Genomic DNA, 72,089 nt, shown 5'->3' with positions numbered 1-72,089 from the left:
TTAACACTTCTGTATTCGTGACTCTATCTACCCATGGAATCATTAACAATCTTCTAAATGTCTATATTTCAAACGCGTTAAGTCGATTTATTACATTCCGGTTTAATGTCAATGATTCAGCTCCATAGTAAAGTACACTATGGAATTCAACATTATCCATTCATAATAAATTATCCCTAAAGTACTGAGGCCAGTATGGGTATATGGGTGCCAACTCTGGGGTTGTGCCAAAGCTAGTAATCTACATATTATCCAGAGATTTCAAAACAAAGTAGTGAGAAACATTGTTGGTGCTCCTTGGTGTATCCGTAGCACCAGGATCTGGGTATGGAAACAGTGGCCAAAGTAATCAAAAGAACAGCAGCAAGTCATGAGCAGAGGCTGCATAGTCATGCGATTGCCGAGGCAATCCAGGTTCTTGACAACACTGAACTAAAGAGAAGACCCATAAGGACAAAACCATTTAAGTTAGTGTAAATGTATCACAGTTTAGTGTAAGAAGCAGAGTATAGTGCTGTGATGTTATTTCATGTTAGTTGTAGTCCATTAGTTGATAGATAAATAAGACTAAGCCATAGGGTAAGCCCTTAGATTTAAGTATTTGCTGTTTATTAAGTTAGGTTAGAAAATAACTAATGATTGGTCATTTGTGACCAGATAGCAGTATAAAAACACCGTACAGGTGTTATACAAGAAAAAAACGAATACTTTTACGATTATGTTGTAAAAACGCATTTTTTCAATATTTCAAAAAAATTTTATTACTTCAAAAACATTTTTTTTTTCAAAAATAAACACTTTAAACCGGTCAAACTTACAGATCATATAAACAATACATAAATATAGTAAATTGTAAAGCGGTAACCATTAATTTTAATAAGAATGCTAATAAGGGGCCGATTTTCACGATTTTTTACCAAAAAAAGGGAACCAACTTTATTTTGAGCTTAGCTCGTTTAGTTTTGATGCTTGTAACTTTTTTAAAAAACAACAATAAAAATTTTTTTAAAGACTTAAAAGTTTTTTCCAAGGAATGCTTAATTTTTTGGCTATTTCAGGTTAAAATATTCGATTTTGAATTTGACAAATAAGAACCTATTTTTCATGAGCTACAACTTTGCTTCTACTGAGTCTACAGACTTTATGAATAAATAATTTTTGGTTTTTTTTATAAGCTACATTTGTTTTAGGTATATTTTTTTAATAAAATACTTTTTTGAGTTATTTGTGAAAAATCATCTAAAAACGTTTTGTTTAAAGAACATTTTCACTCGCAAATAACTCAAAAACTATTGGAAAACCTTATCAAAGTTGCTTAGAATTAGTCAGTTTATCCTTTGCCGGACTTATTTTGGATGTATATTTTTTCACCCCCGGGAAAAGGTAGATTTCACCCCGAGAAGGGGTGGCTTTTACCCCCGGGAAGGAGTGGCTCTCACCCCCCAAGTAAAAGCAACCCTGAGCTCATATCTAAAAGTAAAGTAAAGAGGAAGAGGAACCTAAGTAAAAGAAAATGAGTCGTATTGCAGTGCAATGACTGCAGACGGCAGACAGCAACTGCAGACGGTCGTATTGATTATAAAGTGAGCAGCAGCTTTAGTTACGTGGCGACAGAAAAAAAAAGTTGAGGTTGGGTACTACATAAAAAATATGGATTACGAAATGCTACGAAAAGTTTTACTGCAAGAAGAAGATGACGATGATCATACACAAACATTGTACTTAACTAGACTGGAAGAAGGCTCTTATAAAACATCGATCAAAAGATGTTATTTACTTTTTGGGCGATCTCCTTCCAAAATATTTTCTTTGAGATGTTAGAATTCGTATTTCTGCAGACGAATAAATATTCGACTTACTATACTTACTTATTTATACTTACACTTACTATAATTACTTTCTTCATTTATTAATACTTTAATGTGTTCGCGACAGCACAGCAACTGACGTTCTGTCGGTCAGTAGTTGCAGTCAGATGTAGGAATCAGTCTCATACAAATTAACTACTGCAAAGTAATGACGTCTGCCTTGGCGGCAACTACAACGGCTGCCTGTCGTCTGCAGTCGTTGTCGGAATCGTACCTTTATTGTCCATCTTTAATTTATGCATACTCAAGGCAAAATTCTTATACCCTGTATTAGCTTGTAAATGTTTAATGGGTGAGTACCGTATGGTGTTGTAATCACTTAGTATTTTAGAAAACGTATTTGCCGCCTGAGCTCTGGTGCCTCGCAGTAATATAAAATATAGTTGAAGTTTCTCTGCTACAGAGTCTGAAGACACGCCCGTGTAACGCTCAATAAGCAAGCCTGTTATGATTCTGAGCTAATTCCTACTTATTTTCCGCAGTACTTTAGCCCTATTAGTGCATATCCGTCCAATATAAATTTTGCTATGTAATTGACCAAGTGAGACTTGTATTGTGGTCGGACCCAGGCTTTTTCCGGTCGCAGATGGTGCATTTTAACACTCCTATAATCGGCTCTGGACCCAAATATTTTATAGCTGAAATTAAAGAACTCGTTTTCAGACTCGCGTTTTAAAAACACTTTACTTAAAATTAACTTAAATACAAAGGTTAAACAACGAATCAAAACAAGTATACAATAACAATAATAAATCAAGACTGACTGTTCACAGCCGTGGCTGCACTATATATATCGTACTAATGACTTGGACTATGACATTTAGATATCTCTTTTATGTTTATATAATTCTGATCATATTCTGACAAGTTTATCAACTGTTCCACTAGCGTACATAACTGCGTAACAATATGTGCATATATTAATCTTTTTAAGTTCAAAAGCCCTTAAGTTTATTTATCTTGCGTAAATCTCTGCGCGGAGACAAAATGTATAATCTACCAATGGAATAACAATTTTTACATATCCACCACTACTGTAGATTTCCACAAACGACCAATCTGCAGTTTTAGACACGGCTGTGTACATATGTAACTCTTTTTTTATGGTTTTTCATATATCATCCGTCTTACCTTTAGATGTTTACCTGAAAAGGTATTTTAGGTGTATATCTGGATACCACATGATCAGAAGTCGTCATGCCGTCATGGTATCTCTAATTTCATTTATATTATTGATTTGTCGTTATCTTACCATTGCGTTACTAAGGATTTCTCGCAATCTAAAATATCCCATTCTCTTCTTCTTGTTGTGCCCTCTCCTCAATGGAGGTTGGCTACTACTATTGCAAACTCCTCTTTGTCTTCAGCTGTTTTCATTAGCTCTTAAAAATTTAATCCTGTACATTATTGGATACTTCTTATACTTCTTAGCCACGATAGTCTTTTCCTTTCTAGTCCTCTCTATCTCTCGATCTTTCCATTCACTATTAGTTGAGCACATTGGTACTTATTATTTCTCAGTATATAACCTAGATAAGATGTTTTTCTAACTTTCACTGTGTTTTTCGTTTGAGGTATGAGATGTTTATGAAATATTGAGGATCTTCTTCTTCTTTAAGTTCCATCTTTTATCGAAGGTTGGAAATCATCATGGCTATGCGAACTCTGTTGACTGCCGCTCTGAAAAGTTCTGCACTACTGCTTTCAAACCATTCCCTTAAGTTCTTAAGCCAGGATATTCTTCGTCTTAACACATCTCGCTTTCCTCGGATTTTGCCTTGCATAATAAGTTGTAATAATGCGTATTTTTGCCCTCTCATCACATGCCCCAAGTACTCAAGTTTTCGTCTTTTGATAGTTAATATTATTTCCGCCTCATTTCCTATCCTTCTAGTTACTTCCACGTTTGACATTCTTTGAATTCATGATATTCGTAGGATTCTTCTGTAACACCAAAATTCAAAGGCGGCCAACTTATTCAGATTGACTTGTTTTAGTGTCCACGCTTCCAAGCCATAAAGACGAGTAGAGAACACGTAACATCGAAGCATTCTCAGGCATAGTTCTACCCTTATATCCCGACAACAAAGAAACTTTTTAAGTTTAATGAATGATGCACGTGCTATTTCAATGCGTGTCCTAATTTTTTGGTTTGGTCTACATCTGATGTTATCCTTGTTCCTAAGTATTTATAGTTATTAACACTCTTAATTGCAGTATCTTCAATAGTCAGTTGAATATTTGCATGTGCAGATTTAGTCATGATCATGCATTTAGTTTTCTTTAAATTTATCTTCAGTCCGTACTCATGACAGCGCTCATTAAGGCGTTGCATTACGTTCCGTAAATCGTTGTTGTTAATCGGTAAATATTGAGGATGATCCGATAGATTCACATTTCAAATTCTGACTACAAATAAAGTAGTCGTTAAGATATTATGTCTTCCGATCAGTTTTTACAATAAATTAGATCATACTTTATAACTTTAACTACAGTTACGTATTAACTGTAAGCATCCGACATGTATCGTATTCTGATACCTTTTTGTTTGTTTTTGTGCCCCTCTACCCAATTCATTTCTGACATAATTTTTGATGCCCACGCCTAATATATATCCCATCATCCACGTACAACTCCAATAAATTAAATAAAGTAATATTTATAAAACAAACATGTTTCGAGAGAAGATAAGCAAATTTATGCGCAGATCTGAAGAACATCTACACTCCGGAAACGCCCTCTTGTTGTGAGAGTTGTTAACTTACAAAGACCACACACAAGTTCGTCGTAAAAAATACACAACCATATGAAAGTAATAAAACGTCCGACACTGATGTCAATCCGTATTTAGAAAGATGGAACGAATTGACATGTCATCGTTAATGATATATGGAGTAGGTAAATATAGGGATGAGAAAACGAGAAAAAATGAAGTGGGTGAGTGTACACGAAGAGAAAGAAAACAGTTTTAATAATGTGCAGTAGAATATTTGGTTGGTTTTAAACCAACTCATAATATTAACTCAGTTTTAGTAATTACGGACAAGGGGCAGAAAAACTTGTTATTCTTATTATTATTTTTATTTAAAACAAAAAGCTGCATCCTTTTGAATAATATTTGCAACATAACGATTACAGTATATTTAAATGCGATTAGCAGTACTTACGTGATTAAATTTTATATAATATATTTATACAAGATAGATAGGTATCCTATTAGTTTTCTGTAGTCAAAATTATTTTCAAATACCGTTTGCAAGCTATTCGTGATGCCATATACAAGTCTTTCAGTGTTATTTTTAGGACAGTCGATTAGGGAATGGTCTATACTGTCTATAACATCACAAATTTGCCATTACCGAGTTTCGCTGTTTGAGGATAGGTGTGCGTGTATATACCTACTATGACTCAGTCTGAGTCGTGTAAGGATTACTTAGGATCTTCTGCTTGTTGCTTTTGGTTGCCACGGAGAAATGCTACTTTTTATCTGTTTTAGTTTTGAAATCGGATTTAATACACTTTATTTTGGAAAAGGCTTTTAAATAACTTGCTACACTCCGATATTTGACCTCTGATTCGTCGTAAGCGATAGCATCACGAGCACTTACATCTGCAAATTCATTGTCTTCGATACCTATGTGGGAAGGTATCTACAAGAAGTTTACTAGTCAGAGTTTACTATTCTGGTTATCTTGGGCTTTCTGAAGTTCCAATTTGATAATTTTCTCTATGGAATGTTTCATGGCTTTAACCATGGATTTTGCATGGCTTTAATTGCAGTGAGGCCGTCCGAAAGAATGACACTATAAGAGATGTTTTGGTATATAAATGGAAAGGTCAAATTTTAATAGATCTGCACCAACTCCCTGTTTGGTTTTTAATATTGCGATGAATATTTTAAACCAGTCTTTGTACTGCTGGTTCAAAATAAGGTTCAGCTATGCTTTAAAGAGTTCTGGATTTGTTTGATCTTTTTAATATTTAACTTTAATATACATTGATTTTCGTTTCCATAATAGTCCATAGACGCCAGTTTACTGAAAAAAACTTTTTAAAATTGGATATTTAATTAAGAACAGTACATTCTAATTCTTTTATAGTAAGCTTATGGTGTGTGAGTCCTATTACTAAAGTACTTCACGTACTTATCATTGAAGGTATTGCCATACAAATGTTTACTTGGATCTGAGGTAAATGAGTTTTAAATATATTCTTCGTTAAAGAAGAACCGGTTATTGTTGATACTAAGGTATATGCAATTAACCCCTAATCTATTTTAGACCTTACTAATGTTCGATATACTTTTAAGAGGGTTGTTTGATGTGATACTCAATTTCTACTAGCCAGTATTTTAACGCTTTTTTTTAACCTGGAGATCACCAGCAGAGATACACCCAAACGTGTAGTTTGTAAACAAATAAATGTACGTTGCCATGATATTAATTCCTTTTTTAACTTAAACATCTTAGTTTTTAATTAACAAAAATGTAACTCAAAGTTAATCAAACAATATTTAAAGGGTTTTTAGCTATATATTTAGTGCCTTCAAACATGTACATCCATGGTAATACTTTTTGGGATAGCACTGACGATGGAATAGTTATTACGAAAACATTATGTGATGTTGCCCGATCGGGTTTTTATTATTATATCTTTTATAAAGGAACTTTTTAAATAACATTTTAAAAAATATTTTATATGTATAAGTTAAAGATACAGAAATTCAGTTATGGCAGTCAAAAAACATATCCAAGTGCAGATGTACCAACAGATCACAATAATCTTGTAGGAAAAATAAGACAGATTAAAAAAAGTTACAAGGACTAATAAGCAAACAATTACTATTGATAGAGAAAATATGTCAAATGACACAGTAAAACAAGAAATGACCAGTATTTAGAACAAAAAATAAATTTCAAATCAATCAAAGATGAAAGTAGCGAGGAAAACTGGACGAGAATTAAAGATATATAAAAACCGTTTAAGAAAATAAAATTAAGTGCAGTAAAAACAAGAAGAAAATAAGGGTGTATAATAAAAGAAATACTGAGACTCATGGACCAAAGAAGAGAAATCAGAAATAAACACAAAAACGAAACGAGAGGATCCACGCTATAATAAGGCAGAAGATATGTAAAAACTCAATTTCATAATTAAGAATGTAATGAAATTGAACACTATGAACAGAAACACGATGCAGTTCATCCGCACAAAAAATTAAAAGAGATCGCCGGAATCAAACGGAAACAACAATCCCAAAGACAAAAACAGACAGAATGGAAAAACTACATCTTTGAATTATTTGAAGATGAAAAAGTAGAACTTTATAATTGGTCCATCTATAACAGAAAGTAAGGTAACATGTACAATACAAATGAAAAAAAATTGAAAAACAGTTGGCCACGATGAAGTAAGTTCTGAAATACTGTTTTGTATTTAGGAGAAAATGAAATTAAAATGCTGTGTGGTCTTTTTAACAGAATTTATGACACTGGGATATTACCAACTGATTGGCTTAAGTCGATATTTGTCACAATACTAAAGAAAAATCGGAGAACTCTTTTATCAACTAAAGTGAAAACCAGAATATAACTATGCTCAGACCAGTAATGTCATACTCTATTGAAAATCGAGCTGATAGGAACGTAACTCAAAGACTATTGGAAACAACAGAAATGAGAATAATTCGTTGAACATCAAATAAAATATTAAGAGACAAGAGTATGAAGATGTGAGGACATGTGTAAAATCGAAGGAATAAACAAATGAATCAAGAAAAGGAAGACTGATAAATCACCCAATGAACGACGATCTACGAAAAATCTAAGAAAACGATGGTCAGACAATATTTATTAGAAACTGTTCTAGCCAAGTTCCACTTGTTCTTAGTAAACACATAGAACAAAACTACCAAGAGAACTCATTCTAGGTAAGTCCTTCGTAATCTTAAACGCAGCGTATGACATAGTCAGCCATGGACTACCTTGAAAAGGTCAGAGCATCCAAACAGGATTAGGAAAATTTACATTTGTCGTAAAATCATTGCTTACAAACAAGACATTCTATGTATCTTTCAAGGGAAGAAAAACCTTTGTCGGAATCAGAAAAATAGCCTAGTCCATGGTGGGGTACTATCGCTGTTTAACGTCTAGACTAACGACCAACCAATTATTAAAACTGCCAAGCACTTCCTGTATGCTGACTACCTTACTTTAGCCATACAGGACAGAATCTTCGAATTGATTGAAACTAGACTTGAGAAAGCACTTCGTGACCTTGGACGTGACCCTAAACGAAGCATTCCTGAAAGCAACGCCACTAGAAAAACTATATCATTGTGCGCATATCGATTGACTGGACCTGCAACGACTAACCAGGGAGTATATTGAGCGCTTTAAACAGTCATTTGATATGACAGACACGTGACGTTCGGAGCAGAAGAGCACTCACACGATGACCTGCGCTTGAAATTTAGGAAAAGTTTTCTCAGTTCCCGCGGAACCTCCAACCTGGTATCCTCTGAAACCAAACATACCGTCTGGTTTGAACTTCGATTGAAGGAAATGGGCAATACTGAACCAAATGTGATTTGGCCTGGCAGCTTTAAAGACCAACAAAGCAAGATGTGGCCATCTTGATGAATATTACACTGTATGCACGTGCGGCCAACGAGAAGATGTGGACCACTAGCTTCAGTATAACCAATACCCGTTTCCATGCACGATGAACGACCTGAGGAAGGCCAACACCAACGCAATAAACTTCATCTGATTCTGGGCGCCGAACACCTAAAATGATCACGCTTGAACAGGAAAAAATAAGTACATGGAAGACAAATTTTCAGATAAAACAAATAAATGGAACAGAAAACAAATAGCAATAAATTCAACACCACGAGAGTCTATGGTATAACACTAGAAGGTTGTATAGAAAAATTATTAGAAGAACAAATTTGATACGGAGTTTACCATCTATTAATGCAAGAACCTACGTAAACGGACAAGACCAAATAAAAATTGAACACAGTAATTGATAATCAGTCACAAAAACAAGTCAGTCATTTTAATTATCTAGGATATTACACAGGTATCGAGAAACATAGAGATATTAATAACAAAATTGCCAGGTTTTAAGATGTATATGCGAAAAAATTCACAGAACGATGGGCAAGCTGGGTAATGACGCAAAGAGACAACTCTAGATTTCAAGAACACAAAATGAGAGTCCTCATAAGTGAAAACGATGATCGGACAATCTTTATTAGAAACTGTAGGTACTCGTTAAGTCATATATCTTACTAAACACACAGGAACAGGGCTATCAAGAAAAACTAATTCTAGAAAAGGCGTTCGTAAACTTAAACGAAGTGTAAGACACCGTCAGCCATACACTACTCCTTCGAAAGGTCAGACCATTAACAAGATATGGAAAATTCACAAGTATCTTAAAATCATTGCTTGCAAACAGGAGATTCTATGTATCTTTGGAGAGAAAGAAAAGCCTCTATCGGGACCAGATGAATAGCCTTATCGTATATATATATTACAGGATTCAATTTGTAAATTCAATACATTTTACTTCTATCGCCGTATTCCCGTTCTCCTCCGCCATCCTCCCGGTACAAGGCATGCTCCTCCTCCAAACCTCTCGATTCCATCGCTCTTCTAATTCCTCAATTCATGAACGTCGAGGTCTACCTCTTTTTCTTCTTCCAGGGGGCTTCCATCTGTGAAGTTTTTGGGACCAACGTTCGTCAGGCATTCTCAATAGGTGTCCAAACCATTTTAAACCTCTTCTTTCTATTTTGTCAATGACCGTTTGTGTAGAATTCATGTTATTTATTATATATTCGTTGGTCTTCCTTTCCAGCCTTGATGTTCTAGCACTTCTTCTCAAATAATCCATTTCAACTGCCAACAATCTTCTTTTCAGGTCTGCATTAATTGTCCATACTTCAGAGCCATAACAAAGAACTGATTCAACCATGGTTGAATATAATTATTCTTTCCTATTCTTTTTTTGTTCCTTTTGGAAATATTGCGATCCCACCATAAGGAGTTCAGACATCCTACAATTTTACGTCCCTCATTAATTCGGTGTTTAATTTCGGTTTCTCACAAGCCGTTCTTATCAATAAGTGCACCTAAATATTTAAATTTTTCCACTTGTTTAATTTCCACGTCCTCGTCTATCAACACTTTAAACCTTGCATCTGAATTGGTAACTACATATTCTGTTTTCTTCATATATACCTATTATATATATAGTATATATACTATACTGCTATGTATACACAGAATGGACCAAGAAATGAAAGAAAAACGTGTAGGAGTCTTTAAGTGTTAGAGCAATGTTTGATGCTGGAACTGGCAAGATATGCCTAATCCCAGGAAAAAAGAAAAATCCTTTGTGATATAAGAATGACACTCTTCTATTTGAGGTACATATTTCTTTTGATAATTAAGACCACTCTCTTTTGGTCTCACATCTCTCAGTGTTCCACTGTACCTGTATCAATACCACTGTCGCTTGTCCTTTCACATTCTTTTTATCTCTTTATATATTTCGTATCGCTACTCTTAGTATGTTTTTTGTTTTCCATTTGATTGCCGATTTTCTCAAGTGATGTAGGTCATTTCCGAGGTTTCCATCCACTATAAGTTCTAAATATTAAAAAAAGATATATTTGTTTTCAACAATACAAATTAAAATAGTTTGTTCCATTTAAAACTTTTCTCTTACATACGGTCTTACATACGTCAAACTTATTTTAAATAAAGAAATAATCTAATAATAAAGAAAGCTTACATTATATACAAAAACCGTATTTTTATTTCAATTTCAAATGTCTCATTTATATTTGTTTTAATTTAATTTAAATGAACTAAAACGTTTTATGTCTGTAAAATTATTAATTCAAAGGTATAATGCACACATTTATCTGCCTAATATTTTCATTAACATTATCTCCATTCCCATCCAACCCAACCTCTCTGTTATTTGTTAAAACACGGCCGCACCTCATACTCTCGCTTCTTATCTCTGCCATAAACGATACCAATACAACATTAAAAACAATTTGGATATCAGGCAAGACGAATTAGCGTGATCAAACCAGCGTGCAGTAGTCACGATGAGCGCGATGCAGACGGAGAGAGAATGCGATAGAGAGAAATTTCACCTGCAGCTCTGACCAATGCTTGCTGCGAAGTCCTGCTGGGGGCGGAGCTAAGTCTATCATTAAACTGCAACATTATGTATTCATATATTACCACAACCATTTTATTTGATGCTTGATTAAGCTGAATTTAGTGCATTTCGAAGAAATAATTATTAATGTGAGTCTAAAAAATAATATAAGAGCGCTGGAGATAGGATTGGTGGAGAATGTGTGGCAGGAGTGCCTGTCTCCTCTGGTTAAACTAAAATAACCGGTTAAAAAATAACTCAATTTTAAAGTTATAAATAATTTCATAGTTGTAAATAGACTTGATGTCGAGGTTATATTATAGGAGTATGATTATATTAGTAAATTACTTGTTAACCTATTTATTTAATAGTTAAAGGTGTACCTACTCGTTAAGCATTAGAACTAAAACGATTAAATGTTTATTTATATTTATTTATTTATTTATTAATATATGGGATTACCCCAATTACAAAAAAGTATATGTATAAAGTATAAAAATCAATCTTTGTAATTGCTTAAAAACTAAGTGAAATTAAAATCTTAATTATATATGAAACAAAATATTAATTATATATGAAACAAGATGAATTAAAATAAACAAAAAGTACCTACAACTTGTCAAGTTCTTGTTATCCAATTTTTAAATGAAGCCAAGGAGACACCAAATATTTCTAAATTGTTCCTATTTATAATTTTCAGTGTTTGCTCAATGGGTGAATGCATACCATAATTTGTACTGTGAAAAGGTATATAAAACAGATCACTTCATGAGGGAACATATAAGCTAATAGATTGGAAAAGTTCAGGACAACAAATTAAACCATTTATTAATTTAAACACAAATACTAAATTAGAGTTATCTCGCCGAGATTTTAATAAATTCATGTTGAGTGTTTTTAAAATATCTCTAAAATCATGATGAATAATGCGTATGTTTAATTTATATGTACAATATCTTAAGAGTTTGTTCTGCAAACTCTTCAATGTAGTAGTAGAATGAACTTGGTATTGTGGAGACCATACAATAGATGCATATTTCCCTTTAGATACGACCAAAGCATAATAAACCGTTCGTAAAGCCCAAACAGATAGTCTCAGGCAATTGCGAATGATAAAGCCTAATGATTTTAATGAAATAACTGTTACATCATTTATATGTTGTACAAAACGCAACTGTTCATCAAATGTAACTCCTAAGTCTTTTATTGTTTTGAGATAAGACAATTCATTGATTGGACAAAAAAATGTTTTGTATTCAAATTTTAGTAAAATGCCTACTCATTACATTAAGTGTGTCTCTACTTAGCTTAAGTTTATCCCTTAAAATTTCGGCGATTATTTCACATACTTCTGGTATAATTCTACTTATTGATGGTACTGACATTATAAAACAAGTACATCAAGGAATGATAAGAATGGTCTGTTGCGAGGAATCGCAGTTGAGCAGCAATCGTTCCGTTGGTGAAATAAGTTGTCAATAATTGTTATATTTTGTCTGTATTTTTAGGGCAATTTGGCATAATAACCATTCTAAACCGGTGCTGTACATTCGTATAAAATTTTTGACACTACCATTATTTATATTATTTTCTATGTGTAGATCGTCATTTTTTAATGCATCAGTAGGTGCATGCCACCATATTCACTTCTATCACGGAAACTTAGTTTCACCCAATATTTGTGGTTTCTTTTTTTCTCTTTTGCCGACAACACTATATAGACCGCCACTGCTGCCGCTATTTTATCATTTTGTTCCACATTTATCAATAGCAGTGAAACACTAAGTTGCTTTCTCTCTCTCTCTCAGTTATCAGAAACATTGACGATTTAAAAGTTTTGATTGTGGAAACAAAAAGTTTACATTTGTTACCTTTATGTTCCTAAATACACCAACAAGAAGAAACACAAGGCAACATAAATGTTGCTAAATGTTCCTCCGGTGGAATCGTAAGTGGAGAACTAACTTTACACATACTCAATTAAAAATCTAGCATACGCAAACCAGCCTTTTCCAAACTACACGTATATACCCATACTCCCTTTCTAATGACCTCGTTAGTTATATAGAGGCCATCCTATGTGCAGAAATCAACACAGTGTGCACCCGAAGTGCATAATGTAAATTCGCCTTTACTTACCATGGAGCATCATAACAGCAATTTAGAGGTAATGAAAACTCTGGATTACTTCACTGTACATACGTCCATACTGGTCTAAAATATTTATTTATATTTTTTTTTAAACGTAATAATAGTGGGGGGGGGGGGGAGAGTTGGACAAAACGGGATAGCTAACGTTATTTGACTTATAACTACGCTTGACTATTTGACTACGCTATTGATATCTACTTCTCCTTAACTGTAACTTCTTTATTGATCACTTCCTATGTTTAAGTATAGTTACGCCTAAATAGTTTGACGATAACATTGACAAAGTTAATTTTTTTAAAAATGGCTAAGTATCCCGTTTTGTCCACCTGGTCGGGTAAAACGAGATGGTTTTTAAATGTGAATAAAGACGATATTGAAGTTAAATATATTGACTTGAAAAATAAAACATTATTCATATAACATTAATATTAAATAGATTTATAGTTATATATGACAAAAATCGCATGAGTATGGCTCATCATCATTCTCTACCCCAGCGCAAGCTTCATGAGCCCAAAGTCGACATTGCGCACACATTACCCAACCATCATCTGATTTTGATTTGGAATACAGTTCCGAGTAATAAATGCAAACTTCGTCTTCGTCTTCATCATCTGAACTGCTATCCCTTTTGTTTCTTTCTCTTTTTTCTTTTCTTGGTTTTGGAACATATTTCTTATTTTTTCTTTGCCTTTCCAATTTTGTTTTTCTTCCAAATTTAGTTTTGGTTTCTTGGTGGGCTTTTTACCTATAAGCCTCTCCAGTTCTTTTTTATAAGGTGTTGAGGTTAACACAGCTGTTTTTCCTCTAAATTTATCACTAGGGTTAATTTTTCTTTCTGCGTGAGGAAGGGCAACTAGTTCTTTGGAGGTGACTTGAAATTTATTGACAGAGTACGTACAAGAGGGTATTACATTAGCATAGAACTTGTTGCAAGAAAGAAGAGGTGAAGGAATATGACAATTTTCCTTATTTTCAAGCACCTTAGGAGATTTTTGTGGTGTAAAAGTATCTGAAGGGAATTTATTTTAAAAATTCTCATTTTCTGCATCACCATTAACTTGGTTTTGTGATAATGGTGGTGTACAAGGTGGAGCAATCATCGGATCGTTCATCGGTGTTTCTGTGGTTTCAGCTGGTTCAAACATCCAGTCTTCAGAAATTTACGGATTGAGAGGTTGAATGCCAGTCTTTCTAAACCCATTCACAGCGGTTTCGACGCTAGCAGCTTTCATATATGCGCTTGCGAAAAGTTTTCGTATTTGGGAGAGTGTGATTGGTCGACCTGGATGTTGCTGCATCCAATTTTGAATTTATGACGTAAAATAAGTGCTGAATGCGGAGGGAAGCACAACATTACAACACCAATATCTCCAGCTTTCTCTATGAAAACCCTAAAAAAAATTAAATTTAATATGCTTGTTAAAAAGTATCTACGTTTTGGTTGGACAAAACGGGATAGTATCCAGTTTTACCCAATCACTCGATATCCCATTTTACCCAACTAAACACTGAATAATGTTTTGAAATTTTTCAACAAAAAAAACAGTTATCATAATCACAAATATCGCAAAACACACTCATATTACATGGAGAAATATAAAAAATACTCACCGGATTTCTACAACTGTCAACCATTCAGGGAAAACTAAATATAGTTCAAATATATGCACACAGAAGAATTTTATAAAACCATTGAACAAACACTGAAAGTTGTTAAGTCTAGAGACATTACAATAATAATGGGAGATTGGAATGCGAAAATTGGGAAAGGAGAATGTGACAAATGGGTTGGAAAATATGATCTCGGACACAGAAGTGAAAGAGGCCATCGGCTGTTGCAATTTTGCCAGAAAAATTATTTTATAATTAAAAACACATTTTATCAACTAGCAAGAAGACGAGTATACACTTGGAAATCTCCTGGAGACCCTAAAGACCATATTATACGAAATCAAATAGATTATATAACCATAAACAACAGATATAAAATCACAATCGAATCTGTGAAAACGTATCCAGGAGCAGATATAGGGTCAGACCACAATCCAGTAGTGGCACAATTCCAAAAAAAACTTAAAAGAGTACAAACACCTAAGCCCAAACAAGTAATAGATATCAATCGTTTAAATGATGAAACAATTATACATCAGGTAGAAACAAGCATTCAGGCAAATCTTGAAAAGACAGAGAAGATACCAGAACTAGACATTAATAAACACTGGGCCATTATTAAAAAGAACGTGCTGGAGTCCACTAAAAATATTCTGAAGAGAGAAAAACCAGAGAAATAGAAAGAATGGATGAGTGACGAAATTTTGTTATTTATGAATTCTCGAAGACTATCGAAAGGCAAAAATGAAGAACAGTATAAGCAAATTAACACAGAGGTCAAAAGAAAAATCCGCGATGCTAAAAAACAATGGCTACAAGACAAATGCAAGGAGATTGAAAACTTGGAAGCCAAATATGATTCGTCCTATCTTCACAAGAAAGTTTAAGAAATGATCAACAATAGAAACAGGAAGCAGACAGTACTTATAGACCAACAAGGGAACATGATAATGAAAACAGAGGAGAAACTAAATCATTGGCAGACATACATAGAAGAACTGTTTGACGATCAAACGCAGCCTCCTTGTGATAATTTTCCAAAGGAGACAGGTCCAGAAATAATCAAAGAAGAAGTAATGCAAGCGTTGAAGTTATCAAACAATAGCAAAGCTCCAGGACCAGACGAGCTAAAAGCGGATATACTAAAGATCGAATCCATTTGTTAGTAGACTTATTTAACAAGATTTCATCATCATATCGTCGGTATCCCGTTTTACCAGACTATCCTGTTTTAGCCAACTCTCCCCTATTAATTTTTGTAACGTGATTGGCAATATAAAAATCTTACTTTACAGTTACAGTCTTTGCAGTACACAAAATATCTGGAGGAATACGCGATACCGTGGGATCTTCGGAATACTTTTGGGCGATAATAAGCCCTATGCGGAGTTAAAATGACTTTTGTGCCTCGGCTTATTATCGTACAAACGTACAGCCTCGCCAAAAAAAGTATCATTTTTACTCCTAATAAAAAAATATACTATTATTTATTAAAACAAAATTTTTCATTACTCAAAAACATCTATAGCCATTCTACAATGAGATTGATTTCGTGACAGTTCCTAACCATAAAAATAAATTTTATAAAACACACCCTTCGGTATTCTTATATTACGTCAAACTGATGACGTCTATATAAACGTGAATAACTTTTCCAGTCATTAAACACTAAATGGCCGGGTAGTGCAAAAATTTTCATCGATTCATTGCAATGTTCAGTGAATCTGTGCCCGCACCGTGTGACATCCCCTAAAATATTTTCCAGTACGTTACGTCCGAATGGTGGGATCCGGCTAATTTGACATTTTGCACTTTTGAGGTGTCAGAGAGTGACAAAGATTTTCATTGGGTTTATAGATAATGGGGATTTTTTATCACTTACCGTTATTATAATAGTGTTAGGGCAATTTTTATAAACATTATTGAGAAACATAGTAAGTATATTATAAGATTGAAGTAAGAATAAAAAGTAAGTATTTATATATTTTCTATATTATTAGATGTGATTAGAAGAAAATTCTATGACTGCTTTTAGTATTCTTTCACTATATCTTGCATCAGAAATTGAATTTATTTGGTAAAGTTTCCAATACTTCAAAAATTAAGTGTGTATGCCCTCTCTATTTTGTTCTGACCATAATCCTAAACCAGCACCAGATAAAAAATTAAGATAATTTTAGACTAATTTTCGAAAAATTCAAGTGACAACATGAATTTTTAGAGCACTTCTGTTCCTAAGAAGATCTGAAAATCTTCTTTAATAACTTTCTGCAACTCAGTTACTGGCCTTTCTAATGTTGTAAAATCTGTTATATGTACAAGCCTATAAGCTTATTCATCGCTATTTATGGACATAAATTGTAATATCTTTAAGCTACCAACATCTTTAAATATGTCTTATGTATGGATCATTCAAGCTATCAGCTTTTTTAAGTAGGGGAAAGTGGTCCAAAATAATCCTTGCGGGCAAAACGATCCTTCACATTATTTTAGGTCTGACAATGCCATCTGTGTTTGTAGTGGCGTACCCATTACCCAATGCACATCTACAGTCAGTTGAATATAAGTCTTTAATGTAAAAACATCGTTTTTCATGAATATCGCGTAAAAAGTGATTTTATATAAGTTTGGTATAAGGTGAGTCCCTTGAAACTATTGTAATGTTAGTTTTAAATATTTTGGAATGTTCAATTAAGATATACTTGCTGTAAGTGAAATTTTGGCCGATAATTTGAGATATTTAAGAAATACCAAACCTACGCCGCTACGTCATAAACATAGCTAAACGGAAAGGGTGCTTGTTCGGGCAATATGATCCCCCATGGTGTCGGGTTATACGATATCGGGATCATTTTGCCCGCCCTAGTTAAAAATTTATGATAAAAAAAGAAAGTGTGATAATGGCCGTAAATACAAATTATTTTGAGGTACCGTTGATGAGTTTAAAGCGACGATGTAAAGAAGAAACAAGCTAGCCACGGACCATTTGAAGAGACTTGGAAGCAAAAATATATTCTCGACATGGATAGCCGAATGTATAGCCTTACCAACAAAGACGTAAGGTATACCAACTCGCAGTTCGGATTGCCACTGTGCATAGATTTTCGGACCAAACAAAACTTGCTGGTAAAGACTACTTAAGCAACATCGACCGCAGTCGTTCTTTTAACAGAACTGTTAGAACAAAATGTAAGGTTTTTGCCAAAAGTGGTCGAAAACAAGATAGTAGAGTAGTCTCTGCCGAACCAGGGTATCTACTAGCGCAGTCATTTGAATGTACTGCGGGAGGTTCATATGTTCCAACGATGTTAGTTTTTTCTCGAAAAAGGATAAGGACGAGTGAAAAGATGAGGCACCACCAGGAGCTGCATTCAGATGCAATGATTCTGGGTGGATAAATTTATATGTGTTTGCAGATTGGTTTGATCATTTTATATCTTGCGTTAAACTATCAGCAAAAGACCAAGCTCTCCTAGTTCTTGACGGTCACCTTTTTCAATCGAGCAAAAAGACAAAAGAGGGAATCTAATCGTTATGAAAAGTAGACCAAAAAAGTGGCCTCTGATGGCGGACATATCCGGAAATGCGAATGAGCCAAATTTAAATTTCATGACACTTCACAAAAATCATACAGTGGTGTAGGGGTTCTAATTTATGTATTTATTTGTTATATTAGAGAATATTAATATTACATAATATTCATACATAATACACTTAAAATATTTTTTTTTAAACTAGGACACAATAAAGTTTTAATTAAATAATAACAATAATAGTCTAAAATGTAAAGCAATTGTTAAAAAACTTCAATAGAAAATACAAATAATCTTTCATGTGACAGTTGGGACAAACAATAACATCAGAAATAACATAACCTAACTAAATTTGATTTCTTAAACAAGGAAAGAGTCTCTCTTTCCTTGTTTAATGTGGCCTCTCAAGATGGCACTTCCTGTCTAACAATATTTTTGCCCCCACTACCTTTACATTCCCTCTTTTGTCTTTTTGCTCGATGCCTTTTTCACATTCAGTAATTAGATGTCATCGAAAAAGCCAGGAGTAATTTTGTTGCCATGTTAAGCTTGCTTTTGGGTACTACAGACAGGCTACAGCCATTAGTTTTATGCATCCCCTTAATTACTACCATGATCAAGCACTAGAAAAATGGCTGATTAATCATCCAAGAAGAGCTGTTACAGTATTTCAAATTTCGAGAATTTTTAATGAATATAGGTAATTCGATTCCGCCGTTTTTAGTGTACCCTACGAAATTTTTAAAGATTATATGGCAGCAGAATTATTTGAACTATTAGCGTCTATTAAATTTGCAAATGAAAATAATATAATCTTGTTGACTTTGGCGCCACATACTAGTCATCGCTTTCAGGCACTAGATAAAGCTGTATTTGGTCCTCTGAAGAAATATTACTCACATAGTTGTTAAAATTGGTTATTGAAAAATCCTGGAAAGAGGATAACAATTTACGACATAGCAGAGATTTTGAGCGACGCTTATCCACTTGCTTTCTGTCCCAAAAATGTGGTATCAGCTTTTAAAGCTACTGGGGTATTTCAATTTAATGATAACATTTTTAATGACGATAACTGTATGGCTTCAATCGTAACAGACATGCCAAACATACATCAAGAAGAACAACAACCAAATAATTCAAATGTTAGCGATATACCACAAATGGACATTCAGTTCCCTTCAACATCAACTTGTCCAGATAAAATACCAGAAACAAATCAGAAATATCCATCGGAAATAACACCTGAAAAGAAAACTGTTTCTTATGAAGCGATGGAAACTTCCAAGGACACACCCGATTTATTTCCCCTGTATTAGTGTAACTATATCCTAAAGCTACCTTATTGCCATTAAAAAAACAAAGGAAAAGAAAAACTACTGAAATTTTAGCTGATACACCAATTTATAAGAAAATAGAAGCTAAGACAACAGTAAAAAGAAAAATTGGTAGTTCAAACAAGCCGAATAGAAGTAATGCTAAGAAAAATAAAAGCATACCCAGTGATGACAATAACAGTGACATTGAATTGTCTGATGTTGTGGATTCCGACGATGTTAGTCTATTTTCAGAAGTAGATGAAATTTCTGACGAAGACATTTCCTCACGAATAGTGGAAGTGAATTCATTTGTTCTCGTGAAGTTTCAAACAAAGAAAACTTCAAAATTTTACTTTGCACAAGTTACAGAAGTTTCTTCTTCTGGTCAAGAATACAATGGAAATTTTCTAAGGCGTCACGGAATACAGTTTTCATTACCTACAGTTCCAGATTCTGCCACAATTACAAAAGAAGATGTTGAACTCGTTTCAATCCAACCAAAAAGTGCTGAAGCAACACAACAAACAGCAAATTTGTTTACTTTTAAAGTGGATTTATCATCTTATAATATTTGTTAAAGATTAATATTACTTTTCTTTTTTTTATGAATATTATAAATAAAAATATAAGAATTGTAAGTAATGACCACTGTACCTTACCTTTGTGGCCACTGCACCATCTAGTTTGGTACAGTGGCCACATTTTTTGAGACAAAAACAAAATTAGTTACTCCTGCATAACCTGTATTTTTTTGGGATTACAGAGTACATTTTTAATTTACCAAGTGCTTTGACGTTATTTGAGCTGATACTCATTAATATATTATGATTTATATTAAAGTTAACTTGAATTTACTCGAAAGGTGGCCACTGTACCAGCCTCTCCCCTATACAACCAGCTACAGGAATTTAGTTTCCTTGTGGGTAGTTGTATTATCACCCATTGGCACTCACCGTTTCTGATGGATCGTTCGATGGTTACACCCTGAAGAATATGAACTTTTGCTTCTGATTATTTAGGGAAATATCCAAGGTAATCTTGGTCCTGGTTAAAGAAATACATCGTGGTCCTGGTAAAAGAAATACAACGTCGCTGAAAAATCTAAGACAATTATACAAAAAATCAGCTATAGCATTTTTCATATAAAAATGCTTGCACGTCACAATTTATATAAAGTGACGTCACTTATATTTAACATTTCCAGAACGTCATCCTTAGAGTTCAAATTTTCCTAACACAGCTAATAATACGAAACCCATACGGAACTGCTCGATCTTTCATAGGCGTCAACATGGTGTAATAATCAGAAAAATGTAATCATCATTATATTGGAAATTTTAGAATTATATTGATTAAATAACCATAAACATTTGTTATTATTAATAATAAAAATTTTATGAAATAACTCCGTAAGTCTAATATTCCACACAATAATAATTTTAATTAAATAGACTAGACAATTGTATGCAACTGATACGGCAATACTTCAAATTTGATTGACAGTTCAGCGTGTGGCAAAAGTGTATAAAGTGTTGCCGCTTTTTTAGAGTAAGAATTTTGATTATGTTTTGATTTCTTACACAATTTGATCATAATATAATATATATATTAATAAATTGTATTTATAAATACATATTGAATTTAGATTAATAGCTTCAAAAACTAATTATTGTTGTGTATTGTGATTGTGCTATGCCAAAACAAATAAATAGTCTCTAGAAAGCTGATAAGCTTTCATATAAGATAGATTATTTTGAACAAGAAATAATGGCGGGACGTTTTTACTATTAAAACCCTAAAAGAGGTAAGTTTAAAATTTAGAATATATAATTTTGTATTAAAATGTTTTCTTATGTATTTTAGTGTATTGCAGTAGTCTTAAAACTAAGTGTATTTACTGTTAATATAATAGTTTGACAAATAGTTGACATTTTAAAAATTCCTCACTTACTAACTATTCTGATGTTTTGGCAACGCTGTTGGGTTCTGGCGTCGTAAATCTTGAATGACGTGCAAGTATTTTTCTATGAAAAATGCTATATATGATTATTTAGAGCTGCTGTCAATAGTCACAATAGCAAATATGGTAGATAGTCAAAATGATACCCAACGATTGATAACGGTCATGCGAATAAAGAAGTCTGATTTGACCTATTTTCCGATTCGATTCCTTCCGATTCCTTCCGATTTAATTTAACTATTTATTAGTATAAGTTAGTTTATTACCAATAATATTATCTATTCTGTAAATCAGCTTATAATTACTTATCTAGTTTATATGAGAATATTCTCAAATTAGAACCTCGTTTGTAGTCAAAAACCCATTTAATTACTATTTCCCTTTATACTTCCAACCCCCGGATATCAGTTGGAATATATTCTATTTTCAAATAAACTCTTTTTCATTTAATTTAACCCTGTTATTAGAAATATTGTAAGTATTCATTTAGACCAATTAAATATTAGTGAACGGAATTCCGGGCAACTGTTATTGTTGTCATTTTTAGGTTAAGTGAAAGTTTCGTTGGGCAAATGGTAAAACTTTTTCAATTATTTAAAATATTTTTATGGGTCTTTACTTTATAATAAATGGTTGTAACATAATTTCAGGATAATAAATATTTATGTTTTATTAATTTATATATTTTATGTTTCATAAAAAAATTAATAAATGTTTTTTACAATAGTTAAAAGAGTTTCGAAGCCAAACTACTTTACAAGCGTGCGTGGGTACTAGCCTCCTCAATAATGTTTCTCCAGTCGTTTCTATCCATCGTCTTACTCCACCAAGAACCTTGTTCTGGGTCTTCCTCTAATTTTCTGAGCAATGGGCCTATCAAGGAGCGTTTTCCTAGCTAGGTCATTTTATTCCATCCGCATCCTGTCCACCTTAGACGTCCTATCTTAATATGTTTTACGATATATGATTCCTCATCTATTCTATAAAGTTCGAAGTTGTATTGTTTTCTCGACACTCCACTGTAATGCTGCATTGCTCCATAGAGTTACCTTAGTACTTTTTTTTTCGAAACATCCTAACATGTTTTCATTAATTTTTGTTAAGGTACTGTCCATATGTTAGAACTAGTCCATATGTATTATTGTTTTGTAGAATTTTACTTTTGTATTTCTCGATATAATTGATGACTTATACCAGTACCTGATTAGAGTCCATTGTCCAGGGTCACGGATGAAGACCACAGCGGTATCCGCGGCGGAGAAGAACATCTTTGGTACGGTGTGTATAGCGGAAGTGGCATCCCCGATTTTAGGGTTAGTATAAAATTAAATCTAGCGTCTGATCCAGAGTGGACGGCTACAAACAGCGTCTGACCCAGAATGGGCGGCAGATAACTAACTCACCAACTCGCCTGGCAAGCGTGGTGTTTTAACTGCCATTACCCTCCCCCCCACTTTTATCATGGCGAATAATAGAACAAAAGGAAATGGTCCCCAGATGGGTAACTAAATTTCTGAATCCCACACCTCAAAGGTCTGCCTCACGGTATCTGGGAGAGGCAATAATTCGCTTTTGATAGATAAAAACAAAAACCCACTAAGACGAGCACAATATAAATCAAAAAAATCCGTCAACCTGTCAATAGGGACATACAATATTAGATCAATGTCCACGGTTGAAAAAGTACATGAACTGGAAGAAGAATTAACAAACATAAAATGGAAAAGAAGAAAACCGAATACAGCTAAAATCCGGAAATCTACTGTATTATAAAGAAAATGAAAGAATAGTAAATTTGGAGTAGGATTTATTATAAATAAAGCTATAAGTAAGCATGTCCAAATTATCAAAGGTATATCAGATCGTGTCGCCTATGTCATACTTAAAATAAGAAGAACATAAATTAAAATTATCCAGGTATATGCCCCCACGACAGCTTATGATGACGAAGATATCGAACTATTTTATGAAGATATATCAAAGGCTATGGAAGAACATAAAAATCGTCTTACACTAGTAATTGGAGATTTCAATGCCAAACTGGGTAGAAAACTAAACAAAGAAGAAACTAAAATAGGAGATTTCGGGTATGGTCAGAGAAATGATAGAGGTGTTACTTTGATGAATTACCTTGAAGAAAAGCATCTATACGCAATGAACTTTTACAAAAAGAAACCCCAACGAAAATGGACATGGATCAGCCCTAATGGATCCACAAAAAATGAGATCGACTACATACTGTCCACGGAACGATATATCATTAAAGATGTAACAGTTCTTTAAAGATGTAACCTCACAATAGGTAGCGATCACAGGATGGTTAGAGCAAAAATTAGTATTGACGGTAACTATGAAATGAAAAGAAAAATAATTAGAAACTGGGATCTAGTAGATAGAAAAAAACTAGGGCAATATAAAGAGATATACAAAGACCTATTAAAAGAACAACTTACCCAAAAATTAGACAGTGATGATAAAGATATAGACGAAATGGACAACATACTTACAGCAACGCTGATTACATCAGGAAAATAAATAGCAAAAAAGGATCTAAAAAAAGAACAACTTTATATCAACAGAAACAAAGAAGCTTATGGATAAAAGAAGGAAGCTGAACGAAGAAGGTAAAAGGAAATCTATAGAATATGTAGAAATCAATAAAACAATAAGCAGAATGATAAAAGAAAATAAAAGAAAAGAACAAGAAATAAAAATAGAAGAAGTAGTACAGAACAACAAAAATATGAAATGTTTAAGACCGAAATTAGGTAAGTGTGAAATAAACAAAATAAAAGATGTAAACGGAATAGAAACAAACATTAAAGATGACATCATAAATATAATTCACCATTTCTATTCAGAATTATATAAAACAAAAAAGAAACCACAAGAAGAAATTAAAAACCAATTTAAGGCTAAAATAAAAAATGTCAACTCAGAAATACAGCCAGAAATAAGCAAATCAGAAATAAAGAAGGCATTGAAAGAAATGAAAAACAATAAATCGCCTGGAAAGGATGGAATAACTGCAGAGATGCTAAAATATGGTAAAAAAGTGGTAATTAATACTCTACACTCCCTTTTTAACATGATATTAAAAGAAAAAAGAATCCCAACTGGAAGAAATCCGTAACCATTATCCTACACAAGAAAGGGTATAAAGCAGATATAAAAAACTTCCGTCCTATAACACTCCTCAATGTAATGTATAAACTCCTATCAAAAATTTTAACCAATAGATTGACGACAAAATTCGACGGATACCAGTCGAAAGAATAAGCTGGTTTTAGAAAGGGATTCAGCACAAGTGACCATTTACTAAGTATGAAAATATTTATAGAACGAGCAAATGAATACCATATTCCTCTATATATAGCGTTCACAGATTTCGAAAAGCTTTTCGACAGTGTCGAACATTGGGCAGTGAAGAGTTCTTTGATTAACAGCAGAATTGATCACAGATATACGAAACTAATAGCCAATATATATAAGGAAGCCAAAACAACAATTAAAGTATATGAAGGAACAAAATCAATACAAATAAATAGAGGCGTGAAACAGGGTGACACAATATCATCGAAACTTTTCAATTAGGCTGTGGAAGATATTTTTTAAAAGATTAGAATGGGAAGAAAAAGGTATAAAAATTTGTGGACAACGCTTGAACCATCTAAGGTACGCTGATAACATCACATTGATAACCGATAAAAAAGAAAAATTATTTAAAATGATGAAAGAAGTGGACGTAGAAGCTGGAAAGATAGGCCTTAATATGAATTACAGCAAGACCAAAATCATAGCAAATACAGATGAAGACAATGAGGATCGGATCACAATGAGAATCGGACAAGATGAAATAGAACAAGTTCAGGATTATATATATATATATATATATATATATATATATATATATATATATATATATATATATATATATATGTTAGATCACTAATCACGTATTTGACTTTTTAAAAAAAGAACTTTATTTGTTACAAATTAAATATTAAATAATAGTACAAAATTAATTTAAAATGACTACAATAACTGGACTGGTCGAAGTTGCAGCTAAGAGTGATTCCGGCATCTGAGAATGGTAATTTATAGGTTTGGTATGAAGTGCTGAATTGCTGTTCCCATGAATGTTGGCCAACGGTTCGTACAAAGTTCTAATGCGTGCTCAGCGGTTTCTATGGGAATGGGATGATGAAATCTGAAGTCGGCGAACTTAAGCTAGTTCAAGGTTAATATTTTCTCATATAACATATATATATATATATATATATATATATATATATATATATATATATATATCTGAATCAAACTATAAAACTTAACAGAGAAAATCAAACAGCAGAGATAAAAAGACGAGTTAGACTGGCATGGGCCGCATTTGACAAACTAAGCTACATTCTTAAAAACAAAAGATATCCACAGCATCTTAAGACCAAAGTATACAATCAATGCATACTCCCTGTTCTCACTTATGGTTCCCAAACGTGGACATTTACAAAAGCAAACATGGACACAATGATAAAAACCCAAAGAGCAATGGCAAGACAAATCTTGCATATAAGACTAACGTTGCAAGAAGTTGCACAATTGAAATGTAGATTTACCGGACACAATATAAGACAAAAAGAAGACCGATGGAACAACATTTCTATAAGTTGGAGACCGTGGGAATATAAACAAAGCAGAGGAAGGCCCCAAATGAGATGTGCAGATGATATCAAGAAGCACGTGGGCTCTAGATGGATGACTGTAGCGACAGACAGAGAAGAATGGAAAAGGATTGGGGAGGCCTATGTCCAAAGATGGACCGAAGAAGGATAATTAGATAGATAGATAGTTGCATAAATCTGTATTATATACTTGTATTCTATACTTGCAAAACTCGGCACTTTCAAATTTTTCTTCATTGCCTAGCAAACACAATAAATTTCTAAGAAAAAAATCATTACGTTTCACCTAATAAAGCATTTATCTGTCACAGAAAAGCCATTTATTAAATCTAAGTTTTTTGCAAAATTAACCAGTTTTTTTGCAAATAAGTCAGTTTGACTTATACGGTAAATACAAAGTTTTGCATCTGGCGAACTCATATGTAAAAATCATGCGTGGAGTGAGCCAAAAATTTTGTCTCTAATAAATTTCAATCTGTAATCGTCCGCCTCTAAGGTCCAGAAAGAAGAAAAACATCCTGGTTAAAAAACCTCAGAACCTGTTTGGACACAACATCTGTTTAGCTTATGCGCACTGCTGCAGGTAAGACCAAAATTGCCATGATTCGTTACAAATAGGCACATCAATAAGGAGAAGAATACTAAAGTACGAAAGATGTTTTTTATGATTTTTGTTTGTTATTGTCAGACAGTGGATTCTAAGGCATTTGATTGGTCCAGAATACGTTTTATTTGCGAGCATTATTCTTTAATTTATATCCTGTTATGTTTGTAATATTTACCATGCTTCCCGGCTAAAAAAAAATGGTTGCGCACCAAAATTAAAAGTTTTAACCCATGTTTTTAATTCTGTTGGTCGTAAAATCCGTATTATCGGCTGCGCTATAAGAAATGGAGCAATGATCTCCTTAAATTTGCAGTTCGGGTCAAGGTCCAATTCATCTACTTATTTAATTTATGAAATATTGTGTCTTTCTTCTTCTTCAAGTGCCATCTCCGCGGCGGAGGTCGGCAATCATCATAGCTATTCGGACTTTTGAGACGGCTGCTCTGAAAAGTTCATTTGATGTACATCCGTACCACTCTCTCAGGTTGCGCAGCCATGACATTCTACGCCTCCCTATGCTTCTCTTTCCTTGGATCTTTCCCTGCATAATCAGTTGGAGCAAGGTGTATTTCTCTGCACGTGTAATATGTCCGAGATATTCTAATTTTCTTGTTTTTATTGAATTTAAAATTTCCATTTCTTTGTTCATCTTTCCCAGAACCTCTTTGTTTGTGACGTGTTCTGTCCATGATATTTTCAGAATTCTTCTGTACACCCACAGCTCAAATGATTCCAGTTTTTTCATTGATGTCGCATTCAAGGTCCAAGATTCCATTCCATAAAATAAAGTCGAAAAAACATAGCACCTCGCCAACCTAACTCTTAGTTCCAGTTTTAAATCCCTGGTACATAGAACTCTTCTCATTTTGTTGACATTTGCTCTAGCCTTTTCTATTCTTATTTTTATCTCCTGATTGTAATCATTTGTGGAGTTAATCATTGTTCCCAGGAATGCATATTTGTCCACTTGTTCGACGTTGGTTTCGTTTATTAGAAGATTCTCGTTATTTCTTTGAGTTTTCGATATTCTCATAAATTTCGTCTTCTTGACATTCATTGTTAGACCATACTCTTTTGCATACTCTTCTATTCTGGTCACCAGTCTCTGAAGATCTTCAATGTTTTCGGCTAAGATCACAGTGTCGTCCGCATATCTAATGTTGTTAATGGGAACTCCATTTACCTTTATTCCAGCTGTTTCACCCTCAAGAGATTTTTTCAGGACCTCTTCGGAGTAGGCATTGAAAAGAATTGGCGACAATACGCATCCCTGTCTTACTCCACATCTAATTTCAATTTCTTCTGACAGCTGTTCGTTAACACGTACTTTTGCTCGCTGTTTATAGTATAAATTTGATATGATCCTGAGGTCGTTGTAGTCAATCTTCTTTGATTTCAGGACATTCATTAATGTGTCTTTAGATTAAAATAATTCAGATTTGCATCTCTGACAACGGTTTCTAGCCTAATGATAAAGAGTAGACACGCAAGTGAATTCACCTATCTCAGTCCTGTGTGCTGAATTATTCAGAGTAGCTATTTGGATTTTGACTTTACATGTGACTTTTGACATTGTATATTTTTACTTTTTACTTGTTGTTTGATTATTTAAATTTAAGAATGCATTTTTAAAATGATTTATAATTTTTAAGTTTTTAATATTTTGTTCAGCTATCTTTTTAAAACCTTAAAAAGAGTGTTCTCAAGGATTTGATATTTAGCCAAGCTAATCTATCTGTTAATTAGCAAGGTACCCATGTACCGACACAAATCATCAGAACTATCAAAATAGTGCAAAAGTAATAACTAAAATGAGGTGGGTCGGTGGCCGAAAGGAAATCGTAAAATTAGCAAAAGTCAATTAGAAACAGAGTTAAGACAAAAGTACCGGCAGAATCTTGTGGCGCCACAATCTCATTCTTGATTTCATCCCAGCCGACAGACAATGGGAGGACGACGAGGAAGAAAGCAAATTATCAAACGACAACTTAATGGTTGAATGGCTCAAATGGGTCAGTGCAGACAGTGACGTAACCATAAAAATTATGGAAGGTTATATAATTATGATACTCTTAGTATGAAGTATGAAGCATATTTTAGAATTCGTTTTCTCTGAAATTAATAAATATACCTAAACATAGATCGTTGGCATTAATAAACGATATAATAGTAATATGTTTCAAATATGGTGACATATTTACGAATAAATTCGCTAGAATATCTGCAATTTTGTTATTGTGAAACTGATTGCAATTAATATATCAATAATAATAAAAACGTCCTAAAACCTAGAAAAGAGTAAAATATAGATAGATTCCTGAGAAAACCGAAATACCCGAAAATCAACTTGTATTAAACAAGACAAATCAACACACCCAATTTTCATTGCAAAGCAGCTGATGGAAAATATTCTATTTTATATATCTTTGTTTCTCCTTTCCTGGCATCAAATTGATCGTATGGATTCGTATACGCTTTTACTTCAGCTTTTGCTAATGCTAATTTTGCTCTGTTTTTGGCCACCATACAGTTTTAAATGTTGAGATGCTACGTGTTCTTCATATTATTTTATGGGTTGGATGCTTGGACATTAAAAGAAAGATGTTTCGGACAGATTAGAAGCCTTCGAGTTATGGGCCTACAGAGGGATATTAAGAATAAGTTGGGTGAAGAGAGTCACGAATGTCGAGGTGTTGAGAAGAATGGGAAAGATAAAGAGGTTTTAAATACAATTAAAGTCAGAAAACTGCAATATCTGGGACATGTCATGAGGGGCGAGCGTTATAACTTGCTCCAATTAATAATGCAAGGAAGAATACAGGGTAGATAGAAGGGATCGCGGAAAAAGACGCATCTCCTGGTTAAACAATTTGAGAGCTTGGTTTAACTGCACTTCTGCTAACCTCTTTAGAGCAGCGGTATCAAAAGGGCGAATTGCCATGATGGTTGCCAACCTTCTTAGAGGAGATGGCACATGAAGAAGAAGATCAGTTTTAAAGATCTGTATCCAACCTATTTTCTTGCCACTATTTATATATAGTTTTCACCACCAGGTCTCTTTATTCTTAAACTTCTTTTCTGACGTTTTTCGAAGATAAGTATTTCAAAGCAGTATCTCTAATAATACTGGTCATCTTCCTCTAAGTTTTATTAGGATTTTTTTACTGTTTTTGCTCTGAATAGACTTTATTTCTTATCTTTTAATGTCTGCCACTTGATTTCTTGATTTTTCTGGTCCTTTCAAATGTTTTGTTTTAGTTTGGTTTTTAGTTTGATGTCCAGCATAAGCAAATGATGTTGGTTTACTGTATCACTAAATATTACTTTGCAGTCCTTACTTACACTGACGTATACTTTCTTTTCTTGTCATGAAATAATCTACTTGGAAGTGACTTTGTCCACTTATATACGTAATTATTTGAGTTTCTCTCTTTTGAAAGAATGTGTTAACAATCACCATGTCGTCGGTGATGTAACAACACCTACTATCTGCTGTAACATAAGTTTTATAGGAGAAGCGAAAAAACCTTTTTTAGGGTCACCTGTTTTCATATAAAATTTTTTTGACGTGTTTTGTAGTAAATTCATATAAAAATATATGTAAGTTCAGAAAAAATTATTATTATTGTAGGTAGAAGGTATTGTCAGCACATTTTCTATATCAATCAATCAATCAATCAGTTTATTTATAACATTCTACGCCGTCTTTTGATTTCCATTCTCCATTTATCTTTATCATTCCAAAGGTTTTCTTCAACTTCCCTCTTTCTTAACTCTTTATCGATTCCTTCTCTCCAACTTAATCTCAGTCGACCTTGCTTTCTTTTTTCATGCGGTGTCCAGTTCAATACTTTCTTTGGTATTCTGTGTTCATCCATTCTTTGGACGTGTCCATACCATCTTAGTTGATTTCTTCTGAAGACCTCTGTTATATTGTGCTTAACCAGAGGCAGGCTGTGCAGGCTTAAGAGCAGCCGCTCTTGTCCAGAAGTCCATTTCTGTTGGTCCAATATTTTTAAGTTTTTCCTTTTCAGTGGCCATACCTCACTTCCGTATGTAACAATGTTTTTTATAATGCTGTCATAGATTTTGTGTTTGTTTTCTTTGGAGATTGTTTTGTCCCACAGTACACTGTTTAATTGTCTAATGGGTTGTCTTCCTTGGTTATTTATATGTTTATTTTCTTCGTTTATAGTAATTCCCATGTTTCTGTATTTTCTTTTCGGCGTCTTCATCGCTTGCTCCAAGTAGATCTTAAACAAAGTAGGAGACTAGCAGCATACTTGTTTAAATCCTTTGCTGATAGAGAAACCCTTGGATACCTCCTGACCTTTCTTTATTTTACTTGTGTTGTTCTTATAGAGGTCTTAAATAGCCTTGATTAAGGTTACACTAATATTTGTTTTCTCGAGAGCTTCCCAGAGTTTTTGTTGAGGCATACTATCATAAGCTTTTTTAGGGTCAACGTAGAGGAGATCATCATCATCATCATGCAACCTCTTCTGTTCACTGCTGGACATAGGTCTCTCCCATTTTTCGCCACTCTTCACGGTTCTGTGCTTCTTGTTGCCATTTCTTGGATATTCGTCTAATGTCGTCCATCCAGCGTGTTGGTGGTCGTCCTCTGCTGCGTTTGTCTTCTCGTGGCGCCAGTCAATTAGTTTTCTGGTCCACCTTGTGTCTTTCAGTCTCGCTATGTGACCTGCCCAATTCTATTTCAGCTTGGCTATACGTTCGACGACATCACTGATACCTGTTCTTTTCCTTAAGTCTTGATTCCTTATTTTGTCTTTTTTTGTCACGCCGAGAATTGATCTTTCCATGCGCCTTTGTGCCACTCGCATTTTTAGTGCTGTTGTTTTTGTGAGCGTGAGAGTTTCTGCTCCGTATGTCATAATAGGAAGAACGCATTGGTCAAATGTCTTCCGTTTCATAGCTATCGGGATGTTGCTCTTAAAGATGTCTCTTAGTGAAACATACGATGCCCAAGCAAGTGTTATTCGTCATTGAAATTCGCAGATCTGGTTGTCCTTGCCTATTCTGATTTCATGACCAAGATATATGTACTTTTCTGTCAATTATACCACTTGATTTTGGATAATTAGGTGTTCGCTGGGAACTAAATTTGTCATAAATTTGGTCTCACTGATGTTCATTTTTAGACCTATTGTTGAAGATACGTTTTCTAATTCTTGTACTTTTTGTTGTGCTTCACCCAGATCTTCGGCAATAAATACTATGTCGTCGGCAAAACGCAGATGATTGAGCATTTCGCCATCTATTTTTATTCCTCTATTTTCTCACTCTAGCATTTTAAAAGCGTATTCGAGGACCGTTATAAATAACTTAGGTGAGAGAGTGTCGCCCTGCCTCACACCACGCTTGATATGAATTTCTCTGGTGGTATCATGTAGTTTTACACGCATTGTGGCGTTTTGGTATAATGTTTGTACTAGCTTTGTGAGCCGGTAATCTATTCTACTATTGTTCAGAGCAGTTATAATGCTGTCTAATTCCACAGTGTCGAAGGCTTTGTGAAAGTCTACGAAGATAAGTACCAGTGGTATGTTATATTCTAGCGACTTTTCTATTAAGGTCTTTACTGTTTGCAGGTGATCGTTTGTTCCGAATTTTGAGCGGAAGCCAGCTTGTTCTTGGGGCTGGTAGAAATCTAACTTTTTCTCTAGTCTTGTCGTAATTATTCGGGTAAACATTTTATAGATGTGGTTCAATAAGCTGATTGGCCTATAGTTTTCTAGGTGCGCCCTGTCTCCTTTCTTGTGTAGTAAAATTGTTACTGCATTGTTCCATGTTTTTGGTATGCAACAATCTCTTAGACAAAGGTTAAACAACATTTTTATTTGGTTGAGAAGGGCATCTCGTAGTCTATCTCGTTTTTGGTCTTACCATCTGGGCTTTTCCACGTCCATATTCTGTGATCTTTTTTAGAGAAGAAACTATTCATCTGGTATAGATTTTGTTGTAATAGAAATTCTAGTAGTGTTTGTCCACGTTCGTTTCTGCCTTTGGATCCAAATTTACCTAGTGCTGTTTCCTGTTCATCCTGCTTTAGATCGATTTTTGCGTTAAAGTCGCCGCATATAATCGTGTTGTGTGTTGGTGTTTCTTTCAGTGCCGCAGAGATGTCATTGTAGAAGTCTTCAATCTCCTCATCCGGATGGTCCGTTGTTGGTGCGTATACCTGAATAATCATTATTTTTATACCTTCGGTTTAGCTTTACGATTAAAAAGGCTACTCTTGTGGATATACTTCTTGTAATTACTATGTCATCTGCGAGTCTTTTGTGTATAAAGAAACCGACTTCCCCGATTGATTCGGTTTCACTACCTATACTGTAAAATATATGCCCTGATTTTAGTGTTGTCAGGTTTTCTCCATGTCGTCTTACTTCACTGACTCCAATGATATCCCATTTTACTTTTGACATCTCGATTTCCATTTCAGTGAGTTTTTCTTCAGATAATAATGTTCTGGCATTGTGGGTACAGATAAAGAGTGTTAAAGGTTTTTTCGTCTTTCGCTTCGTCAGTTTTTTGCCCCCTCCCCCCCCCCAGAATCCTTGGGACAGACTGAGAAATCAGTGTGAGAGTTTCGATTTCTCGCTATACTCACCTGGGGTAACATCCGCGTTTGTTTTAAAATCTGACATTTTGTTGGGAGGTATTTGCCTTGAAACACCACGCTGGTAAGGTGGGTTGGTGAGTTTTTAATTCAGCCGCTCATTGTGAGTACCGACGCTGTTTGAAGCCGCCCGCTCCGGGTCAGACGCTTCTAGGTTTGTGATCTTATACTACCCCTAAAATCAAGGGTTGCCAGCTCCACCATCTTCGCCGTACCGGAAGTATTCTTCGTCGCCTTGGATGCCGTTCTGGACTTCATCCGTGACCCTGGACAAGGGACCCTTAGCAGGTGCTAGCTTCCCGGGTCAAGAAGCTCCTGAGGAGATGTATTGGTTGATTTCGTGCTACTTTTTTTTTCAATTAGCTGGGCAACAGTAAACAGATGGTTAATAGTAGATCTACCTGCTCTAAATACGGCTTGTTCTTCGGCCTCCATATCATAGATATGGAGGCAAATAAATTTTTCTATTTTTGAGTTTACGCTTAATACAACTGTGGACTGAATCTTTCATTCTCTTTTTGATGAGTTTCCGTTGATAGCAGATATTGCATGAATATTTTGGTTCAAAGCTGATAAATAAGACATTGGTTAAAAGAATTTGTTTGATTAAAATTGGAAAGAATATTAAACAAATAATAAAAAAAAATTCAACACAAGTGCAAAAATAACACAAGATTTTTAATTGTCCTTATAGGAAAGTGACTCGTTTCTGCTTTGCTAATTTTTTTTTCACTATACATTTTCGGATAATGTTCTATGGAGACCATTGTCTTTATTCTACAAGGTAGATTGAGCCAAGGATTATCCGTATCAAGCTTCATCTGAATGATTCCCTAAGAACTATAATTCATGACTTGTTAGTTTTTCATTTGCATTGGTTAATGCGTAACGTAGAGTTCCCCTTTCTCCTGCTTTTTTCTGTCATTGACTTGAGCCACAGAATGTCTTTTGACATGCAAACAAACATAAACTTGCCGTTGGTCCCAATTTAGCTTATCTCAAAAGGAAATGAAAATTTCCATCCTCATTTCTACTATGAACTGTCTGTAGTTTCACTTGGAGGATTTTTCTCATAGTTTAGAGACACATATTTCAATCCATACATCCATATTTCCATAATCAGGAACTCAGGTCATATCACCATCTGCTACATTATATATCAGCTCAATTTCATTTTCAGGGATTGTCAAGTGTAGTTTCGTCAACGTTTTCTTCTGCATTGTCAATTAGCAATTCATCATTAGGTTTAATGCTATCTATGACTTTTAGTTGGACAATACATCTTCTTTTCGGAAATGGAAACTTGTACTTGGTTCTTCATAAATAAACCACAGATATTTGCTCGATTAAAATTTCATCAAAAAGTCTATTATATTTTCTTATATTTTTTTTTGTCTTAGTTTTCTGTCAGGACTTGAAGAATCCTGGCAGTTTTGTACACAGGATACTGTATTAAAAAAAAATAGGTTTAGAAATGAATTTGGTTAATATCGGTTTTGGATGAAGATTTCTGACAAATACATTAATATATTGATTGAATAAGTTGTATTCGTATAATTTCCAGTAGTAATATTATTAGATAAAATACAATAAAATTATTCAGATCGTTTAGTTTTAAAGATTCACTAGGTGAGATCACAGTAACTCAACGTGTAACTATTGAGATGTACAATGAGATATGATGTATTGTTTTAGACGGAATATTCACTGTTAATACTTTTTTAGACTTACTGCTGGGATATACGCAATGGAATTTTAGAGATATTAAATAACTCATTAACGTGCAAAAGTGTAGATAGAAGGTATTGTCACATTACCGACGATATATCCAATGATGTTGCTAATTTAAGCATATCATCTCCAGCTTTATTTTTAGTTCTGAAGCCTAATATACGCATTGCTTCACATACATAAACTACTTTGATGATATATCACTCAATATATCTTCTATTTGGGCATGGAAAGTTTTTCTTTCATTCTCACCCAGCATTGTGCGAGAAGCGTATACGTTCTTACAACTTCTACTACGTTATGTTTCATCTTACTATCAGTAATTATACCAACTCCATAGCTAGTGTTACTTTTACTTTTACCAAATACTACAATTTGTACCCTCACCTAGTTCTTTCGTTCTTTATTCTTTCCACCTAGTCGTTTGGATGCAAGTAATGTGTACTCACCTTCTTTTAAGCGTATCTACTAAATCTATACTCTTACCTGTAAGATTTCCACGATTCCAAGACTCTATCCTAATTTTTCTAACCTGTAATGATGTTCCAACTGAAATAGTCCTCACCCGGAATTTCGAACGAAAGCTTAGTTTGCTTCCGAAACATTTTACCTCAGGAGATGCCATAATTTCAGTACAATTTTTATTATGCTTAAATTAAATAGATGGCGAAAAATTTATCTTGGAAGGAGATTTTAATGCGAAACATACCTACTAGGGTTCCAGTTTGATCACCCCCCAAGGGGCGTGCACTATATTCTATAGAGGATAACTGTAACTTTTATTCGACTGGCAAGCTAACGTACTGGCCTAAAGATACGAATACGATACCAGACCTAATAAATTTCTATATTGCTAGAAAAATCCCATAAAATTATATCAAAATAGAAGAGGGACTAGAGAAACTATCAGATTACTTCTCAGTAATAATGACAAAAAGTGATAGAATAATTATGAAGGAAAAGAACCCAACATTGTTTAACAAGAATATGGACTGGATAGGCTTCGTACACGACTTAGAAAATCAAATAGAAATGAACGTTAGCTTAAAAACAATTGAAGAGCTTGACCAAGTAGAAGAGAAACTAAACATAGACATACAGCAGGCAGCGCGAGTGAACACTAAGCCAATTAAAAAAAATGGAAGGTAATAATTTTCCAACTCAGACAAGAATTATGATTGCCGAAAAAAGCCAACAAGAAAATGGCAGCAATGCAGAACAACTGTAAATAAAACCAGGTTAAATTAAATAACTCAAAATAAAAGCAGAGAAATTTAAAAGAATTAAATAAGAATCGATAAAGAAACTCTTAGTTTCTCAAGAAGTCAAGAAGTCAATAAGACAAAATCTACCCATTCGAAAATTTGATGGTGCATGGGCTAAAAGTAACCAAGAAAAAGATATTTGCTGATCGTTTGGAACATACTGTTAAACCACATGATATGCAATCTCAAATTGACAACTTTCCAACAATAGATAAAAATATTAGAGAGACAATGCAATTAGTACCATCTAAAGAAATTAACAAAAACAATTAATAAATGTTCTGAAATCAAAGAAGATTGACTACAACGACCTCAGAATTATATAAAATTTTTACTATAAACAGCGAGCAAAAGTACGTGTTAACGAACAGCTGTCAGAAGAAATTAAAATAAGATTATGCTCAGCTTTATAGATATATTATATGTATATATATTTTTTAAATACACGTTTCCAGAAAAGTACGAAGAAACTGAATATTGCACCTTGGTTATCCTTGAGTTTTCTCTTTTATTTTAGCAATATTTGTATTCCTGTAAGTTACGCTATGTGGAGTGAGACAGGGATGCGTATTGTCGCCAATTCTTTTTAATGCCTACTCCGAAGAGATCCTGAAAAATGCTCTTGAGGGCGAAACAGCTAAAATATTAGAGTTCCCATTAACAACATTAGATATGCGGACAACACTGTGATCTTAGCCGAAAATATTAAAGATCTTCAGAGACTGGTGACCAGAATAGCGGAGTATGGAAAAGAGTATGGTATAACAATGAATGTCAAGAAGACGAAATTTATGAGAATATCGGAAACTCAAAGAAATAACGAGAATCTTCTAATAAACGAAATCAACGTCGAACAAGTGGGCAAGTATGCATATCTGGGAACAATGATTAACTCCACAAATGATTACATTCAGGAGATCAAAATCAGAATAGAAAAGGCTAGAGCAAATTTCAACAAAATGAGAAGAGTGCTATGTACAAGGGATTTAAAATTGGAACTAAGAGTTAGGTTGGCGAGGTGCTATGTTTTTTCGACTTTATTTTATGGAATGGAATTTTTGACCTTGAATAAGACATCAATAAAAAAACTGGAATCGTTCGAGCTGTGGGTGTATAGAAGAATTCTGAAAATATTGTGGACAGAACAAGTCACAAACAAAGAGGTTCTGAGAAGGATGAATAAAGAAATAGACATTTTAAATATAATTAAAACAAGAAAGTTGGAATATCTCGGACATATTACACGTGGAGAGAAATACACCTTGCTCCAACTGATTATGCAGGGAAAGATCCAAGGAAAGAGAAGCATAGGGAGGCGTAGAATGTCATGGCTGCGCAACCTGAGAGAGTGGTACGGATGTACATCAAATGAACTTTTCAGAGCAGCCGTCTCAAAAGTGCGAATAGCTATGATGATTGCTGACCTCCGCCGCGGAGATGGCACTTGGAGAAGAAGAAAGCATTGAAAACTAAAATACCAACAAACATTATTCCAAAAAGGCACTGGGCTATGACCTCATAATAAGAGAAATCTTGCAAAATATGCCCAGAAAAGCAATAGTTAGCTATCAAATTTATTAATTAAAGCTGTCAAGATGCTGGAAGATGACGAAAATAACTATGATAGCAAAACCTGGGAAACCATCTAATGAGGTAACATCATATGCCAATATGGTTGCTGTCAGTGATTTTAAAATTGTTTAAAAAACATAGAACAAAAATTTATTATCCCTCTTTATCAAGTTAAATTTAGAAATAATCACACAATACTACACCAGGTCCACAGAATCACTGATAAAATAGAAAAAGCTCTAGAGTAAAAAAAAAGGTATATTTTTGGGCATATATTTCGGCAGTTTTTTTGGATGTTGCCTAGGCTTTTGATAAAGTATGACATAATGGGCAAGAATACAAACTTAATTAACTTTTGCCCAAAGAACATGGTCAATTTCTCAAATATTATATTAGTGAAAGATTGTTTAAAATAAATATGACTGTTACTTTAATTTGAGAACAATAAGTGCTGAAGTACCCCAAGGCAGTGTTTTAGGTCCACCATTTTATCTGTTATATACTTACGATACACCAGTATTAAACACAACCACAACTACTACGTTTGCTGATGATACAAATATATAAACAGTTGATGATGACGAAATTAAAGCAAAAGTAAAAATTTAAGGGACACTCAATGAGATTATTTCTTGGACCAAGAAATGGCGTAAATAACTTAATAAAAACATGTAGATTTCACCAACAAAAAAATTAATAAAATACCAATAGTATTAAATGGCACTACTATACCATATGCCAATACAGCAAAATATCTGGGCATAAATATAGATGTCAGGACAGTAAAATGGAAAGAACACATCTACAAGAAAAAAATAGAATTATCTCAATTATAGAAAACTGTACTCTTTCCTTGGAAGAAAATCAGAGCTATCAATATATAATAAGCTCATGATATATAAGTACTAAAGCCGGTAAGGACATATTATGGAATACAGCTCTGGGGATATGGTAGTGCGACTAACATCAAAATGACTCACAGTTTTCAGAATAAAGTACTGAGGGTCATTATAAATGCTCCCTGGTACATAACAAGTAGCGGCCTATACAGAGACCTAGGTGTTGGAATGATCGAATATGTGATGAAAGTATTTGCAGAGAAACAATCAATCAATGTTCATTTTATAGGATAGGGTTAGGTTATGCTTTATTATGAAAAGGAATGAACATATGGTACCCGTTTAGGATCGTTTGATCCTCTTCAGGCTAGCGTTGAATGTGTTGAGAATTGGCAAAGCAAAGACAGTCCAAAAACCCGATGGGGTAGTAGCGTTCTTCTTCTAGTGGAACATCTTGGAGGCTGTGAGATGGAGTCACTATTCGAATCAGAGGTGAAAAGTTTGTCTGGATTGTGATGTTCTTTCCAGAAAGAGTGTGTATTTTGAGCTAGATGCGACAGAGTCGAGTCTCTAGTTACTATTATTCCTGTGTCGTTTTCGAGCCTATACTCGACCCCAAAACCAGTGTATTGCACTGTAATTCTGTGATCGAGCGTACTCGCCAACAGTTAGGCCCTCAGCTTTCGAGAGTTGACTTGTCGCAATTTGCCCAGTGTGATTGTGTGTGTATATTTAACCCAACAGTAATGGAAATTACCATTTCGATGTTACTTGGCTCCGTCAAATCACCTAGATTTTCCCCGTTCGACCACAGGACCATTAAGTAACGGAGGTTGCAGTCTCCTTTCCTGTTGGGTTAGTGTGAGTGTGATGATTTGTTTGAATATGTTTATGTGTTGAATGTGTGCGAGTCTGAGTCAGCAAAGGCAAAAATCATGTTCTCTAGTAACCACTGTTCCTGCAAGCCGTTTTTGCGATTGCGATCAACTTCAGAACTAGTGTATTACACTATAATTCTTGTTATTGATGACATTCGCTAATGGCCAGGCCTCGTCGGAGTTCGATAGACTTCTTCTTCTTCAGGTACCATCTCCACTACGGAGGTTGGCAATCATCATAGCTATTTTAATTTTTGAGGCAGTAGCTCTAAAAAGTTGTTTGAGCTGCATCCAAACCATTCTCTCAGGTTCTTGAGCCATGAAATTCGTCTTCTTCCGATGCTTCTTCTGCCATCTATCTTTCATTGCATTATGAGTCGCAGGATGCCATACTTCTCGCCCCGCATCACATGTCCGAGATACTGTAGCTTTCTTTCTTTAATTGTAAGTTCCTTCCTTCTCTTTACCTATTTTTTTCAGTACTTTATTGTTCGTAACTCTATCTACCCAGGAAACCCTCATAATTCTTCTATAGGTCCACATTTCAAAGGCGTTAAGTCATCTCATTGTGTCTAGATTTAACGCCCATGATTCCACTCCATAGTATAGTACACTGTATACGTAACATTTTGTTAGGCGTACTTTAAGAGCTAATGTTAAATCTTTGCCACATAGGACCTTTTTCATTTTTATAAAATTAGAACGTGCTTTTTCGATTCTGTCTTTGATTTCTGCAGTATTGTCATTATTTTCTGTTATAAGTGTTCCTAAGAGTGTACTTTTTAACTCTTTCGATCTGCTGGACTTCTACTGTCAAGATTTCGTTAGTATTATGATAGGCAGTTCCAGCAATTACCGGCTCAGGTGAGAAAATAGTTGCGGCTATTTTCTCAGTAACGGACAGGTATGGTCGAGTAGTGAGATTGGGAAACCGCAAAAAACCAATGTCCGGGGTAAGGAAAAGAATAGTTAAAGATGGGTTCCGTAAGCTATTGGAGTAGCTTCAAGGATGTCAGCGTATACCCCCGGAAGTTCGTCAATGCATGCCTGCATTAGAATGGACGGGGCGTGAAGTTTTTTGTTTTTGGGCCTCCGGGATTTTACGTGACCACGATAAGAACAGGAACTTTTTAGGGTGTTCTGGGTGTTGGATGGTGGGCCGTTTATGGTTCTGAGAGTAAAGTTCCTGTTGAGAGATTTTATTCTCTCGATAATTGGGGTAACATTTGCTGTATTATGGATTTCACGGTATGGGAAATACCAACGTTTTCTGCAGACACTACGCAGAATTCAGCGCTCCACAGTGAGCAGATTTTTCTTTTGATAGTATTTAAGAGGAAATGTAAGTTGGACTTATACTCTATAACGGATCGAATGAATGTTTTACAAGTGTGAATGAGAGTTTTTGTACGTGTTTTTCCAAAAGTCCCTTTAAGTGGTACGACGAGTCGGGCTAGATTTCTGACCTTCTCTAAAGTTACCTTTAGATCAGGTTGCCAGCTGAGTGTCCTATTGAATAGGATGCCCAGATAGGAAGCTGGCATGCTGATAGCGAGCCTTTTGTTTGTGTTTTTGCAGCATTCAGAGTAACTCTCCACTTATTACACCATTCTTCGATACCGTTTAAAAGAGTTTGTACTCTTCTAAAGGCTCTCTCCGGAAAATAGCCATTCGCTGTAGTGAGGAGGGCAGTGTCATCTACATAGAGGTACAGTTGGGTGTTGGTGTACAGAGGTGTAGAGGTATATTTTGCTTGGAAATGGAAACTGACAGTTCGATTCATAAGGTAAGAATGTAGGATTTTGATGAATTGTAGGGGTAGCCTGATATCAATTAGTCTCCAAACCAGTCCGTCATGCCAGACTTGGTTGAAAGCCTTTTGTACATCCAGAAAAGTGGCGATGGCGATGAAATTGTCGTTTAGTGACTGTGTGAGTTTTGAGGTGAAATCTATTAACGCATTATGTGTTGATTTGTTTGCTTGGAATCCATACTGAAATTTGTGAATGATATTGTGGGTTTCGAGAAAGTCGTTGAGCCACTCTTTGAGGATAAGCTTGAGGACTTTCCCTAGAGTATTGATTAAGGATATTGATCTGTATGATTCCACATTTGTACGAGGTTTACCCGGTTTGGGTATCATGATAGTGTTAGTTACCTTCCAAGGAGTAGGAAAGTAGCTTTTGAGGCATGCATTAATAGTTTTGGTCAGAAACGGGATGATACTATCTGGAAGTTGTTTTAGGCATCTTCTACTGATATTGTCAGGTCCGGGAGAGTTATTTTTGCCGATTCGGCAATAACTCTCTGTTTCTCTGTCAGTAATAGGGTTCATGATCGGATCATGTTCTGAAATTTGGTGCACGAGAGTAGTTCTTACTATGAATTCGGTGTTGAGTTTGAATAAGCGATCAAAGTTTGGGTTATCAAGGGACTGAAAATTTTCGTGAAGTGAGTTTTTGAATGCTTCGGCTTTTAGTTCTGGGGAGCTGATTATTTGGTTATCGATCAATAGATGTGATAGTTGAGAAGATTTTTGTTTTTTTAGGACTTTGAGTTTGTTCCAGAACTTAGTCATATCTCTGTAATCTAGTTAAGAGGTAGTATCTTCCCACTGGCGAGCCTGTAGGGCAGATATTTCCTTCGTGATTCTAGCAGAGATGCGGTTATATTCCGTTTTGATTAGGGTGTCTCTGTTGATGTTGTGTAGACGTAGAAGCCGTCTTTTTTGTTGTATTTTGGCAATGATGTATTGTGGGAGTGCCGGAAAGAAAGGATGTATGGTTTTCATCGGAATAGAAGGATTGATTGCCTCGACGATGAGGTTCTCAATTTGGATTGTACTCTGGTCGATACTATCATTTGTATCGAGTTCTCCTAACTTAGGAATGTTGTTTGTGATGTATGATTTGAAAAGTGGCCAGTTTGGGCTACGATAATCTTTTTTTTTTTGGGAGGGGGCTGGAGTTCTGGATGACATAATGTCTGTGTTTACTAGAATTGGTAGATGATCGGATGTTATTGAGTCGCCAATGTAGCATCGATCATCGAACCTATGCATCACGCTACCAGTAACGATGATGTGGTCCGCGATGAATGCCCCATTTACGTTCAAGAACGTGTAATCAGTGTTGGAGATTCTAATGATTGGAAGGTCTAGAAGCATTTCCATTAGACAAATGTCTTTAGGGTTGTTTGAGTGATCTCCGAATTGGGTGTGTCTACAGTTCAGGTCGCCCATGAGAATTGCTTTATTTAGAGTGGAGAAAAACTGTAAAAGTTCTAGAGAAAACGTGCGCGCAGACAAAAATTAAACCTTTCGAGTTGGTGTAAAACCTTTTCAGTTCGTGTTAAGTGCTATGTTTAAGCCGTTTAAAAAGAATTGAGAAATACCATTGGGAAGAAATCAACAAACATTAATATTAACGTTGTAAATGAAAAACATTTGCTCGTTAGTCTAATTTTTTGTGATTACAAATTCAAACGACATTAATACAATACGTGAACTCTACCGGAACCAAAACGCCTCTGTCAGAACTGAAATGGGTGATACTGAAACCATAAACATCCAAAGAGGACTTAGACAAGGTTGTATACTATCACCATTATTATTCAACTTGTACTCAGAGGACATCTTTGCACATGCTCTAGATGAAGCACAAGAAGGAATAAAAGCCAATGGAAAAATCGTGAACAATATCAGGTATGCCGATGATGCACTACTGATTGCTGGCACTGAAGAAGAACTACAAATTCTGTTAACCAAAGTAGTGTGATAAGGAGAACTATACGGCCTTAAGGTAAATGTAAAAAAAAAACCAAAACAATGGTAATTTAAAAAAAAACACACACCATAAACATACTAGTCAACAACAATCTAGTTGAACAAGTGAAAAAGTTTAAGTATCTAGGCTGTTGGATACATGAAACCTTCGACCAAGAACAAGAGGTTAAATGTAGAATAGAACAGGCAAGAAACACCTTCTTAAAGATGCGACAGGTACTCATTACCCGTAATCTTGATTTGTCCCTACGATACCGCATGATAAAGTGTTATGTATATAGTGTACTATTACACGGCGTGGAAACTTGGACGTTAACAGTCAGCTCGTTACGACGTTTAGAGAGCTTTGAGATGTGGGTATTTTGTCGTATGCTGAAAATTACAAGGACCGACCGCGTTAGAAATGAAGAAGTTTTAAGGCGTAAGGATAGAGAACGTGAACTCACAGAAATTGTCAACGTTTACGTCAGAAGCGTAAAACGTCTTATCTTAGACACATATTTAGACACGACAGGTATATCTTCCTTCAGCTTATTATAGAAGGGAAATAGAAGGCAGACGCGGCGCGGGTAGTCGACAAATGACCTGGCTGCGCAACATCAAAGATTGAACAGGATTAGACTTTCAAAGTTTAATAAGGAAAGCCCAAAACAGGGAAGACTTAACAGAGGTCATCGCCAACCTTCGCTAAGAAGACGGCACATAAAGAAGAAAAAAAGAAGTTGTAAATATCCAAGGCAATACTTAGGAGTTTTTTTTTAAATAAACAAAATTAAATAGTTAGGACACACCGAAAAATAAAGAAGGAAGGAAAAAATTAGAACAAGTGTTTTGCTTGATTCACTATACAGTCATCGATATGAACAGTGTTTTTATACGCCTTTAAAAAATTATAGGTTGCGTTTGATTTTTATTGGTGTCCATCTAGATTTATTTTATAATCTTGTTTATATAAAATGTGTGCTTTCTGCGGTATTCTAAAAATACATAAATGACTAGTTTTGCTTGAAGTTCCGGTCAGCGATTTAGACCATACATCCAATGAAAATTTGGATAAACCGCTGCAACTTCCGGCGACCCTTCATGCACAAAAATATGGCGAAAATCGGCCATTCATAGTTACATGTCGCATGCTACTTACCGGAGTCCGCACGGTAATTGGTATGCATTCATTTGCTACGACGAGGAAGCAACATACACGTTGGTTATTAAGGCGGTCTGTGGCCCCAATAAACGCACTACAGGTATACATTATCAACGATTGTTACTGAAATTAGAGTAATGAGCCGTCCACCGTTCCTCCCGCGGCTCAGGATGTGGCTTAAAACTTTTCATTTTCGAAAAGACAATCACCATAATTAGTAATTCTACTGGACAAATAACCTCTAATTTTGGTATTAGTACCGTAAAATAGCATGGCAAATAGTGCACTGGAGTGAAGTGATCACTCGACAGGCAAGAGGTTTTGTTTACTTTACTCAATAAATGAAATTTAGCTTCTAGCGAGAATTGACTGATGCAGCAGATGTTCATTCTTTTTTATTTTATTTTTAATCTATTCACTACTTTATACCAGCAATATTGGAAGAAGAAATAAAGCTGGACTAGTTGATACAGAAAAGAAACACGAGCAATTCGAGTTGGAGAATCGTGGAAAGAAAAAGGATAAAGTTTCATTGCCGAACTAATGGTGTATTTTAACATTAGGTGTTATTGTTGTAGTACCAGAACTTATTTTCATCATTTTTAAAACTGATTTTTTAAACCAATTATGATGAAGGTCGGATTTTCACAATACTTCCAAATAAAGCAGTTAAATTAGGCTAATTAACTTTATTAGAAAAACATTAATAAATAAGCACTTTGATTTGATGGCCTGTTTATGTTTCCTTTTTATGAAACTGTGTTTCGTTCATTCTGTTAAATCATAATAATGAAATTGAATTGACTCATCTAATCAAACGTTTTTGTGCATTTGTAGGTGTATAAGGAGTCATACAAAGACTATGACCATAGCAAGATCTATCTAGTGATATTTATTTCTCTCTCATCTCTCTCTCTCTCTCTCTCTCTCTCTATATATATATATATATATATATATATATATATATATATATATATATATATATATATAGACATTGATTTGTTTACCATAAGAATTAAGATTTATTGCAACCCCATCTCTAGAGTATATTTATTATAATGCTCGAAAACTAATTTTTTGGTTATTTTTTAGCCTTAATAGCAATACAAATAAATAAGTAAATAAGTAATATATGCTTCATTATCACTGAAAATTGTGAAAATTTTTTGGACAAAGCTTACATAAAAAATACTACCTAATTAAGAACCTACAAACTTCGTAAAATGTACCTAACAAAAAATAAAAATTAGGAAAGCAGATTAATGAATTAAGGGCTCAAATATTCCACCTCCTTGTGCTAAACAGTATCCAAATCTCTCATACAGATTTCTCCTTATATTTTGGAGTAGGGCTGGTGTAATGCTTGCAGAGAAATGAAGTATTTTTGCCCCTAATTCGACTAGGTTTGTGGCCCTTTCAAACTGATGCCTATAAATGTTCCCCTTGAAAAACCTCAAAAAAAGACATCGTTAGGCGCTAAGTCACAGGATCTAGCGGGCCATTTAATTGTACCACTCCGGAAACAGTTCTTGTGTTGGTTGTATCTTAAAACAGTAATACCCATTCCTTTTGAGAACTCGCTGGACAGTTCGAGCATTCACGTTAACTTCCCTAGCAATTTGTGCACTATTGCAGGGTTCACTAGCTTCCACAAAAGCACAATATCAATATCCCTGTTTTGACGCTCCTCATCGACAGTTCTAACACGTGGTTCATTACCTTCATGATACTTTTTACAACTGTTTACACATCCCGAAGTTTGAAAATGTTTAATGGTATTTTTAATTATTGTAACACTTATTTTCGATGGCAACAATAAATAAATCAATTACTTCGCGTATCGAATAGCCCTGAAAGTACCATGTTACAAGTTGCACTTTTCTTGGACGGTATACAACCTAATAGACATTTTATTAATTATTTGTTTATTTTTTCAGAACTTCATTTGAAATTTTTAATGTCAATGTGACAATTATGATAATTCGTACCTACTGTGAAATGAATATAGAGGTGGGAAGGTGTAACATGTCACAGCGATTGCCAATGTGTTGTATGGTCAATAAAACAATGTCGTGATCTGTATATATATATGAAATTTCCGCAGAAGTTATATGTGCTTTCTGTAGTTTTCAGGATTTGGCTCCGCGTTGAATAATTTTGGTTTTGATAAAAACCATTTTTGACGACGTTTCGGCAAGGTCGCACTTGCTATTGTCAGACAAGTGCGACAAACATTAGTTCCAAACACAATTTAAAACTCACAGTATGATGGAGATATGCAGATAATGTGTTCTCAATATGGCTCAGAGTTGTTGGACACGATTCTGAATAATATAAACGATAAAGAAGAGATTACCCATGCAAAAGAAATATAATAACACACTGTCTTTCCTATATGTTTTATTCTTAAAGAATGATAAAGAAGGATATAGAAATCTAATACACATTAACAGATATCTAAATTACAACACAAATCACATCAATATTAAATCCTTATACGGTAGTGCCAAAATTGCATGTTCTAACGAAAATTCATTCTTAAAGGAAAAACATCTGTTAACATTTGTGTAATTAAAAAATGATTATCCTTTATCGTTTATAAATAATGAATTTTCAAGAATAGTCCCAATGGAACAGAACAACATTTACAAGAAATAATACGAGAAAAATAACAATATCATATATAAAAGGATGAAATGTATATAACATACATATAAAACCAGAGTTTTGGTGTTAATATTGAGAGTAAATTATATGTAAGACCAAATACTTATCATGTTGGTTTGGTGTTATGAGGTTGTTTCCTGGTTTATTTCTCATGATTTACTAGGGGATCACTTACAGGAGAATTTTACTGTGTCTTTTCTGACGGATATTCTTAAGTAAAAGTTGATTTTATGCACTTGAACTGAACTATCTTTATACACTGAACTATCTTTCAATAAAGTCGTCCAGGAACGCAACTCAAAAATATTGACAATATCATTCTAAATTCATCTATTTTATAATGTATAATATTATGTCTGAATTATCAATGTGAATAAGTCAGATAAAATTAAATTAGGTATTTAAAGAATTTTTTAAGTAACAAAAACAAAATTTGTTTAATTTAATAATGTTTTGTATTTTGAGAACGATTTCCGAAGTGGAAAAATAAACTTATTTTAAAGTAAAATTGCGGCTTATTTCCAACAATTTTTTTGTACTAGTTTTTAATAAAAAAATAAAAAAGCTTTCGGTTTCATTTATTTACAAAGAAAGGTCTATAGGCCATACATGCCTAGGGCTAGAGTAACCTTTGCGTCTTTATGCAGAATCTCTCTTGTTGAAAATTCTATTGAAACCCACCATACCTTTTGTAATTTATAATAAATATTTGATTTTTTTACATTTATAATTTATGATAAATATTTGATTTGTTTACATAAAGTATGTAAACCTTAAGTTATTCATAATTATGAAAAAAAGATCAGCATATATGCAACAGTGAATAATTTTGGTAAAGGTAACAACACATTTGGGAGACAATTTATATTATAATATTATGCGTCAGCTGTGATTTTACAATATAGTATGACAGTAAGCTTTGTTCTGTAATAATACATTTTCTTGAAACTTTGTAAAATCTTCCCTTTTTGCACTAAAACAGCCGGGATACGAATAATGTGTCTTATTTTAAAAAATTACTATCATTATGGACTAAATAACAATAAATAATCCACAATTACCCCAAAATTTTCTTTATATAATACAACATACAGCAACATGCTACGAATTGTACGAGGGTCTTTAAAGAAATTTGTAGTAGAGCGTAGTGATTTAACATCAAAATTCAAACAGAATCATCATTTATATTGTCAAGAGTTTGATAAATTATCTTAAATTAAAATTTAAAAGGGAAAATCGCAGTGGTTGGCTATATACCATAGTTTTAAAAATATAACTATAGCAGAAATGGCAGAATTAAAGGAATACAATAACATACCAGCAAACGAATGGGAAACATACCTGACGGAACTGTTTAAAGAAAAGGAAAATAATAATCAATACAATAACGTACCTGAATTAAGACACGAGATAGAAATAAGTTTTCAGGAAGTAGAGATAGCCATAAATTCACTCAAAAATAGAAAGTCACCAGGACCAGACGGAATAACCAACGAGCTTCTAAAACACGGAGGAGAAAGTATAACCCTAGAGATGACAAAACTCATACAAAGACTAATATTACACTGCAAGATACCAAATGTATGTAGAAACAGCATAATGATACCAGTGTTCAAGAAAGTAGATAAAGAAGACACCAACAATTATAGAGGGATAAATGTATTGAACACCGCATTTAAGCTTACTACAAAAGTCCTAATCAACAAAATCAATAAACTAACAATTTTATCAGATGAACAACAACGATTTATATCCGGAAGATCTTGCGTAGACCAGCATATTTAGGTTTTATAGACCTTACAAAGGCTTTCGATCGCATCCAAGTGGAAGACGTCTTACACCTACCATCTTTGTATAGCAGTACAAAGCGGAGTCAGACAGGGACTTGTTAAGCCCACTTCTCGATAATATAATAATGGACGAAATAATACAAGTAGTACTTAAAGGTCATGGTTACAAAATGGGGAACAAAGAAATCCAAATATTATGTTATGCAGACGACGCCTCATTAATCGCCGAGACAGAAGACGTTCTCCATAGATTAACACACATCTTCAATACAACAGCCAAGAAATACAATATGATAATATCAGCAGAGAAAACCAAATGTATGACAACATCTAAATAGCCACTACAATGTAAGATCAAAATTGATGAGAAAATAATAAGGCAAGGTTTAGATATCTGGAAATAGATATAATTAGTTACAGAGATGTTAAAGAAGAAGTGCGACAACAAAGCTTAAAAGCAAGTAAAGCGGCGGGATCTTCTAATGACACAATCTGGAAGAACAAACACCTAAGACAAGACACAAAAACAAGAATCTATAAAGCAGCAATTAGACCCATAATAACATACACAGCGGAGACAAGACCTGACACATCTAGAACAAGACGACTACTCGAAACACCAGAGAGTACTTCGACGAATATCAGGGAAAAGTCTGTTGGATAGGGAGAGAAGCGAAAATATAAGAATGGCATGCAATATAAAAGGCATAAATGGATGGGTAAAAAAACGGAAACAGGAGTGGAACGAACATTACAAGTTCATATATCCTGAAGATATCATGGACCGAGCACGTAACAAACAACGAAGTCATGAGAAGAATCAACAAAAGAATGGAAGTATTGGAAACCATCAAGACACGAAAGCTGCAATACCTGGGGCATGTTATGCGTAATGAGAGATACAACCTACTTCAATTGATTATACAAGGAAAAATCCAGGGCAAGAGAAGTGTAGGAAGAAGAAGAATCTCATGGTTGCGTTACTTGAGGGAATGGTACGGATGCACATCAATTGAACTATTCAGAGCAGCAGCATCTAAGATCAGAATAGCCATGATGATTGCCAACCTCCGTCGCGGAGATGGCACGTGAAGAAGAAGACTTTTCACATTAAGCATAATGAAGGTTCAAACAGAACTAAGGGTTAAATCTAACTGAGAGTTAACAATGTAACAGATGAAGGAGTTGGTGCTGGGGTATACGGACAGAAACCAAGTCTAAACCTTAGAGAGAGAAATTTATGCAATAGAGAAGTCTCTGCAGGAACTAATAAAGTGGAGCTGCAGGGACTGGTCTTTAAAAATTATATCTGAGAGACAGGTGGCATTAAAGGCACTGAACTCGAATCGGATTGACTCCAAGTTAGTTTGGAACTGTCTTTAGAATCTAATTCGAAATAAAAAACGATGCCGGTTTAGGGTAACCTTTTCGGAGACCTGAAGGTGAACATAATGTTCAAAACCTGTCATTCTATTTCAAATAAAATGCGAGGCGATGAAAAACGAGTATGAGGCGAAGCTTACAAAATAGTCACCAAAACTTATGGAACTCACGAGAACCGCAGATTCCATCAAAGTAGGTGAAATCTTTTAAACCAGACCACGTGCCACCAGAGACGATAAAACTATTAACTACATTACAACCAAAACCAGTAAGAGAAATCCTTAATCAGCTGCTGACAAGACAAGAATTCCCTGACCAGCTCAAGCTTGCGAGAGTTACACTTATACCTAAACCCGTCAAAGATTCGGACGAAGCCAGCGCATATTGACCGATTTGTCTACTTGACTATTTAGGTAAACTCTACGAGAATCTTGTCAAAAATCGCCTCGAAGACGAGTTGAGGTAAAAAGACATTATGTCAACAAGACAATAGGGATTTAGAAAAGCAAAATCAGCTTTAGATGCGGTTAAACATATCACATACACTGTCAAGACCAAAAGGAAAAGATGGGCCGTTTTGGTAATGTTTGATGTAAAGAATGCCTTTAACTCTGTCAACTGGGCGTACATCATAAGCAAATTATAAACTGCTGATATGTCGTGCTATTTAATAAACATCATAAAGAGATACTTAAGTGTTAGATATGTTTCCGGTACTAGAAACACAAAGATCAGATTAACAGCCGGCGTACTGCAAGGCTCCGTATTAGGGACGACGTTATGGACGATTACGGTAGAAATAGCATGGCAATAGCCTATGCCGACGACCTAGCTATATTAGTAACAAGTGACATGTATTGGGAAATCCTAAACACTGTAAATGACTGCTTCAGAACAGAAACAGACACTTGCCCCAGATAAGAGCGGCCGTATGAGAGCACCTACTAGCAGAATGGCAAAGAGAATGGGAGGCACAGTCTGCGAAAGTTCAATGGACCTTAACGCTAATATCTGATCTGGTGACTTGGTACAACTGTAAGTTAAACGAGTGATTTATTATTTTACACAATTTCTAACCGGACTTGGATCTTTCAGGTCTTACACATACGCTATCAAGAAAAACCAACGATGACATATGCTCTACATGCGTGAAAGGGACGACGCTGTGCATTGTATCTTTCGCTGTTATGTTTTCGCCCCCGAACAAAATAGGCTGCCTAACAGGATAGGGTTGACAATGCTCAACAACATTATATAGATAGCTATGATCAACAAGGAGAACTTGAAATTATAATAGACCACAAAATGGAGATCACGAAAAGAAAGACCATACTTAAAAGGGCTGAACAAGCTGAATGAGTTTCTCCCGCACCACACAAGGGAATACCCATAAATAACTTATCTTTATCTCACTCTTTTTCTACTATGAATATACCTACGGCAGGTACATCTGTTACTACAAACAACCATTTTTTCTTCTTCTCTTCTACTTTGCCTAAATATACCCAGACCAGGTACACCGGATATATGTGTCACCCATATTAGGATAATTATTATATATACAACAGTAGTAAAAATTACTTACGCATATCTATCCCACTAAACTTTCAACGTGCTTCTCCCCATTCTTGGTACTCACTGACATGAACTTCTTCAGTACGGGTACTACAGCGAAAAACTAATCTGTCCTAATCTTGTTTCTGTAGAAACAGACTTCCATATAACAAACAACCGAAGACACTAAGAGTGAAAACTTTTCTCTTTGTTCTTCGTTCTCTTTCTAATCTTTTTCATTCTATAATAACATCAGTCTTCCGAAGCACTTTCTTCTTTTTTTTTTTCGAAAAGGAACCAGGCTCTTCCCTGGGTGCATACCGTTATGCATCGTAGCACAAGCCTCGAGACCTTCTACAAGAACACCTTTTCAGACTGCGCAGGATATCCCCATATTTCGTTTTCGAATAAACTCGTCCGGGGATATTTAGTGTGGTCCTGCCTTCTGGTTGAATCCAACAGTACTAGGTACACCTTTCCTGGTCGGTTTTGAACTTTCCACCTTATTCAAAAAAAAAAGGTTCAAATAAAATATAATGTGATTAGGTCGAATATTTATTTCTACTACCCAATTGAAATCGACTTAATTGTGCAACCCATTCAACATTTGTAACAAAGTAAATTTGCTCTGAACATATTGATATTGAAGGGAATGATAAAGCCGACCTACTTGCCAGCGGAGGGACAAAAGAAACATTCATAGGCCCAGAACCTGCGTTGGCATAGCAACAACCATAGCCAAAAGAACAATGTCGAACTGGGTCTAACGGATAAAACGTAAGGACTGGTACGAACAAATAGGTCTTAAGTATTCGAAGGTCTTTATACATAAACCTTCGACGAAAGAAAGATCTACTAGATATAAATAGGAATTATCTAGGAATTATCGTAAGTCTCCTGACAGGACACTGTCATCTCAAGGGTTACATAAACAAATTCTAACTGACAGAAAGTGCGAATTGCAGATTCTGTCACGCTAATAATGAGATGGCTAAATACTTTTGTGCAACTGCACAGGGTTGGATAGATTAAGGCTCAATACATTTGAGCATTATAAACAAGCCCTTACAATTTTGTAGAAGTGTTACTTAAGATTATAATAGACGTTAACTTAAGTATGTGTCAAACTGTCAACAGGTATATCTTATTAAAAAACTTAGTGTGTAGAAAAATTACACACTATCAAGTTTTTTTGAAAACATACATACATACAAACATGTTGTTAATTTGACATTTATTTTAGAAGAGTGTACAAGTCATACAGTCTTTTTCCAAACTAATCTTAACATACCATAACTAACTTTAACCTAGGGATAAGTCTTACGTCTTACGTTGCCATGTGGTTAATTCCTTTTGTAACTTATACATAATAATTTTTAATTATAAAAGATGCATTTCAAAGTTAATTAAATTACATTAAAAGGGTTTTAACCCACTTTTTTAGTGGCTTCAAATATGTACATCCACATAGCACTGATGATGGAATAGTTATTCTGAAAACGTTCCATGATGTAGCCCGATAGGGTTTTTATTATTATAATTTATATAAAGGAATTTTTAAATAAAATTTTTTAAATAAAAAATTTTAATTTTGTTTATTCTATTCTAAGAGGCACTAAGTGTTTTAAGATGTTATTCGAATGTGTATGATAAACTAACGTTCGAATACATATAAGTGAAAAGCGTAGAGGTAAAACCTTATACAAAATGGGATTTGAAATACGCGAATTAAATTTTATAGGATTTTGGATGCCATTTCTAAACCCAAATTAATAATATTTTGACTAATAAACTAGATAAACTAAATAAAAAAGTCAAGTTTCTAGTATTTTGTTGCATCACGATACCGCGAATTCCTTTCATCTACTAAATCACTATTCTTTTCACAATACATAGTCATTTCTTTAAAAGTGCGCCATTTCTTTGAAAAACGAACTACGGAACTGTTTAAATAAGTGGTTTCAAAAAATCAAAACACAATATTAACACTAAATAAAATCTTTTCGAAAAGATTAAAATTATTTAAATAACCATAATTTCAAATATAATTGGAATATAATACGAATTTATGGAATAGGCCTCGTATGGAGAACAGACTTGCAAAATTCTTTTCCCGTGTCGAAATTACTGTCAAATTAGACAACAATAACGCTGTAATTGGCTTCTTTGAATAGGTTCTAAACGATACATACTTTCATAAACGAATTAAGGTGTCTTCCTTAGAGCTGATAATTTTCGTTTAGACGCCGGCTACTGCATCCTTCTTGATCAGAGAGAGTGTTCGTGTTCATGTGTATCTACTTGGAAATTGTCACTGCACGACTTCCAGCAGGTCGTGATCACGAATCGTCGATTTCGCCGAAAAACACGTTAAAGTTACATGGGATCTATTTGAAAAAATATGAATAAAATTTTCGTGCTGTCTTTCATATGAGGATTATGTAGTTATAGTAAAGAAGCTTATTACATATTTTTGCAACGGGAATACAATTGAAATAGCAATTTAAGTTTATTGATGGATAATTTTTTCATAAATGGATGATACGTAATTTCGTCAAAATTATTTTTTTCTTTACTTTACCATATATTTGGCTTTGGCTTTAAATTTTTTAAAATTGATTTTCGAGGTTCTTATTTTTATATTGGTTTAACTGTACATTTATTGTTATTCAGATACTGATAAAGAACGCTTTTGGAAAGGTGAGTTATCTCTTAACAGAAAGACTTTCACCAGGAAACAGATTTAAGATTTGAGGAGAATACTGTTTTGTGAATGTGAGGTTTGGCAGCTGAGGAAATCTTGTCTGTTATTGATGTTAAAAACTAGTCACCATTGTTAGCGGTTGGTTGATCATGAGTCAACAAGAGAATGCAAACGGCAGCAATAGTCTGACCAGTTAAAATTATTACTGCACCAACAGTTTTTGGCACAAATTGCTTTCTTTATGTCAGCTGTCAGCCAGTTTCAGAATGGTGCAGATTTACGGTCATTTATGCTAAGGTCTACAGCAGAGAATGTACCAGAAGAAATATGGTAGTAAAGCACGTGGTGTTCGTGTGTATTAAGGTATAAAAAATGCTTATTAAAAGCTTAAAATTTTTATTTTAAAGAAGATCTTTTCGGAATTGAATCATTCCATCATCAGTTTACTAAAAGAGAGAGTAAAAATACCAATATTAAAAAACAAGTAAGTTAAAATTTAAATATATAGAAAGAACACGTTGGTTTTTTACTACTTACATAAAAAGTTGTTAAAAACATTGTATGGCCACATAAAAACATTGAAAGGACATCAGTATTAAAAAAAAATCCTCATGGTATTTATAAAGGTAAATGCAATAGACTGTTAACTTGTTGATTAATAAAAACTGAAAATGGGGGCATCTTACATGACACTCTGTAGCTGGTGAGGTTTTATCGACTTACATTACCTCTGATCTGTGCTGGAGTCTAGGGCTAACTGATAGAAAGATGGTATGAAAAATCAGTTAGTACCCGACAATGTCAAGTGGAATGATGTAGTAAGAGCAAAAGTCATTGTGCTTAAGTTTGTGAATAGGCCGTTTTTAGTGAAGAATTGTGTTTTGTGTGTAGTAGGATCAATAGCAATTTTTGGTATTTTAAAAAAGATGGGAGAATGTAAAACAATGAGTGACTGTGATGTAAAATAAATTTGGTATACCAGGGTAAGGTAAAATTTAAGTTAGGTAGTTGAAATTAATAAATCATTTTAAAGGCGATAAAAAGAATGTTATTACCTAATTGTTTCCTTGTATGAAGTAAGTATAGATAAAAGATGGATTGAAATTAATGGAAGATGAATCGAGGAAAAAGAAATAAAAGAAAAAGAAAGAAAAAGAAATAGGAGATAAATGTAAAGATGTAAGCTGGGGATACTGAAACTGATTGTGATAAGAGATTGATAGATGTAAAGTGAGTATTTATAAGGAAACCTGTGTGATTAGTTAAGATGGCAGTTATTGGAGAGGATGGGAAATTGGATATTGGAAAAGGGGGATGTTAGTGTATTAATGGTGACAAGAATAGAGTTAAGTATGGCGGATTATATAGGGTGATATTAAGCTATGGGAAAATAGAAAGAAATTTAGAAGTAAGTAAAACTGGATGTGTAGTTAAAAGAAAGAAAGTTAGATCAGGAGAATAATTGTCGATGTAGTGGGACGAAGTCTCTGTTGATGCTGGTGTGACGATTAACACAATTGGGACTATTTTTTTTTCCTTGACTATCTCCAAATCCTCAAAAAGGTCAAGTTTGAGATAATCTCTACCTGGAATGTTATGAAGAAGAGAAATATCATCTGGTACCTTGATTGTGTGATTGTGATATTTAAGATGACGGGAAAAAGAAGAAGTGTTCTCTAACTTAGAATGTTCAATGGCCCTGGTTACTAGAGATCTATAAGTTCTACCAATATAAGTGGCATCACAGTCAGAACATTGAAGTTTATAAACTCCACTGCGTTTGCTGAAGTCAATAGAGTCCTTACTATTGCATAATGATCTACTCAATTTATTGTTAACTTTAAAGGAAATCTTAATATTTTCAACAGAATTCAGGATAGTGTTTTTGATTGATTCGGAGAGTGTTGGACAGTGAAATGGTAATGAGAAGTAAGATGGAGAATCTGAAGTAATGTTAGGGTAAGCTGATTGTTGAAGCAATTTACGTTTCTTTTTATAAATGAGTTTATGGATGATATCAGGGTTATAGCTATTATTGAAAGCAATCTGTTTGATTATGTTTAGTTCTTGGTTGTAGTTAATGTTGGATAATGGGATGGTTTCTAAACGATGAATGAAACTGTTGAATGCAGATAATTTGTGTGAAATGGGATGGTTAGAATTAAAATGTATGACATGATCTGTTTGTGTGGGTTTTCTGTAGATGTTATAATCAAAGACATTATTAATTTTATTGATGGAAAGGTCCAAGAAATTGATGAAGAAGTTGAATTCTAATTCCATAGTGAATTTGAATTTGAAGAAGCTGTATTTGAGTTACCTCTAATGAACACTAAGCAATCATCAACGCAACGAAACCAGTGTAGAATTGTATTGTTAGTCATGATTTGAGTGGATTCTAGATGATTCATGAAGAGGTCAGCTAAAAAGGGGGAAAGACAACTTCCCATGGCCAAGCCATCAGGTTGTTTATAAAAAGTATTATTAAAAGAAAAATAATCTTGTGATAAACACAAGGAAAGTATCTCTATTATTGGTGTGATGACTGAGGGATTAGTTGATTTAGATGTGAGAAGGTTGTGGACTAACTGAATAGTTTTAAGTTTAGACAGGGGTGTTGATGAAACTGACTACTGGACGGATTGGAATGCCCTCTTTGTGGATTTTTGGAAGACCATACAGTCTAGGAATTAATGGGTTACTAGGGATTTTGTAACATTATTCCAACTTTTTAAATATGGTAGTGTTTATGGGATCCTATATAAACAGGACACAAATGAATTATGTGCTTTGAAACAGAAAACTTGAAGAGCTCATTGACCTTATATACCAACGGACGTTGGTATATATGGCCAATGAGCTCTTTTTCTTTTAGAGGATAGTTTGCAGGAATATATGCATGAAGAGTGGTCGAGCTAAGTGATGTAAGTGCCGAAATTAAAATTTTCTGGAAATAAAAAAAACTTATAAATATAAGTTAAGTATAAGTAATATAAATATATTTTAAATATAAATAAAGCAAATATATAATTGTTTATTGAAATTTCACTTTATTAATAAGTACGAAAAAAACATATATCCAATTTTTGGTGTTAATACACTAAAGAAACTTAGGAAGTAAGTAATTCACAATAATGAAAATGATCCAAGCCCACAGAAATAATATATGATTCAAATTTTAAAATAGAGGTGAAAAATGTATATTTTCCTAGAAAGGTTAACAGCTCCGTTGACTTTAACTTTTGGACATTTACTCATTTTTTTAAAACACGATACTTCTCCCATCCCATTAAGTCACTGAAACTTTTCTTGTATAATACTGTTCCTGGATCTTCTTTCGTCACAAGTAACCACGATGCTTGAGTAATGAACAGTTTAGAAGTATTTATACACATGTTAATGATATTTTATCGAAATCAAAAAAAGTACATTCTTCCATATCTAACACTTTGTAAGGCCTGGAAGGTCTAGCATCAGCAATTACGGGTTTTACATGGTTTACTGTTTGAAGCTTGGAACGTTTTGCACGTTTCATAAGAGCAAAATTTCTATCTGAAGATGAAAAGCTATGACCGGAAACTAAACATTTATGATCGATGGTTTTTAAATGTCCATTGGCTACTAAGAAAAAATAAAGTCAAAATAAAAGGCACTTACACAGTGGTGTATACAAACTTAAATGTGGCGACTGCCCAAAAACTTACATCGGTCAAACTGGTAGAAATTTTAATAAACGAATAGCAGAACATAAAAGGGCTTTCAATAATAGAAAAACAGATTCTACATACGCACTTCACCTTCTAGATCATAATCATTCTTTTAATGACGAATTTTAAATTCTTCACATTCAAAATAAAGACCTTAAGCTATCTTTGTTAGAATCTATGGAAATTAACAAATTAAAAAACACAGATATAATTCTGAATGACCAATTTGAGACAAACAGTCCTCCCCTCCTCAACCTATTTCATTAAAGACTATAAAGTGTAAACGCATGCAAAAAATAGATCACTTAAGAAAGACACTCTGCCGAAACAGCTGTAGTGATAAGATTTTATAATACATTTTGTGGAAGTTTTGAAAACAAAGTTTTCAGTGTTTTATTGTTACATAAAATGAATTTCCATCAAGTAACGGTCGAATCCATCAATCATTTATTTTTATGTTATTATAAAACATTACATTTTTCATACATGCCAAGACGTTTCTATTGAATCTGAGCAGTTTAGATTGGAATTTTTGAATGTTTTTACTCCCATTAGTTTATCCAATCTCTAAAACTCGACTTCATATGATCAAATAGGTTTGACTAATGTTATAATAAGAAGTGAAGATAACTTGTGTTTTAATTTAAGCAATCAGTGCATTTGGCTGAACTTAGGATCCAGTTTGTTTCAATACCCTTACATATATTTGTTTTAAGTAATTCTTTGGGCCAGATGAAGATATTTAAATTTAATAGCTACAGCTATAAGCGTGTTGTTGATTGTTCCCGAAGGATAGATATCCTTCGGGATATTAATATACATAAGATTAAAAATAAAAAACATATAATTGTATTTATTACTCTATAAATTCAGACCATCATCAGGTTCACGTTAAAAAGTTACATAATCACTAAAAAGGAGTATGCTGCAATTGTTATAGGTTGGTAAAGTATAAGTTATACCAATACTAAGGTATACTTACATATCGGTACAAGGATTTACAAATATGTAATCTATTGGCTTGATGTTTACCAGGGCGGTATGGTTAAAGGAATAACTTATAACAATTGTAGTATTCTATTTTTTTTCTATTTTTAGTGGTTAAGTTGCTTGTAATTGTTGGATCTGATGATGAGCAGAATTTATAGAGCCCGAAACAAGTCGTCTTAGTTACAATACACCCATTTTTTTTTTATTTTTTACATACATATTTTGCTTGGTTAACCTTTATCTTCCAGCGTTCGTTAATTTTTAAGAGGACTCAAATAGATAGTCAGAAGATTCTTGAAAGCAGTTCAAATATTTACACATTTACTTTAATCGGGGACACCTATTTCAATCGAATAATGACAAAATTTGGTTGCACTTAATCGAGAAATTTTTTTGCTATGTTGTTTTGTCGCTATTGTTGTATGATTTTAATAATTTGTAATAATTTTTATTCTGTTTAGTTTAACCCTTTCATTACTGATTTCATTGTAGCTAAATAAAACTGTTTAAAATATCTATAATTAATGATATTCGTTGATACCTAGAGACCTAACACAGCGATTAATTTTTTTACATTGTTGCACATCCTTAGAAAGGACATAAGGACATGGGTTATATATGTCCCATTAGTGTTGATGGTGGGATAAATAAATCTCATCAGTAAGAAACAAACAAAGTACAAACGTATATTCAAAATAAAAAAAGTACATTACACAAAAAAAAACATTACTTCTTATGAATGATGTGGTAAAAAAAATTTTTGCATAGAGGCACATTGCACGCTGTACAAATAGCCGTAGTTTGAGTTTCTGATTTATGTTTTGAACATCGAAAACACCTTCTTCTAGTAGGTATTTGTTGTGGCAAATGATCTCCAACGTTGATTATCTGTCGTTCCTTCCTAATTCAATTAGCTCTTCTGCTAGTGGCACCAGAAGACTCAAAAAAAAGTGAAATTTTTTTATTATCTTGTTGTACACTTCTTTTATGCAAATCCTTGTAAATATATCCAAGAATTTACATCATACATAACTAATCTATAAAAAACTTTTCTCCACCATTACGCAGATTTTTTATCATATGTGCTAACGTTTTGATCGGCGAGATCTACTCCTCCCATAAAATTATTGTAAACAATAATTACTTCTGGACAAGTGAACTCAGCTTTTTCTCAATGGAAATTTGTATTAAATTTTAGTAAAAGCCCCTCTACTAATCCTTGTAAACCTTTCTAAGGAAATTGACACGAAATTCAGAAATTGCACAGTACGAATCTACACCTTATACTTACTGTACACATACACAGGATGATCGATATTGTGTTCGATTGAAAACATTGGATGCGATGTAATAACTTAAATAAAGTATGTCGCGTAGTCCAGATGATACAAACACGGGGCGAAATTATTGTTATTTAGGATTTTGTACGTCTGTATTCTTTTGTAATATCCACATCTGCTACGAGTTGTTTATAAATATATAACTACCTATAATAAACTTAGTGTATATTCATAACCAATACTTTGAAGTAATAATAAATTTCTTCTAATTTATAATACTAAAATAATATAATTTATATTTATTCTTTTTTTAGAAAAATTGAAAAATAGCAACTTTTTTCACAGTCTTTTTGTAATATATTACCACATTTATATGAAAAATAAATATTTTTATCCAATAAACTGTGTTTACGTAACTTGGAACCATATAGTGAACTTTTTTATTATTAATATTATGAAAAAAAGTTATTCTCTATAAAAGATTCTACATGCTCTAAAACCTAATATGCAACCATCAGATATGAAATTCTATCAATTTTATACGAGGTATGTCAAAAAATATGAATTTCGTTCAAGACACAATATCGAAAATTGTTATTACGAAAAGTTGTTTGGAATGAAAAACTATTTTTTATTATGCATATACATATTTCTAATTAAAACAAAAATTTCACATTTTTTCGAATAACTGATACTCAACATCATTTTTTGTATTTATTACAAAAATATAAATCTTTTATTATTAACTAGTGATTTTGTCCCTCATATTTTCTCAGAATATAGATCACTGTCGGTTTACTTCATCTAAATCACTTAAATAACTCTTTATAAATTACAAAAATTAAAATGTTCGAATCTGCTTTAAACATTATATTGTCGCACTAAGTTTATAAACATTAAACATCATACTGATCATACTTTCCGATTTTATTAAATCTTCTAATACCGGATCCATGTCTCCCACTCACAATAAACAACAACATTTAGGTTATATTTTTGATTTCGTGATAGCCTACCACATAATAACAAACTACAATAAACACAATTTATTTTCCAGATAACTTTTTAACTGATACTTTATTTGGCAAATAAATATTTTACATTTTATCTGTCAGATTAGTCTTATTTATTTTATCTGTCAGTTGGCAGTTCAGATTTCTTTCTTAGGTAGCGTAGTTACCTTACTGGACAAACGGTGAGACGTGTCCTCCTAGTCTTTGTTATAGATAGATTTTACGAAAAATAGTTATTCCTTATAAAAAGCTTTGCGTGATCTAGAAGTTAAGATGCAACTATCAGATATCAAATTGGATCAATCTTATACAAGGTATGTCAAAAAGTATGTAATTTTTCACAGGAGGAGTGAAATACCCTTATATTTCACAATATCAAAAATTGTCATTATAAAAAGTTGTTTGACAATAAAAACTATGTTTTATTATGCAATTACAATCTTGTAAATATTGAAAAAAAATTTTTTCTCAAATTACCGATATCCAACATCATTTTCAATTATTACAAATATGAAAACTCTTCCGTACAGAAAAAAATAACCAAATTTTCACAAAACAAAATACATCAAAAATCTAATAAACATTTTTTTTACTATATAATGGCTTTGTCTTAGCCAATTCTTCTTCTCCTTAAGGTGCCGTGCATTTCTGCGTAGTTCTTCTACATCGTCTTGTCAGGTGAGATGTTAAATAGTCAGGATTAAATAATTCTGTTTTTAGCAGCATTGCGAAGCATTTCATAGCTGTGGATCCCTGTCCATTGTCGAATATTGCGCAGCCATGATATTTTTTTACGTCCCAGACCTCTCCTACCCTCTATCTTCCCTTAGAATATCAGTTGCTGAAAAGTATATCTTTCTCCTCGTAATATGTGTCCCAAGTATGCAGTCTTGTTACTTTTTACATAACTAAAAAGTTCCCTATCCTGTAAGCCCGCTCTTCTGAGTACTTCCTCATTTCTGACCCTGTCCGTCCATGATATTCTAAGCATTCAACGCAGGCACCACATTTCAAACACTTCAAGTTTGTTAACTTAGCCAATTCTTCTTCTTCTTCCTATGCCGTCCCCATTTACGGAGGTTGGCGACCACATTTTTAAAAGCTTCTCTGTCTTTTGCAACGTGGAATAATTCGTCTACAGTCATGTTTGTCCAGTCTCGAATATTTCGCAGCCATGACTTCCTCTTTCTACCTATTCCCTTTTTGCCATCGACTCTACCCTGCATGATGACCTGCAGAAGACTATATTTATTATTTCTTAGTATGTGTCAAAGGTATGCAGTCTTGCGTACTTTTATCGTTCTCAACAATTTTTTGTCTCGACCTATCCTTCTCAGCACTTCCTCATTGGTGACCCTGGCAGTCCATGGAATTCTCAACATTCTCCGGTATATCCAAAGTTCAAAGGCTTCAATCTTTTTAACTATTTGCGCTTTTAGTGTCCATGTTTCTACCCCGTACAATTAGACAGACTATTTGTGGTAAGTTAGTTCATCTTTTCTTGTATACAATAAATTTACTGACAAATCTAATCAACATTGAAGGGTTAGTAACTAGTTTTCTGGTGTTTTATGGTGATAAACTTTAAGACTTAAGATGTGGCAACGAGCTGGATCTTGTGTTGGCGGAAGCACTAATACGTTTGTATTTTTGGTAACTGTCTTGGCGAATTGTTTGTATCTTATGCTCTCAGACAATAATCTTTATTCCACCATAGAAAAGATGAAAAAGCGTTCGCCAACGACAGTAAACAAAGATTTCTCACTGAAAACTAATGCTGTTTCGCTAGATAAATCAGGATGTTTCTGTAAAATTTTGATGAATTTAAGTTTGCCGATCTTGTAAGCTGCTGATGTGTCCCATCCTGAAAAAGCATATAGAAATAGCAACTTCTCCGCAACAACATCGCTATATATATATAAAACAGAAATGACAGTATAACTAATTGATGGCACTTACACCCTGTTGAAGGTTTAAAAAATTGGACACTTTGGACACACAACATTGGACTATTTTCTTTCCTAATGCCATGAGCAAGACAAAAATGTCAATGTCCTCTGCTACGATTGACAGATTCATAGGATTGTAATGCAGCAAGTGCTGATCGGATGATGACTGTATCTGCATCAGATTCAGCCTCTGGTCGACACTAAAACCCATTTCCTATGAGCAGTTTTAAGAAGTTCTATTAAGTTTGTTTTGCTCTTTTTATTGCCAAGAAAATTATTTTAAGATAATGTTGGTACGGTGCTCTTATTAAACTTTATCTCTGTCGAATGATGCTTTTCCGTGCGACCGAATAGAAAATTAAGTCTAATGCAATAAAATTATACATATTCTTTAAAAAATTCTCTATAAAATTATCCTGGTGTTATTTTATTTTAAAATGATCAAAAAAAAGTTAAAAGACCCAAAAGAAAATTTTTTAACATTTTTTAGTTATTGCTGTTCTTCTTAAAGTGCCTATCCGTTCCGGATGTTGGCGATCATCACGGCTATCTTTACTTTATTTATTGCAGCGCGGAACAGTTCAGTGGTAGTCGTGTTATACCACTTTCGTAAATTTTGAAGCCAGGAAATGCGTCTTCTTCCCGGTCCTCTCTTACCATTTACTTTCCCTTGGAGAATCAGCTGGAGAAGGCCGTAACGTTCTTGATTTCTCATTACATGTCCTAGATATTCCAACTTTTTAGTTTTGACGGTCATGAGAATTGCACATTCTTTCCCCATTCTACGCAGGACGTCCACATTAGTAACTCTGTCAACCCAGGATATACGTAAGATGCGCCTATAACACGCATATTGCTGTTAATAACTTTTTTATTCTCCATTTTACGATAAAAAGTAATAAAAATAAAGTTGTAAAAAATTTACTTTGCTACAAATAATATTTAATAAAATTTTCTGTAGGGCTGCTAATTTACGAGATACAGCGTGTAAACCCTTTGCACCCCTTATTCGAAGACTTATGGAAGAATTCAAGAATCCAAAAAAATTATTAAAATTAAACAAATTTGTAGTAAAAATTATCCTTTGAAAGGCCCTTCTTAATATTGCCCCAATCTCATTTTATTACAAAATTTCCAGAAAAACAAGTTAAGGTTCAAAATAAAATTTGTTCCAAAACTTTTGTTAATTTTTTTATAGATTGTTGTATAAAATTGTTTTGTATAAAAATAGTTCTTAATTATTTGGCAATATAATTTTGTTCTTATATTTACTAGAAATATTATAACATCCTTAACTTGCATTTTTGAGATTTTGCGATCTATTTATTGTGTTAGGTATTATTTTTCTATATTGTGGTAGGTACTGTACCTTGATCATCTCCTAAAAGTCTATCATCCAGTACAGACACTGCACGTTCTAAAGTCGTGGTCTTTTCATGTGGTATAAATGACATTTCATAACTGTGAATTAAGCTCAAAAATATATTCTGATGAAAACAATTGTTGCATGTTCATAACAATGAACAAAACGATAACGGAGAACGTCTGATTGACTTATGCGAATTAAACAACCTAAAAATCACCAACGGATTCTTCAGACATAAAAATATTCATAAATATACATGGACGCAAGAAACACGAAAGCTGAAATCGATAATAGACTACATAATAATCAAGCAATATACCACAATAAAGATCAAAGATGTGCGAGTCAGAAGAGGAGCAGAATGCGGATCGGACCATAAACAACTGAGAGCAAAAATGGGCATTAATTGGAAACATAACAAGACCCCCTCTACAGAAGAACTGTTGAACACTATAAGAGAAAAACAATACAATATAGAACTACTCCAAGAACAATCAATAAGAGAACTATACCAACAACGTCTAGACCAAAAATTAATAGAATTTAGATACGGCAACATCGAAGAAATATACGAGCATATAAAGGCGACGGCAGGAAGATCATGCATAGACCACATATACACACTGAAACAACTGTTGAAAAAGAAAAAACAAAAAATAGAGATATAGATTTGGCATTTATGGACCTGAGAAAGGCGTATGGCTCTGTACCAAGGTCAGAACTATGGGAGGCAATGTACAAATTAGAAATACAGACGGAACTCATAGAAGCTACAAAAGCTCTGTATAAAGAAAATAAAGTGTCCATTAAAATGGGAACAAGGATCATAGAAGACTTCACCACAACAAAAGGGTTCCTGCTGGGTTATTCCACATCTCCAACTCTATTCAAAATATACTTAGAGAAAGCCTTGACTACATGGAAAAGAAAATGCGAAAGCATGGGAGTACCGGTACGGAACGAATACCTATATACGTTAAGCTTTGCAGACGATCAAGTAGTGATTGCACAAGATCAAGACGATCTCAGCTACATGATGAAGAAACTACAAGAAGAATGTACCAAGGCTGGCCTAGATATTAACCTCGCGAAAACAGAGTACCTATCTACAAGTGAAGAAGACATAGAAGATCTACAGATTGATGACAACGTAACAATCAAAGGAAAGGATAAATTCAAATACTTGGGGTTTATAATCAAGAAAAAGGCAACAACAAAGGAAGAAATTACACAAAGATTAGGACAAACAAGAACAGCAATCCGACAACTTAACTCAGTATGGTGGGATAGACACCTAAATATGAAGACAAAAACACAGATTTATAAAACATTAGTGCGAAGTATTATGACATATGGGGCTGAAAATTGGATCATAAACATAAAAAACAGCAGTAAGATAGTAGCAACAGAGATGGAATGCCTGCGAATATGCTGCAGAGTAACAAGAATGGATAGGAGAAGTAATGACGAAATAAAGCAAAGAACATCAATAGAAACAGACATACTAACATACATAGAACAAAAAAGACTAAAGTGGTATGGACATGTTAGAAGAACTAGTGACAGCAGATGGATAAAGAGAATAACCGAATGGAGCCCCATAGGAAGGAGGACAAGAGGACGACCCCGAAAATCCTGGAGGAACGAAGTAGACGACGCCATGAGTAAGAGAGACCTAAACGATGGATAATGGAACAACAGAGAGAGATGGAAACGGTTGAGCGAGGGAAGGCAGTGAATACTGTAGAATCCCTGAATATATATATATATATATATATATATATATATATATATATATATATATATATATATATATAGGTACGTAATTATAATTCAATAATTTCTTATCCCAGCAGTTGTCACTATAATGTTGGATTAGAGACGAGATACTCCTTGTTATTTTATAGTTATTTGTTGATATAAAATAAAGACGCCATAGAAAGAACGCACAAAGTCACTTTTTTTGTATCCTATTAAGTTCTAAACTTTAAAAACTTCAAATACTTCAACTGCATACTTCAAATTTATGTTAAGTGGACATTGTACGTTTTTTTTCTAAGCTTTTCATATTATATTTGCTAATAATTTTTTGTAATATTAAAAATGCATTATATGAACCGGGAGCAGGAGAGCAGGGAGCGGGGAGAATAAGAGAGAGGCGTTTGTATAGCAGTGGACGCAGCGTTAATAACCAAAGAAAACTTTTAAATTAATATATCTCGTATTCGTTTTCTATATACATTTTTTTATTGTTTCAGCTGATGAATGAAATCCTGAGCTTAGTACTGGGATTGAAGAAAATATAAATGTGGAAAATGTCTATCATACTTTAAATCCAGTAATATTCAGTAACATCATCACATCTGCTGGACGCGGTGAGAGTATTTGTACTACAGATTTAAAAAATAACTCAATTTCATCTACATCATCGCATAATTTACATTATCCGGCTAAATAAAGTGAAATCCATGACTCCTTCAAATAGACCAGTGGAATGGTATATGACTCAATCCAACATAGTGATGTTTGTGATTCTGGTGAATCATACGTACCACATACATTTTTTAGAGCTGCCTAGTGATAAAATAGTTATATAGGAGAAGTTGTTTAAGAAAATTTTAATCCAGAACCGTCTACCAATACAGTCGCACCTGGTAAAAACCGTGGAAGAGTCGAACAATGATGCAATTCCATTTATCTGTTCTACCGATCTTCAACATTCTTCAGCTGAAGAAATTAATTTAGGTTTAACAAAAAAAATGTAAGAGGATTGCATAACTCTTTATTTGGAACATAAATGTGAGAAAAAAAACGTGTGTCAGGTAAGATGTATGTACACCGCTCTTAAAAAATAATGCCTAAAAAAAGTTAAAGATGTTGACTGCTCTAAATGTGGTTTTAAATGCTCCCAAATAATATGTCAAATGCAAAGAGGCAAGAGAAAATACAAAAATCATTAATTTGTGCAGTTTAAAAAAAAAATTATCTTACGCGCACGTGAAGAACCTAAGAAGTATTCAAAGTATTCTTACTTACCGGACGAAAATAACGAAAATTAAAGAGTATGTCTTGAGTTTTTCTCTTTAAGCAATCCAAGGTAAAGATCTGGCACTGGCTGGACGTGGCGATTCAGGAGTTTATGTAGGGACAACTAAAAGAAAAGGCCGTAAGGCTCCTAATACTGCAGATGAAAATACAATTGCTAAAGCTAAGGAACACATCAATTCCTTTCCTCGTATGGAAAGTCACTATTGTAGAAAATACTCAAAGCTTTACTTATCGTGAAGATTTAAATGTCTCCATTTTGTACAGACTCTTTGAACAATTTTGCCAAGAGAATAATATACCCAAGAGTACTATAAATGTATACAAATATATTTTCAATAGCTACGAACCTCCATTAAGTTTTTAAAACTAAAAAAAATCAGTACTCTTTCTGCAATAGTTATAAAAATGCTTTAGACAAGTCTGCGGTAGAAAATAACTATTAAGCTAATAAAAAGAGAGAAACAGACTCTCTTAAGATTAACGGTATAGATAAGAAACGGTCAATAGATGATAAAAATGTAACATTTCGATCTGTTTCATTTGACTTGCAGGCAGTTTTATCTGTGCCCTATGCTGTTGATGCTCAAATCTACTACAGACGCAAACTTTCTGTTTACAATTCTACAGTATTTGATTATTGACGAACATTGTTACAGTTGCGATAAAACTAGGAGAGAAAAAGAATAGTTTGAAATTGCATCCTGTTTGTTGAAGTCTATTTCAAAACTTCCTAGCACTGTATGTATGTAAGTACACTGCACATCCGATACTGAGGGGTCAGAAGCGCAACAAAATATGGCAGCCATGATATATGCAGTATATATAATACAACATCTAGAAACGATTGATTTCAAATTCATGGAAAGTAACCACTCGTATTTAGAAGTCAATTCATTTTATGCCGCTATCGAGAGAGCTAGGAAACACAAATCAGTTTATTCTACACGAGAATGAGCTCTTCTTATCGAAATGGCGAAAATCAAAACAGGGCCATACAAAAAAATGTTCTAGGCTATGAGGTCATGTTTGACTTTCGAGCTCTGATCACTCTCATGATTATGAACACAACGTTGAACATGAATAATAAAACTGTTAAGTGGCTTAAACTTAAGTGACTTAGTTTTGGAAAAAGTAAACCATTTACCATACAGTATAAACATAACTTCTTTGATAAAGATTTCTGCTATTTGGATGTGTCAACCACATGAAGGAGTACCAGAAAATCACGTACCCACGAAGAAGTCTAATTGAAAAAAAATACTCCAGGCAACTGCCAATATTTTTTTTTTTTTTTTTTATATTGGCTTTGGCTTGAAACCTTTAGCCCGGTAATTACATATAAATATTAGTATTCATTCATACAGGATTGTACAAGGAGGACACTTTTCACGCTCAGGGATTCATCAGAGCGGCTTTATTGTAACAAACAAGACATAAACCACGGTTAGGTAGGTGGGCAACATATATAGTAAACATACAAAGGAAATGTTCACGCATACAATCAATTTTATACTTATACCTTTAATTTAATTTTTACAAGAAATATCATAATTATTTTAAAGATTTTTATATTGTCTTCACTTAATAGAAGATTTACTTTTAATGGTGTACTTAAACCCTCTTTTATTAATTCTTTTAGCAGCCACGTGCTTGTATTACGATGTAGTGGGCAGTTGAAGAATATGTGATTTAAATCAAGCTATACTAGTTTCACACTCACATCGGTCTGTTGGGAGAACTCCATTTTGTGTATATGTTTCGGAAAACATCCATGATCTACTTTTAATCTTAAGACAGTTGACACTGTGTTTCTGCTTAGTGTGACATCTTTGTAAAATTGTTTTACATCTTCTGTTGGTTGTAATTTGTATAAAATAGTGCCCCTGCTTTCACCAAACTGAATCCATTGTCTGTCCCATTTAAATTTAATATGTTGTTTGATATAGGCAAGTAGGTCACATGACATGTGTTAAATTCTTCTATTACCATATGTGGGTGCTGTAATGAATTTTTAGCTATAGAATCAGCAATAGTATTGCCAACAATATCTGAGTGTCCCTTAACCCATAGAAATTTAGTACCATATGGATCTGATAGTTTTAGTAACTGTTGAAAAATTTCTAATATGAATATATTGCTATTAATTTATTGTGAATTTAAAGTTTTGCAAGGAGTGTAATACTGACACTGAATCACTGCATATGACAATTTTGTTCCACTGGTTTTTACAGCACAATTCAAGGGCTTTGTATATAGCACATGCTTCAGCAGAAAAAATGCTGGATTGATTATTTAAAATAAATGATTTTTTAATCTTCATTTTTGGTACAAAGTAAGCACTGGTTGTACATGTTGGTGATTTTGACCCGTCTGTATAGATCACAATATGATCTGAATAGCCACTTAAGATTTCTTTAAGAGTAGTGTAGCAAAATTCGTTTTGGTATTTAGGGATAATTATATTTGTAGCTAGAACACTTGTTAGATGTGGTATATCCAACGATGGAGAGTTTTTTTTTAATGAAGTATGTAGATGTTAAATCAGCTGTATTTAATTCATTATAATGTTATTGGTCTATATGATTCCGGATTATCTTTGTCTTTTCCCGGTTTTAGAATTAATATAACAAAGCAATCATTAAATTTGTTAGGGGATATTCCAGTTTGCAAAATACAGTTATAAATATGTACTAGTAGTCTTTTAGCCGGTACACCCATTTTTTGTAACATAATGTAAGAAATCTGATCTGGACCTGGAGCTGTCTTTTTGGATATCTTGATAGCATATTCCAGTTCAGATGATGTTATTTCTTTTAATAAATAATGTTCTTCTGGATGTAAAGCCATGTAAGGTATATGTTTGTCAACAAATGGTGGACATAACTTCTGAAGAATATCTTTTGCAACTGCGGAAGGAGCATGTTTGATGTTTGCATTTTTGTTGTTTAATTGGTTAGCCATCTTCCATATTTGAATTGATGGGCAACTAGATTTAAGGCTGGAGCAAAATTTAATCCATGTTGTTTTGGCTTTGTGTTTAAACATTTTTTTAGTTGTAGCTTCTATCTTTTTATATTCAAGAAAGTTATTCAGTGTAGATGCGGTTTTGTATTTTTTAAGAGCATTCTTCTTAAGCTGTATCTGTGTATTACATTCATCATCCCACCAAATTGATTTTTGTCTATGTTTAAGACTGAAGGGTACGTTTTGGGGGATAGAAGCTTCGCTGCTTGTATTAATTGCTCTAGTCAGATTAAATGCCATTTCATCACAGTTTTCAGAGTATACAACATTCTTCAGTTCCATTTCAAGAGTGCTATGAAACAATTCCCAGTTGGCTTTTTCTAATTTCCATTTCCTTGTTGGATAGACAACAGAAGAGGGTACATCAATATTTAACTTGATGGAAATAATATAATGATCAGATCCAAGAGTTCTATCCAATATTTGCCATTGTGCTAGTGCAATTAGTCCAGGAGTTATTAGCGTTAAGTCTACAGCTGATTTTGTAGAGTTTGGAGGGGTAATTCTAGTCGCCGAACCATCATTTAGAAATATTAAATCCATATCAGTTAATGCATCAATTATTCTATTGCCATCAGTATCATTTTTTGGAGAGCCCCATACCGCATGATGGGCGTTGAAGTCACCTCGTAGTACCGTCTCTCCTTCGAGTGAGGAACACCAATTAAATAGCCGTTCCCATTCTCGGATGCTTATATTCTTGTCAGGTTTATATAATGAGATTATATTAATTATTCTGCCATTAAAATTAATTTTTACACCACACATTTCCAATGTTTCAACATTTATAATATCCAATATCTTATACTTATTTATCCGTAGGCCTAAAAATATAGCT

This window comes from Diabrotica undecimpunctata, chromosome 3 (assembly GCF_040954645.1).
Source record: "Diabrotica undecimpunctata isolate CICGRU chromosome 3, icDiaUnde3, whole genome shotgun sequence".
Lineage (NCBI taxonomy): Eukaryota > Metazoa > Arthropoda > Insecta > Coleoptera > Chrysomelidae > Diabrotica > Diabrotica undecimpunctata.
The sequence above is the reverse complement of the archived record's forward strand: the minus strand, read 5'-3'. Positions refer to the sequence as shown.